At 40.6% G+C, this 72,089-nt stretch overlaps 2 protein-coding genes across 3 annotated transcripts; both read right to left on the bottom strand.

Annotated features, from left to right (window-relative positions):
* Positions 1-19,171: 19,171 nt before the first annotated feature.
* On the bottom strand, positions 19,172-46,390 carry efnb2a (ephrin-B2a). The gene is made up of 5 exons (XM_047370976.1): positions 45,540-46,390; positions 34,856-35,139; positions 26,460-26,552; positions 24,482-24,586; positions 19,172-22,617 (listed from the first exon to the last, which is right to left on the bottom strand). The coding sequence occupies exons 1-5, from the start codon at positions 45,650-45,652 to the stop codon at positions 22,208-22,210; spliced, it is 1,005 nt and encodes a 334-aa protein (XP_047226932.1). The 5' UTR covers positions 45,653-46,390; the 3' UTR covers positions 19,172-22,207.
* Positions 46,391-50,392: 4,002 nt separating this feature from the next.
* LOC124871247 (arginine and glutamate-rich protein 1) lies at positions 50,393-59,750 on the bottom strand. Of its 2 annotated transcripts, XM_047370403.1 has the most exons (4): positions 59,192-59,737; positions 56,935-57,160; positions 53,701-53,784; positions 50,393-51,514 (listed from the first exon to the last, which is right to left on the bottom strand). In XM_047370403.1, exons 1-4 carry the CDS (start codon positions 59,521-59,523, stop codon positions 51,350-51,352), a joined length of 807 nt encoding a protein of 268 aa, XP_047226359.1. In that variant the 5' UTR covers positions 59,524-59,737; the 3' UTR covers positions 50,393-51,349. The 2 variants fall into 2 exon arrangements, with proteins under 2 accessions (XP_047226359.1, XP_047226358.1); XM_047370402.1 differs by lacking the exon at positions 50,393-51,514 and having other exon boundaries at positions 53,755-57,160; positions 59,192-59,750.
* Positions 59,751-72,089: the final 12,339 nt, after the last annotated feature.

Here is a 72,089-nt window from a genome sequence, read left to right as displayed (position 1 = left end):
AAAAAACATTAAAACACTGGACTTAAAAAGGTAAAATAAGTGCATTGAACCTAAAGGACTGTCCGTTTTTACAGTGTAATATTCACCAAATATCCAAAGAATTATGAAACCAAATGACGAGTAATAATAGGGCATGTTGTCTACAGCAGACACATTGTTTAAAAGTCTTCTCCTTTAGTTCACTAAATCCCTGCAGCATCTGCACCAGAACCCTGTGCCATTTAACTCTTCCCTCCCACGCAGCATCTGAGAGGGACTCACAGAGAAACTCAGGGAAGAGGCTTAAACACGGAGTGGGCGGGGAAGTTAACCTTGCATAAAACATTCAACCTGCTACACATGCTCAAAATGAAACTGAAAAAACATCTGCAGTAACATATAATTCTCATAGTTTAAATAGTATAATAATTAAATGAATATGTCACAACCTGAAGGCTAGGGTTGTTTAACCTTAATCGATTTGGCTGATGCTTTGTCTACGGCTTCGCAAAGTATTCATACCCCTTTAAAAATTTTTCAGTTTGTTTTTCTATATTACAACCGACACAAAGTGATGCATAACTGAAAGTGAAAGGAGACATGGTTTGTGCAGTTTTACAGATAAAAGCTTAAAGGTGAGGCATACAGTTGTACTCAGCCCCCCTGAGTCAAAGCTTTGACTCAATAGCTTTAGGGAATTTTGAAACTGTACTTCTTATGAAATTAGTCTTACCAGTCGTCTATAAAAGCCACATCTGTGGAGTGATCAACTTGATTTAATGCATCTAAATATGCACACCACACTTTTCAGATTTTTCTTTGTAAAATTGTTGAAAATCATGTCTCCTTTTCGTTCCACTGACTTCCACAGTCATGCTACTTTGTGTTTGTCTATCACACAAATTCCTGATAAAATTCACTGTGTAGATGTGACCTAAATAAATGTGAAAAACGTTTTAGTGGCACAAATACTTTGGCAAGTCACTGTAGAACAGCTTTAATGTAATAATGACCTGTGGTGTTTTTCCCCCATATCCAGGAGTAAAGATACAGTGAAGATAAAATATTTACACACTATTATAAAGCAAGTGTTAGTGATGTAAAAAGAAATAAGACCAATGATAAATCTTTGTAACACTTTTTTCACTTTATTGTGACATAAATCCTGCACACCTGTGCACACCCTAAACTAATGCTATGCTTAAAGCACTTTCATTTTAATCGTCTTTCCACTGGAAAACATCAAAACAGGTCAGACAGATAGAAAGAGTTAACCTCTGCTCACAGTCATCTGATAAAGTGGCAGAGCACAGAGAGACATGGAGAGCTGGAGTTTCTCTCAGCTTAGAGTTAATTACAAGGATTACTCTTCTCCTTATTGTCCCTCTGAGCTCCGTGGAGCCACACAGGAACATAGACAGTATATCAAGTGGCTAACACTGTGGCCAAAAGGGATCAGGAAGTGTCTGACTGGGAAAAAATGTGTTCAGGTAGTGTCAGATGGATTCTTCTAGCAGGAGGTCCCTGCATGCGCAAACAATATCTTCCAGGTCTGGTTACAAGAAAGTCAAATACCCATGATTCTATCTCTTCTATCTCATGGAGTTTTCTAATCTAGCAAATTTAATCTGACTTTGAGACAGGTTCCAGCTTGGTTTGGCTGAATTGGCCACAAATAATTAAATCCATCCCGTCAGGGTGGATGTAAGCTGACGGAATGGAAATCCCCATCATGTGCTGAAATGAATAAAAGCTTTTTTTAAGGCAACTCAAGATGGGAAATGGTCATCATCTGACACAAAGGACTGACACAAACCGTTCAGATTCTGAGTGTGGTATGAGTAGTTTCACATTGTTGGAGCAAATGAGAGATTCGACATTAAATTGGTTTAGGAGAGAGCAAAGATTCTCATGGTGATAAACAGATTTCTTTGTCTGCACAACAATAAAGATGAGTTTGTTAAATGGATGTCTATTAGTTTGTAATAAAGTGACACATACAAAACAACGTAGTTAACTAAAACTGAAGCAGCTAGAGTTCATTTTCACTAAAATTATTCATTTTCTGCAGAAAGCACAAAAGCTTTATGGCAAAATGTAAATGATGAGATAAATAAAAATATGGCACAACCTTGGATTTTTATAATGAAGGCAAAATATGCAATTACACGCAGGGTTCAAAATGGCAAATATTTTTTAATTATTCTGAAATAATTCACATCTAACCTCAATTGTGCAAAACTTCCACATTTGTATTATTTTTAAAGGAAAGAGATAACTAAATCGTACATGTGTGAACAAATATGCAAAACCTTAGATTAAAGTGGCTGTACTTTCCTTTCAGCAAAGATGACAGGGGTATATGATGAACATTACACACATTTAAATGCATTGGCTCACAAATGTGTACACAGCCCAGTTAAAATACCATTATTTTCAAAAAAAGATGCAAAAAAGGTTTTAAAATATAGGAATCAGTGGTGTTACCCAAACTCCACATTGGCTGAAAATATGAGACAGAAACTGGTCAATGAGGTGCTAATAGGCTGACAGCAACACTGAAGGAGATGCAGGAGTTTTAACCAAGTGCTGGTTGGTTTGTAAATGTCTCCATATGTCTGGATAAAGGGGAAGGGCTGTAAAACAGGGGCATTTTCTTACAAGGATAACATCCAGGCCTGGGGAAAATATCTGAAAACCTTGGAGCAGAATGTGTAATGGTCCAAGGAAAGTTGAACTTTGAACTTGAAACCCACGGTAAAACACAGTGGTGGCAACATCATGATCTGTTGACACTTTTTTTCAAATGAAACTTAAGATTTTGTCAAGGTGGTTAAAATTATGAACATTTCTAAATACCAGCTGGTGGTGGAGAAGGAGCTGGGCTGAAGGGTGAAGCTCTCAGTTTATCTATGGTCCAACGTACATTTATGCTCATGGATCACAAAGAGATCCTGGATAGGAAGCTGAAAGAGAACTTTGGAGGCAGCCCAGGCTCTGGCTTAGAGATAAGGCATGAAGTGTCATCTTCTGGGGTTAGCTCGGAGTTGAGCCACTTCTTCCACATGAAAATAGTCACCTGAGCTGGTTTGGGAATTTGATTTGGATCCATCCTGGACATCTTTCTATGGAGATTTGGTGATCACATCAAACAGGAAAAAGCACCAGGTCTGAAAATATCTTAGGATCACCTTCAACAGAGGGTCAAAGCTCACAGGCCCATCCTGGACACGGACGGAAGGACTGACGTATGAATGAGAATCTCACTAAGTTCAGTACTGTTTGAAATTTTATCTGAACCTACCTCACACATGAATAGTTTTAAAGATATAACGTTAGTTTGCCCACAAACAACATTTTGTCATATAAAAAAAAACATTTTAAAGCAACCTGATATATTTGCTTCAGTTGTTGCTTCACTTATATTGTCAGAACAAATTTACAACTCTTAGCTCATAAAACTAATCAAAGATAGTTTGTCATCACTGAGGCCAAAGGTTGATTATTTTCAAATAAAATTGTAATTAATGAGGTCATCACTGTGGACGCCCTAAGTGTCATCTCACTTTCTCAGTTTTGTCTTTCATTGTGAACGTTCTTCACTGTGTGTGTGCATCTTTGCTGGCTGAGCTTCTGAGAGTTGATGGAGACAGACGGGCTCTTTGACTTTAGCAGCGATGCTATCACTGCTCGCTGCACAGACTTAGCTTTGTCTTCTTCCCGTCTCTCCTCCGCCTTGGCTGCGCTCGCTCTCCAGGTTTCCCGTTGCTCGTGGAATTTCTGAAGCATGGAATGATGAGAGGTGAAAATCAAGACAGAGAAAATCAACAGTTTTCAGAAACTTTCCAGGGAAGTTGGAGAATATAGACGATAAGATAAAGGGTCTCTTTTTACCTTGTTTGTATTGAGTTAGATGTGGGAACTTCTGGAAAAGTCATATAAACTTCTAACAGGTCACAGCGGGAAACCTTACAAGACCTTTTGCTCTTCAGTTATGCTGTCACTTTGAACAAACTCGTTCGTCCTCTCAGGAGAAGGTTACAGTTATTTGAAGACGCTCTGCTTTAAATATCAGTCTCTAAATATGGCTTATGCGAGCACAGATTTGGTGAACTGGAAAAAAACAACTTGGAGATAAACATGAAAAGCAGGAGAAAGAGCTGATAAAATCCCCCAGTGATCATGTCTCTGGACAAAATCAGAGAGAGACATCCTGCTACAGCAGGAAACAGAATTTATTTTACTAATATAAGCATCATTTTCATGAACTCCTGTTTCCTGTACTTTAAATTTTAACAATATTTTTATAAAGAATAAATAGAATTTCATGTTGTACAATCTGAGTTTAACACCTCAAAAATTATGCACATATGGTAGAAGGTTTAACATATAATACCTGCTCTAAACACATGCAGTATTTTGGCTTTATACAGAACTAATACTATGCTATAAAACGTTTAGTTTGTATCTCCACATTCTGCTAGCTGCTCTTATCTTTGACACAAAGATTTATTTATTTATTTCCAATGATTTGCTTCTAATAACTGAAGTTTTGTGTTAGCATCAATGAGTTTACCTGTAAGCCTGTTGCCCTGCCAAGGGAAGGTGCTGCAAGGCTCTGTTCTTGGATCTCTGCTTTTCACATTTAAATCGCAGCCACTTGGCTGCCACTCTTTTCACAAACATGCCAGTGAACATTAAGTAGATGAAAATACGCCTAAAAACCATTTAAACAGTTTATACTGTAGATCTAGTCGTAAATGTTGTAGATATTTGGTTAAAGAGTGAAACAAAAAGTAAAGATTGAAATGCATTTAAAAAGGGGGGCAACGAGTCAGTAAGGACCCCTAAATTTCTGTAAGAGCACTTTTACCACATTGGGCAAATAACATGCAACAATAATATATTAGTTCAGGAGACATATTGTGTACCGATTACAGTTTATTGTTATTATGAGCAAACTGAGGACTTTTTTGTACAATTTGAAATTACCTGTATGCCTTGGAGATGTTTGGTGGGCGCTGCATCAACTCTGTTACTAATAAACTCTGTCACAGAGGAGCTGCTGTCGTATGAGAGTCAAGTTGAAATCATTATTTATACTGAACAACTGGCAATTTTCCCTACATGAAAACAAACTGAATCTGACCTCTAGTGACACTGAGAAAATAGAGTATTCCTGCAGCATACCTACAGCTCTGAAGGTTAATGACACATTAGACTGAAATATGTATTGTTTCCATCCACAATTCAAGTACAAATATTACATCGACGTATTTACCCTTATTCATTAAAGTTTTGGCTCTTAAATAAACAGAAGCACAGAATTGTTTTCTGCACATTGATATTATTACCGCAATTTGACAACTAAAAAAAGAGGAAAATAAATTTATATTGAATCAAATAAGGCGTTCTTCAATATTTGATTTATGATTTCTAGCATTTTTTAAAGATTTATAGACTTTATTTCATTGATCTTATGAAGTCTTTAAACACTTTTAGAACAGATATTTTTTGTTGGCTCATGTTCGAAGGACGTCTACATATAACATTAAAATCAGGTCTATTGCTGTATGCAGATGACTGCCAGGTTTGATTTCCACTGCAGCACTTTGGTGAGAGCGTCCATCTTCTATCTGACCTGCACTGTTGCCATCAGGAGATGGATGGCACTAAAATTGCAGAATTGCAGAGGAAAAACACTGAAGTCATTTTGTTTAGACCCAACATCCCTAGCAGCACTTCCTGCATTGATCTTTCCACCCCGAGAAAACCATTATCACAGATTTAGATGTGAAAATGGATCCCTAAAACCTGACAGTCATGTAAACACTGTGGTCAAATCCTGCTTTTTCCATCTGAGGCGATTGTCAAATAAAGCCTATTTCACCTAAAAGCACGTTTGAGAAAATAATAAACGCTTTTATCCTCTTATCTCCATTACTTTACTCTATAAGGTTAGTCCTGCTTATTTGTCAGGTGTGCTCTCTCACATATCTTTCGTATTGCGAAATGTTTAACAGAGTTTTGATGCTGAGCCGAGTTCAGAGACTTTAACCCATCCATCATCTATCTCCTTTGACTCTCTGGTCCGGCGCCCTTTGCTTTTATTGGCCAATTTAAAAGCTGTCACAGGTTTCCTGGAAGCTGACTGAACCCCAAGTCTTTGGCTTTCAGGGTGTGGTACTTCGGAGGAGTCTTGACAAAATCAAAACAAACTTCATCATCTCTGGTATAAGATCAGTTCTGTTTTGCTCCAAATGATTCCCGGGGGAGCTGTTTAACATTTTATCTCTTAGTTCCTACACGAATGAACTCTGGATCCTGTTTACTGGCCAGAATTAATGTTTTAAAGCATGTTTCAGACTGAATTATTGGGACGTTAATGCTGCACAGAGAGAGGAGGATTTTTCTCTTGAGTTCTTTAGATTCTAAATTATTAGACAGACTCCTTTGAATAAAACACAAAAATCTGGATCACATTAAATAAGTTTTGACGTCGTTATATTCCTGTCACTTCCTTCAGACTTTACCCACTCTCCTCAGTGTTTGTCTAACAGTCCCCCTTTATTCACCCTGATCTTTCAAATGTCTGCCACCCTGCCCATGGATATCGCCGCATCCCACCACCTCATCATCACCTAATCACACGGATCAGTGGAGATTATCTGGGGAAGAGGGTGGGAGAAAACAACAACCTTTGTTTTCTGGACTTCCTGTTTGTTTCTCCACCACAATGGACCGAACCTGCCACTGATGATTTCCCCTTTCAGCCAGCAGCTAATTCAGCCATTTATATTTATGTATGCTAAACCCCTGTCACTCTGCTGCTGAAACAATACAGATCACACTGAGTTGCTTTGTTAAGATTTATGTTAATTTTCCAACAAAATAAATTAACGTAGAAAAATGTTGGATGGGAAAATAAACACTGTAGACATTTGTACGGCAAAGTTTTAATGCTAAACATCTGGAATCAAGAAAACAGTGAGCGGATGTTTCCTTCATTGTTTTTTGGGGAAAATATTCCCGGTTCTGTGGATCCAACACAGAACCGGGTGCCTGTCATGGTCATGGTCAAGCTGGGCTACAAATGTGTTTGGATAGTTTAAAGAAATGATGTTTCCATGAAAATGCAGTAAGCGGGTCACAACGGAGGGTGGAAATGAGTGATTACAACACTGATGCAGGTTTGATTGGTTATCAATGAGTTTGATTGACAAATAATGTTGACATGACTGCAGAGCAGCTCAGGATAAACTTGCAGGCTCTGTAAAACCCCTTTCACGCTCGATTAAGACCCCCGCTAAGATTTGAAAAAATCCACCAGAGTGTGCATGGTCTTTGCAGGACTTTAACAAGGTCTTTAGGGTCAAAAGACGACGGCAGTGGGTTCCTCATTGTACTGCTGGCAGAATGGGAGCTCTGTGGGTGTTCCAAAGTGAAGGTGTGATGGTTTAGATTCTCATGGCACAAAAACGTAATTTCGCTTCAAACATTAGTCCATCTCATGAAATACTACCATCTGCTATCATAATGCATGTGTGATCTATTTAAGGCCTCAGATATGAAGCTGAGGGCTTTAATTTTGACACCCTGCATCTATTTTAAAGGTTTTTATTTTCACATATAAAATAAATTAGTTTGTGAGTTTTTGCCTAATTTTGTTAACAAAGTTAGCTTACAAAGACTGCTCAGTGGGCAGGCCTTGGTTGTATAAGCTCTGCAGAAGCCCCACCACTTTTAAACAGTTTACGCTACAACAACTTCGGTAGAAAACAGAAACTTTGACAGAATGTTGGACAAGATGTGGAGGATTTTTATACGCTGACTAACCATTAGATGCTATTGATGCAAATGTTAGTTTCTGATTTGATCCTACTATTCAAAACACCTGGACTGTATTTAATTATGTTTGGTTCAAAGTCTGAAACACTTTTTTTTAATCTGGACTGCAGGATCATAAACTGAATGGAGATTCTTTAACAAACAGCTTGAGTGTTATAAAAGGACTTGTTTTCTGGAAAGCACATTGGTCTTTTTATTCTGGCTGTTGATATCCAGGTTAAACATCTCAGATCTGAATTGAGCTTCCTCCATGGCACACATTTGTATAGCATATTTTCCAGCTTCATGCAAAACTACAAATTCATTTAAACTAATTTAAAGCAAACCTACTAAATAAAATAAATGTTTCTTTAATATGGTCTGTCACTATATTCTTTGAAACCAGATATAAAGATAAACCAGTTGATTTGGCTACACCAGTCTCATTTCCATACCTTCTGCTCTTTCAGTTTGACTTCTGGTGGTTTTCTTTAATCCACAGGTATAACAAACTGTTGGGACCCACAGCCATGAGTTACAACAGGAAATGTGGTACGGATTTTCCTGGAACTTTCAAAATAGATTGCATTAACCTACTTCCGGCATAACTTAGGAATTGGGGGTAACAGCGAACCTCCCATGATGTCACTGTCCACATAAAACCCCCACTTCCCCCACAAGTCTTTTCTCTACCACCCGGACTCCGCGGCCGCCAGCCACTGCTCCGAAGGTTAGCTGGAAGCTAATCCATTGTTCACAGAGCTCTCTTCAAACTTCGTCGTCGCCCAGACCACTCCTCAGCATGGTTCATGAGGTTCGGTTTTGGGCAGAGAGTAATAGTGAAGGATTTCAATTGCAATGATCTAAACGTTTTTCATTTTTATGAAGTTTGGTTTTGTTTGTGTTGAACTCAGCTATCTTGGTGCTAGCAGAATATCTGCAGCACACGTGCTCAGGTTGTGTTCTTTGTATGTATGTTTTTAAAGTTAAGTCAAACTTTACTTGAAGGGTGATTTTAAACAGAAGATTGATCATAACGCGCCGTCTGCGCTTATGCATTTTAACCCTCTTATTGACAGTATTTTTAAAGGTGTGTGTTTGATTCTGTTGCTAAGCTATCAGCCTCCTTTGTTAGCTTCAACTGCTAACAAGTGCTTACCTGTTAAATAATATTTACCCAGAAAAGGTTGTCAGTTTTCAATCCAGTAAATAATGTGTCCCTAAACATTATTTTACTAAATCTGATAACTAAGTAAACACCATTAAGCCCCATTTCTCCAGAAAGATTTGTCCCTTTTCCAAAGTATTTCCTTAATAATATTTCTTTGAATATTATTTTAATAAATAAAGGCAGCTAATGAGACATCGTTGAGAATTAGTCATCCAGAAGGTTGGTTTTATTCAGCAGATCATTATTTAAAACATTATTTTATTAAAATAATATTTTATCTCATCTTGCATTGTGAATGGTTGTCTAAACGTTGCTGATTATTGTCTAAGTTGGTTCCAAAACTAACTTAACTTCTAGATTCTTCAAGATAATCCTTGGTTCTCAAACATAAACATTGCATGGTAATGTTGCATCACTCTTTTGGTCATGGTTTTCAATCATCTTTAATCAACTTGTTTATATTGTACATAGTCCATTAGTCTTCATTATCCTTTAATTCTGCTTGGTAGTTTAGTTGAATTGTTTTACCATAGTAAAGAGTTTGTTGATTGAAATATGTTTGACTTTGAGTTGACGTATTTTTGTTAATAAATTCTTGTATTTTAAGAAATTGTGTGAATTCATTCCATATATGTGCAGAGTTTATGCTGTTCAATAATGTCAGAGCTCGTCTCACACCTTTCTATTTTGTCCTAATACCATCACCTTACTGGGCTGGTATTCACAGGACAACCCTTAACAGACCCAAATATTATTTGATAAAATATTAATATTAAATAATAAATAATATTCTCAGATTTATAATCCTAACAAAACATTCTGAGCTGCATCATTTCACCTTTGCGGTTCAAATCAAACATGTGTCTCAGGGTGCCGCTGAACAGCTAATTCATGTTTTTACTCCAAGGCTGGAATGTACCTTGGAGGTATACTCCAGAAATGTCCAGCTGCAGTCAGAGACCAAATTTCACTTCTGTGGAATTTCCAACTGCTTTCTGCTGAACTCACAATTAAATTTAATAACTTTAATAACCCTTCCTCCAAAGAAGCAAACCATTCCCTATGCTCCCAACAGGGCACTTTGCTGTCCAACTGGAGGTTCACTGATGGTTCCTGGAGTTTCATAGAGCAGATAGGGAGACAGCTATCTCGCTTGGGAAACCAGCACCCAGTTAAGGGCTTGGTGTTAGGGTTAGGCTGATGAAGCTTATAGCTACAAATCCAACCTGCCCTCAAATTTTTTTGTTATACACCTGGGATCTGATTTGGTTGCAATTAGGGCTGAAACACTTAGGTGGGTGTGTGGAATCACTTGAATCTCTTGATTATTTTGCAGACTTTTAGCTACTGTGAGTGACACACAGAAAAATACTTGGCTTTGTTTATGAATGATCAACCTTAAGCAGAATCACAGTCAAGCAGGTTGGATTAGATGCTTTTGAAGCTGATACGTTTGTTCCTTTTTTCTGCTCTGACATTCTCCTCGTCATCAAAGGAAAGGCGTGGAGCTGGAAGCCAGGATGACTCCAGAGCCACGAGGTGAAGCGTTTGTCTGTAAATGACACATATCTAACGAGTGTGTGTGTGTGTGTGTGTGTGTGTGTGTGTGTGTGTGTGTGTGTGTGTGTGTGTGTGTGTGTGTGTGTGTGTGTGTGTGTGTGTGTTCTGACTGTGGTCGGGGCGCTCTCTAATGAGCTGAAGGTGTTGGCTGTGTTCACATTCTTCTGTAGGATGTTGACACGCAAACGTTCACGTGTTAGAACTGTTTTTACCATCTGGAGACTTGGAAACTGGAAACTGTTTCATAACTATGGATTAATATGATCCACCTGCTTGGCATTCAGACAATCTAGACCTTTTGGTTTTTGGTTCATGTTTGTTATCGTAAAATGATCAAACATAGAAGGTGGGTTTGTGTGCTTAGTTTGGTTGGAGTTTATGGGGAATAGGTTACATTAACACACTAAATATTCTTGAAAACCTCAGTTAGTTGTAAATAATCTGGAGTTATGTCAGGAATAGAACTTAATCGCTTTAGAAATTATACAGTTCTCCTAAAGTTACTGTTTGTTAGTTAATGTAGTTCTCTCTTCACCATAAACTTGGGAAGGGAGTTAATTCAATCTTCCTATCAGACAGAAGAAGAATGCCCACATTAAGAAGCTACTGTCCCCCTCATGTTTGACTGTAAAGATGAATTTAATGAAAGTGTTAGTGTCTTGTTTCCTCCATTCTGGGTTTTAAGTTTAGATATTTTCCTTCTCTTTTTTCTACTTTTAGTTGCCCTTTGGCAAATTCATGTGCTTCTCAAAGAGAAAATGGTTACTGTTTGGTCTTCAATGATATTCTCATTGAAGTGCTACAGTGGTGTTGTTGTGAACATATGGATCATTAATTGGGTCAAATTAATTAAAGAACTCTTGGGATGTGAACATGATTCTTTCTTCATAATTCCCATTTTGTCTGAAAGATTGTTGGGTTAAAGGGGCCTTCACTGTTCAGGTAGTTATGTTGTTACCTACAAAACAAAAGGCTGGGACATGCAAACCATCCTGTCTCCCTCTGGGCTTATTAACGTCAGACTCTTAACAGTGTTTGGGGTTTTTATCTTGTTAGAACCCCCAACGGCGTCCAAATCTCAATCATTTGATCACAACTGATACCCTCAAATGAAAGGAAATTGGTAACTGAGAACCACCAATGCTCAAGCCTGGCATCAACTGAAAAGTGCTGGAACACCGGTGCTATTGTCCACAGTGAAGACAGTCTAACATCACTATGGAATGAGAGCTTGCCAAGCAAGAATGAAGCCACTGCTTAAAAATTGATATTCAACTTGAACTGAAATTTAAAGCAACTCACATGGATGAGCCAAATTCACTGAGACAAAGAAAGACATGGCATGACCTCAGAACAGCTAAATAGTTGAAACTTGGGTGCAGTTGGGTTTTCCAGCAGGACAATAATCTCAAACATGCATCACAACTGGTTTAGGGATGAATAAGGCAGGCTAACATTAACATTAATATCTAATGGCCCCTACCTCAAACCAAATGAAAATGTGTGGATTTCAATTAAAAGTTGGCTTGTATGTGAGGAAGCCAACTAGTTAAATGAAGCTTACTCAGTCTGATAAGAGTAGCCATGTTTCCAGCCAGGAATATGAAAGAAGTTTATTGATGACAAGAAAAAGTCTGTTCAGGATTCAATTTGTAATTTAAAATGAATGCACCAATTCTTGCTTTAATAAATCATTGCAGTTGTTTGTTGTATAATCCAAAACTCCAGAACCGTTTGCATAGATCATTAAAAGCCAAGATTTTAATCATATTCACGCCCATGATGAGTTGACAGAAATGTATGACTGGAGCTCTACAATTCATACAAGCCTCAAAGGGCTTCAGGCGTAACCTCTGACACAAGCACTTTTATCAAAATGTCGACACAAAAGATCTTTTGACAAAGACGAGGCATCAGCCTGAATCACACAAACGTTTGAGCACTAATGTAGTTTCTGTCTTTTATTTGCAAATGACCAAGCAAAACATCTGCCTAAATGGTTTAAAATCTTTACCTGGATTCCTTTTTAAGATGAATTTGAAAGAAAAAAATGTGGAACGCTTTCATTCAGATCAGCATCACTACTGTGTGTTGACAAAGAGATTAAACTTGGCTGATTTCTACCTAAACTAAAGAAAATATAAATTGTTAAATGAAATGGTTGATAAATTTAGGCTGAATGTGTTCAAAGGGTGTTTCTAGTCATCTAAATTACTGGGCAAATGATTGGGCTGGTCTGATATTTGAGACTGAGGAATGCCTGAAGTTCATCCACCTGTGGGTTGAGTCACACGGCTGGAATCTCAGTGGGATTATCTTCATAAAATAAAAAACATCCTGACGGCTCATCTTGTTTACGCTCTCTACGTTTCGGTGATGTGAGTGGAATTCAAAACTCCCGTGTTGAAAGCAGGAGTGAGAAGTTTCTGTGCTGTTTGGTCCAGTCTCTGCTCATAAACAGCACAAATGAAAAGCTCCATCTCAGATCAGATCACACAGCAGTGGTCTTCTTGGATAAGAACGAAGGATTTTTTAAAGTTGTTAGGATGCAAAATGTTTTTTCTTTTTTTTACATGTCATAAAAACAGGTGAACAGAGTTCTTCATCCAGAACAGCTTCCAGAGCAACACCATGCTCATCAAACGTATCTAGACAGGAATCAGTGAATGTCTTCTCACCGAAAACACACTTAGCTCTAACAAAGAGGGCTCCCGCGGGTTCAAACTGAGCCCTCTGGTTCTGAACAACAGTCAACTACAGATATGTGGAGAGGATAGGAGTCTGAAAACCTGAGTACCCCCTGATGATAAACTCTTCAGCCTCCTCAAACTGAAAAACCCATTAAACCCCCGCAACGCTTCGTCGCCCCTCACCAGCACGCCGTGCTCTGTTGCATGAAAACCAGGGAGATAAAACAGAAACGTAAAATAAGGAAAACATCCTCCGCCCGCCCTGCTCTCCATCATCAAAGTGTGTGTTTGTGTGAGATCCGTGGAGATGACGGAGCACCGTGAGAAAGCCGAACGATTCGAGGTTTGGTTTGTTTTCTGTTTTTGTTTCCAACCCAGCTTCACAGGCATCTTTGTTTTTCCTGATAAACAGTCTGCAGTCGAACTCCAGCATCATGAAGACATTTCTATTTTTCAATTACCGTCTCATAAAAAGAGGGCTTTGAAGACAACGTGGTTAGAAATGATGAATATTTTGCCTGTGGCTTCGATATCTTAAATATTTTTGTGCAAGTGCGGCTGGTGTGTCGGTTAATGATTAAAAAGAAGAAAAGGATGGTGAGCACTGCTCAGCTTTCAGCTTTTCTGTTTTTTTTTTTTTTTTTGTTGGGATTTCTTTGTTCCACTGCAGGGTTTTGTCTGCCTAGTTGACTAAACAGAAATGGGGACTCGAATCACATTGATTCTCAAGTCACAAACTTCAAACTTGACTTAAACTTGTGCTCTAAAGACATTACTTGGGCTGTTTGTCTGAGACCTGCCCTCATGACCAATATTTATCTCATGCATTCAGGGATGACATTTAAGAAGGTGATTAATGTTGACGTCTCTGAGTTTTATAGGTTACCAGTATCTGAAGTTAACAACAGCTTCCAGGTTTGTTAGCATTTATTGAGTGCTACCATTGAAGTAAGTTGTCCACATCAGCAGTAACGATTTCAGGTCATTTTAAATCATAATAAACTTACTTCCAACATCTTAATCTCTCACTTCTTCAAGTTAAAAGCATTCCTGTTTGAAAACCTCAGAGATTTTACATTAACTGGTGTTTACATATTTCTACAAATTATCCTTAAAAATAAATTAATATTTACACTATTAGTGAGGAAAACATTATCCTTCATTAATGATTAACAGCAATTGTTTTTAATATGTTAAATTGAATGTATGATAACAATGTTGAATGCTATTGTCTTAAAATTTGGATGATATTTGAATTTTTAACCCACAGTGTTGTAAGCATCTGATGTTAGAACATTAATTTTAGTGATTAAATTAATTAAGGTTAAATCTGCCTTGGGGAAATGACTTGTGAACATCTCTGTTACTGAAACGGTCTGGAGGAAGACTTCCACACTGAATTTTCCTTTCAAACTGGTAGAGATGCTGAAGCTTTGAAACAAATTGTAATATTTGATTTTCTGTTTCAACTGTTTCTGTAGAAATTCCAACATTAAACAGCAGCGAGCACCTTCCTGGAGTCATTTCTGATGCTATCCCTCGCTAATATTGAACAGGACTGTGTTTTTCTTTCAGGAAAGTCTTGATCCATTTCAACACTGACTTGTTTAGACTTCTGAAGGTCTGTTGCTGGCCCCAAGCAGCCAACAACAACAGAGCTTTTAAGTCCTGCTTGGGAGGTGGAGCCTCCATGGATCGAATGTGTTTGTCCAGAACATCCCACAGATGCTCGATTGGACTGTGAAGAAATACAGACTGAGTAACCTAGTGTTGATTTTAACACAAAGCCAAAAATCTGAACATCCTAATCTAGCAGGCTTGGCCCAGAACCCTGGCTGGCTGGTCATTTGGCCGTCACAGCTATAATCTTGCTGACTCTGGCTGAGCAGAGAGCTTTAGTGATGAACTGATTTGGTGGCTGGCTGGATGATGCGGGTCTGCAGAGGTGGAAAGGATGGCTGCCTGCTGGGTGCATGTCTCTGCCTGGCTGTGTTGGCAGGACGTTGTCCTGACTCACTGGCAGCAGAGTTGGTTGCGCAGGCTAGCTGCCTGGATGTAGCCGCCAAAAAAACAAGAGTGACTCACTGGCTTAAGGCTAATTTGGCCCTAAGTACTGATAGGAAACATGATCCTGTAATCAGTCTGTCCATAATGCATCAGGGAGTGAGCTAACATAGAGACAGCAGATCAAACTTCACTGTAAACACGGTAGCTCTGTATTAGCCATTAATTTCATTGGTGCAATGAACAGACCAACGATTATGACTCTGGCTTTAGCTCATATTTTACTTTAATACCAAAAACACCCACAACTGGTTTGTTGCATCAAATAAACTATATGCTGTTTAAGTATTTAACATGTTCTCTGAATATATTAGATAAGGTCAAATCTTCCATAACTCTCATTTAATTTAGTTTATCTACATATGTTTAATTGAAAATGGTATGATGAATAGATCCCAGCTAAAGATCTTTGTTAGTCAGAATACAACAGATAGTGTGAACTGAAAAAGGTGCATAAAACCTTTTCAGTGCATAAAACATGGCTGTCACTGTGATCAATAAACACCAGCAGCAAGTTTTTTAGAGGAGCTCTGGGTCAATCAAGAAACAATGACCTACATAAATAATGACATTTAAAAACCTCCATTAAATGTTTGTTTCAATTTGTTCACAGAGCTGGAATTTTCTTTTTTATTACTCTTTTTTTTCATTTGGCTTTTCCTTTTCAGGGGTCGCCACGATCCACCCTCATGTCTAAACCATCTCAGTCTGGCCTCTCTGGCATTATCTCCAACACATCTGACATGAGCTGTCCCTTCCTGATCCTATTCATCCTAGTCACTCTCAAAGAGAACCTCAACATCACACCTTTTATCACACAACACACCTGACACTTTTCTCCACCCGTTCCAACTTGCTTGGACAAGTTTCTTCACCTCTTTTCCATACTCAGCATTGCTCTAGACTGTTGACCCTAAGTACTTAAAATGATCTTTGCTATTTCCTGGTCCACTGTGGTCACTTCGTCTGCTTTTAGTTCTCCCTAATTTTCTTAATTCATCAACTCTTCAAAGTCCTCCTTTTATCTTCCTATCACACTTGTTGCACCTGTCAGTACATCTCCATCTCGATCTTTAGTCACCCTAACCTGCTAAACATCCTACCCATCTCTGTCTCTGTGCCTAGCTAACCTGTATAAATCCTTCTCTTCCTCCTCACTGTCCAACCTATCATATAAGTCACTACATTCCTCTTGTCCTTAGCTACCTCTACTGTCACCTTACTCTGATTCTGATTCTTCTTAGCTTATCTTTCCCCGTACCCACTCCTGTACTTCCTCATTTCACCACCTAGTCTCCTTATCAACTTTCCTTCCAGAAGACATACCAAGTACTCTCCAACCTGTCTCCCTGAAAGTATTAGCTGTAGTTGTCCAGTCATTTAGAAGCACTTCCTGGCCACCCAGACCCTGTCTCAACTTTTCCCTGAAAGCCACAGAACTTTCTTTCTTTTTTAGCATTGTCCTTTCCTCTGCTCTGCCTTTGTGCTCTTCATCTTCCTCACCATCAGAGTCATTCTACACACCACCATCCTGTGCTGTCTGGCAACACTCTCACCTCGTCATATTTTCGGAGTTGTTGGTTGGACCAAAGTGCAGAGGAAGAGTCACCAGGAGGCTGATGATTACAGGTAAGTTGTTTAGTGGCTCGCACTGACAATATTCTTGACCAGGCCATGGACTTCTCGACATCAGTGACTTAATAACAACAGGGACATCGCAGGGAACAACATCAGGGCATAAATACAAACAAAGAGAACAGGGGAAACCAATGAACAGAGGGACAGAATAATCATGGGGAACAAGGAACAGGTGTGGGTCAGGCTACTGGGAGACAGAGGGAATGAGACCAATTAACATTATAACACAGACAGAAGGTTAACAAAGACTAAACCAGGTTTAAAATAAACAAAACACAAACTAATACACAGACAGATCCTGACACACCTACCACTACCTTGCAGTCACAGAGTTCCTTCAGATCACATCGTCACAAGATGTAATCCACCTGTGGGCTCCTACCTCCGCTCCTGTAAGTCATCCTGTGTTCCTGCCTCTTCTAGAAGAAATTATTCACTACAGCCATTTCCATCCCCTTTGCAAAGTCATCCACTGTGTGTCCTTCTGCATTCCTCTTCTGGATAACCTGCCCATCACTTTCTCATCACTTCTGCTCCCTGCTCCAGCATGTCCATTGAGATCTGCACCAATCTCCACTCTCTCACCTCTGGGGATATTCTGCGTCACTTCATCTAACTCGCTCCATAATTTATCCTTCTCTTGTAACTCGCATCCTATCTGTTGGGCATAACCACTAACACCACTGAACATCACATCTTCAATTTCTACTTCAGACTCATTACCATATCTGACACTATTTTTACTCCTTACTATTCCTGACAAACTCCTCCTTCAAGATAACTACTACACATGGTAGAGCAGCATGAAACCTGCTGTTAAGCTTCTATCCTTGCTACCTTTCCACCTGGTCTCCTGAACACAAAGTATGTCCACCTTCCTCCTCTGCATCGTGTCAGCCACCTCTCTAGCTTTTTTCTAACATTCAATGTCCCTGAGTCCTAGACACATGCCTTTTCTCTTCTCCCTCTGCTTCAAGATACATCTTCCGCCTCCCCTTCTTTGCTGACCAACAGTATCTCAATTTCCTGTCAGTCACCAGTACCAGCAGCGGTCATTGTTAACCCGGGCCTTGACCAAACCAGTATGGAGAAAATGTTCTTGACTTGCATGATAGATGTGGCAAAAGTTTTACGACAGGTGCCCTTCCTGATGCAACCCTCTGCATTTATCTGGGCTTGGGACCAGCACAAATAGGACATAGGACACTGTCCCGTCTTTAAGGCTGACTCCATATTGGGATTAATCAACTGGAAGAACTCCTGAGGTCAGAGTTCGGACTTGAAGACTCAGATGTTTCTCATCCAAACGAACATAAAATCTAATATGACTATATTGCATATTGCAAATGATGAGACCTTCAGTAATTTGCTTTTTATTTGCACTTCAAATGCACTGTTACTTCTCTAACCTGCTGTAGCAGCTAGCTGTGCAGCTGTGCTAATGCCAGCTTGTATGTAAACAAGTTCACTTTCAGTGGTTTTGTTTTCCTTCGGCCTTCTCTACAAAAATGCTACCACTAACATTTTTGTTTGCATCTTCGTTTTAAAAAATGACTTTTTTACAGAAACTCTGCAGCAGGGGCACCAAAAACCAACAGTTACTATTTTTTTAAATTCTACTCCAAGTACTAGAAAATGGTTAATACCTTACTAATGTGGCTCAATAAAATGTTGAATAAACTCACACAGGGGTGTTTTTCCCAACCGATATGTCCATAACCACAACAATTGTACTGAAGTTTCTCATTTAGATTAATTTTATATTTTTAAAACCATAATAAGTTGTTGTAGGCAGTGATGGGCTATATCAAAGGCAATAATAAAGAAAAATGTGGGAAACATACCTGGCATCGCCAGCTGAATAAGGGAGAAATAGGCTGTAATAAGGCAGTAATAGCTCTAATCAGGCTCTAATAGGGAATAATAAAGAAGTAATAGGTCTTAATGGAGAAGTTACAACTCTTATCATCTAGATTCTTTGTAAAATACCTCAAACCAAAGCAAATAGCAACAGCCTTCGAGGAATTGTATTTGGTCCAGTAAAACTGTATTAAAAGCATAAAACATGGTATTGGCAGCTTACCTGCAATATGATAGTAATGAAGTGTAGGAAGGCAGTATTAGGATAAAAATGTAAACTTTAAGAAGCAGTAAAACTGTACAAAGTTGTAACAAATAGTAATAAGATGTCATAGGATAAATGTTTGCCTTGTCCAGGCACAAAGCACTCCCAGACAGCTTGTCCATAGGAAAAACATTTTATTGAAAAACCTTTTCAGTTTGTAACAGACTGGTGGAATGTGTGTCATTTATCCTATTTGAAATTAATTAAAAATTTTGAATTTAAAATGTTTTTCTTTTCTTCACAATCTGGGCCTTCTGACACTGCCAGGAACGAAGCAGCTGTAATCATGACATGACAAAATAAAACTGGGGCAGACGATAAATGATGCAAATATAATACTGTTACTTACAAACTGGACTGAAATAAAATCATCAACGGAACATGAGAGAGAGAAAAAACAAACTAATTTAATAAATATTTATGGTACACACTTATGGCACAAATATGCAGCAGTCGGTTTGGCAACTTTTCTCTTTTTTTTTAAACCAAATTACCATGGAAACAGTGCAAAACGGGAGGAAGTGGGGAGGACACGGGCTTTCCTTAGGGCGCTAGCTAAAATACATTGCAAAAAATTCAAATTTTATACAAAACATCTTACTTTAAGAGTTTATAAAAAATGTTTTTATTGGGTTCTGGTCAATATTTACATAAGCTATTTACCAAAAAAGTAGTATGCTCTGTTTTACTGAAGTGTAATTCACTTTTTCTTTTTTTCACTTACTTTCCTACAAAGGTGAATAAGGCTATTGTAACAACCCAGGATCCATATACAATACAAACATTAATGTATTTACAGGTTCTTACCTACAGAAGTACGGTGCAAATTTACTGAGTCAAGTGACCAAGGGCTGACCATACAAGCAAGGCATTTTACAGTCGCCTGAGGTGCTTCTCTCAGCCCGCCGGCTGAAGACCCCCACAGCATCGCGACAACATTTCAGACGCTGGAGAGCTTTAGACGAGTGGCAGCTAAGAAAAGGACGCCAGATTCAAAGAAACTAAGGAGATTGTCAGATTCTGCCGCAGACAGAAAGCAACTAAAAAGCCATTTTTCTGTTTGTGTCTTTTTTTATCCACCTTAAACACTTGTCCGGTTCTGTTACTGATGCTTTTTCATGGTTTCATTTTTCACAGTTTGTACTACAGCACGTAGTCGAAACAGAAAAAAGGAAAAATAAAAAACAGACAGACACACTCTGCTAGTTTTGTTATGTTGGTTTGTTGTTACATCTTTCAGTGGTTAAGAACACTTTTTTCTTTTAGAATTGATTAAAAAAATAAATAAGAATTGCATATTTGCAGATTTTGTAGCCTCTCAGAGGCACAAACCTCAGATAATACAAGGCTTGGCTTTTCGGTGAAATTTGATGCTCATGAATCGATGAGGATGTGAATAATGGGCTGAAAAATGCTCGGGGAGAGGCCTAAGTCACTGCTAAGATCTAAGCCTGGTGTTAATGAAGTCACTGACGCACACATTAGACCACATACATGCATGGGGAACATGGAGAGTGTGTATGAGGAGAATCGGGCACACTAGGTGATTGTGGGAACAGCTACTCTTCACGTCATTTTGGGTTGGGATAACTCGCAGCTGGAGCCAGGACCAACTGTCCACCCATGGTTCTCCTTCCCAGGACTGGGCGGCTCTAAAGATATCAAATAATCAAAACCTAGATTGCATAATGTGCACTTATACCACTTATATATTAAAACTAGTTTCTTCTTCTCCATACCGTCTGACAACACCTGTGCTCTGTGTCTATCATAAATAAATTTAATCATCTTATTTTTGTATTTTTTCATCTTTTAATGTCCTTTTGTAATGTACATCTATTTGAAGTAAAAATAAAAAAAAACAAGACTCACAGGAAGGAAATGCTAATGGAGACTGATAACAGTAAAAGTTTAAGCTGATGTCTCTGTGCTTTGCAGAAAAAAACAGAAAAGCACCGGTCAGGCTGAATTTTGGGCCCTTAGGGTACCCTTAGTCATCACTGGACCCCTGGGGGTTCCCATTACAGTACCTAGTACCATTTCAGCCAGCTACTCTAACCTCCACAAGGTCTTACAGCAGTAAGGCGAACTGGATTTATATTGCCCCAAAGGCCTTCCAGGTCTGAGAGGCGAGCCGCTGACGGGATACAGAGGCTCTCTCATCTCCAGATACCACTGCGTCTCTCGCTGTGGACCACTGAGGAGAGTGGAGGGACTAAAGTAAAAAGGAGGGGTTAAAAGTGCTGCACTATGTAAGATAAAAGTCCTCCACTCTGCAGAGTCCACCTCCTCCTGTTTTTAAGTGAGCTGCTGCCACGCGTGAGGTTCAGTGACACATATGACAATCGGGAAAAGAAAAAACTCTATCTGCACTCAAACTATACCAGAGTATAAAAACCAGATATGAACAAAACCAGTAAATGTGGAACAAAAAGAGAATGAATCGTTTTCTCTAAACCTTCAAGTAAAACATGAAAGAAAACTGAGCTGAGGATGAGGAGAAATGCTGTGATCAACAACACGTCACATTGACCAGTGAGTCTGTTTCTGTGCACACGTGAGTGTTTATGTGTGATGGTAATCATGTGGGTGGACAGGTGAGTGGGTGATCTCCGTGAGTCAATCAGGAAAGGTCCCAGAGAAGTCCGGTGTGGGAATCTCTCTGCATCCAGCTGGTAAATCCGGTCAGTCTCTGTGGCCCGTGGGCGTCAGAGGAGGGCAGCCATCGTCTGAGTTCAAGCTCCGCCCACTTCCTACTTTAACTCCATCATCAAATCCATTTAAGGTCTCATTTTCAAACAGTAGTCCCTCTTCCACTGACCTGTCATCCTCTTACACCATCAGAAACCTTACATAACATCCATAAATCCGTCTGTCCCACTCAGAACGCCGGCCGCAGTGGACGAAATTTAAAACCCTGCTAGGGAAGAAGAGACTGTCTGCTCTGCTTCCCAGCGAGCAGCAGCTTCTCTACGCGTCTCATCTGCACTGACTGTGACTACACCGAAGCGAAGAGCAAAACTCAGAGAGCAAACGACTAGTGACAAAACATCAGAGGAAAGGAGGAGGAGTTGACAGAGAGAGAGAGCGGGAAGGAAAACTCCGCTCTGTCCGTGGATTCATCTGGGTCCTGCGTTTTCCCAGTTCTCCACTTCAGACCTTGTAATAAATGTTGGCTGGGCTCTGAGGCGGCATCTCCTGAACTATATAGACCGGGTGTCCGTAGTCCCCGCTGACCTTCTCGTAGTGTGGGCAGAAGACGCTGTCAGCAGTCCTGAGTGGGATGATGATGTCGCTGGGCTCCGAGCCATTGTTGTTGCCGCCACCTCCACTCCGTTTGGGCGTGGCCAGCGTGCTCAGCGACAGCGTGGCTGTGTGCTGAGGTGAGTGTTTGCGGTGCCGCCGTCGATACTTCAACAGCAGCAGAACCAGCATGACGATGATGACGATGAAGATGACGCCACCCGAGGCGATGCCCACAAAGATGGCCACCTCGGAGCCGATGGCGCTGGACGACTTTCCGTCATTGCTGTTGGATCCTCCACCTTCTCTTTTGGGTTTGCCTGGAAGAATAATGAGATGGAGTCAGAAACCAGCAGGAGCTTCAATTATCAAATCCATAAGAACTCTGTGTTTGATTAGGAAAAACAAGCCAGTTTTATTACTGTTGTTCCTTTGCGCCTCTTCCTGGATTTCTCTCAACATATTTGCGTTGAAGCACAGAGGACAGCAGTACAGTAGCTCTGAGTGAAACTCATCTGCAGGAAGCTTTTGTAAAAAGGTCACATCTGATCCATGCCTATTCAAATTCAGCCTGCAAAGACTTCAACCTTGAAACTAGGGCAATCAGAGGCTGATAGGAGATCCCGGCAAACTGCACTCAGATAAATTGCGTTTTGAAAGACATAAAAAGTAACTTGATTTTCTAGCTAACAGCCCCAGAGGGGAGGAAAAATGAAATGTTTGATACGGTCATGAAACATCAATTATGGAGGCAAGCTGTGCTCAGACTACCAGCAATGGACACTCTGGTTCAGATCCAACACTAAAGGGTGGGAGTGTGGTGTTCTGCCCGGGACAGGCAGGATTACTGCACCCCCCTGTCTGCCACGGCTTCCATGTGGGCCTTAAAGTGCTTTCCCTATGCTGGCTGGGTGGGTGGGAAGGACAGAGGGAGTGAATGAACAGTGGTGGGCGGCCCAAAGAGTGGACTCTTCCTTTGTTGAACAAGGGATTATGCTGCCTGGAGCTCTCTGAGGCCCATATGCTAAGCTAGCAGCCGGGACAGAGGGATGGGACGGGAGGAAGATGCTGACGTCTGCAGGATTTAATGTGTGCGATCTAAAGGATCCATGTTAAACAAACTGAAAGTTGAAACAGGAATTTCTGATTGATTTTTTTGTAGAAATATTCAGCAAAATTTGTTTATTATTACTACAAGTTATCAATCTTCAAGATTCAGGTTCGAGTTCTGTCATCTCGCAGCTGAACGATTAGCTGCGCAGGATGGATCCCAGAGCAGAAACATTTGTTTTATCTTCTTTCCAGCATAAAAGGTCCAGGAGGATTAGGATCCGGACACCTCGGGTTGTTGTTGTTGTTCTCTAACATATGATGATGAATAATATTATGCAGCTTTGTAAAAGCTGTCATATATCCCACATTTCCTCCAGATGCACTTAATTTATCTGAAGTCGTGAACTCCACATGCTTTCCAGCTTTAAGGAGGAGCACCACCTTCATTTTAATTTCCTTTTGCAAATTTGAAGGTGATTAAACCTCGTTCTTCAGTTTCATCTGAAATAAATTCTGACTATTCACCAGTCTCATTTTCCAGGCATGTAAACGCTCTAATGCTTGAATAGTTTTGTTATTTTAGTTGTTTCTTTTCAGCGATCCAGGGGACCGTTTATGTGGGTCAGCCTGCTGAATGTATCCCCAGGTCCTTCCTGCTTCTTACTGAGGAAATTATGATTTTTTTTACAGAGACATTTTTGAGTTGCAATCTAATAGCAGAGATAGAAGGCATGCAAACGAAGCTGCACAGCCCCAAACAAGCGCGTTTCTGTGTGCTAAGAATGGCAGACGGCGATCAGATCGTTTTCCTGAAAATGTCACCTAAGCGACGGGTTAAGGCTGAAATGCGAGCAGCCTGGAGACACCTTAGAAGTCCTTGAGGGGCCAGAGATGCCTATCAGTTTTATAGGCAACATTCAATTACCGGCTGATGATTCGCTGACCTTTTTTCTCTGCACATACACACACACACACACACCCACACACCCACTCTTTGGCCTCTCACACACCACTGAACCTTATCTGACTTGTCTAAAACAGTGTGCTCTACAAACTTCCTCAGTGTTTCAATAAATCCTCCACATAATTCCCTCTTTTCCCGGGATGTGAGTTTTAAAGAGATGACCTCACCTTGTTTCTCCTGAACTTCATTTCGCTCCCTGTCGTCATCTGGTGACCCGGGTTTGTAAGTTGTTCTCGTAGGGATGTCTTTGGGTGAAACGGGGTCAGAGGGATCTGAAAGAAAACCACATAACATGGATACAGATTAGCAGGGAATGCTCAAGTTTCTTCAGTTTATATTGATAAATTCATAAAGACACCTTGGTGGCTGCCATGACTGATTTCATTCCCTGCACAGTAACAGAACATTAACTGCAGAAAAACACTTAAAGCCTTAAATTGGTAAATATTTATATTATCCTAATCAAAGAAGAAATAAAAACATATTAAGGAACAAAAGACATGGATTTGTACAAATTTATAATAGAAAGCATAATTGCATTAATTTTGATGTAATACATTTCTAAGGAATAAAAAATATATAAAATAAAATAAATAATACTAGATAATTAGGTACTGGTGTGAAGGTCTTGTTTTAAACATGATTAGGCCAACAGAGGTGAAGATGAACTCCTCACTGAGGGGATCTGGTTTCTCAGGGGAATTAAGTTGCAACTCTTTTGGGTCTTCTAAACCCAAACGCTTTTTCAGAGACCATCCTGAGAAACAGTCAATTTACTACCAGCACTGATCATCTAAATGTTCTGCAGAAACTTTACCCAGATGTCTAAGGAGTCAGGCCTGGGACAGTTTTGTTTCCCAAACTTAATGTTTCCAGCTTCTTTCCTGATTCTTGTCACACATGGAACAAGACTTACAAATTTCAATGTATTTTACTAGGATTTAATGTGGTATAACAACACAAAGTAGTACAAAGTAGAAGAAGCATGATATGTGGTTTATCTGAAAGATGTGGCCTGCACTGGTATTCAGCCATCCTGAGTCGATATAGAACCAGCTATTTCTGCAAATGCAGCTGCAGGCCATATGTAGTATGTCTCTACCAGCTTTGTACATCTAGACGTTGAAACTTTTGCAAATTGGCTCAGACTGGATGGAGAGCATCTGTGAGGATCAATTTTAAAGCCGTGCCTTGGATTTTTAACGGGTGAATATACTTCGATCTAAACCAGGAGTCTCCAACTCCTAACTTTTAGATACATCCCTGAACCAACACTGCTGAACGAAATGACTGAATATGCATGCCATCAAGTTTGCCTATAGGCCTGGTAATGAGGTATTTTTTTGATTCAGGTTCGTTGGAGCAGAAATGCATCTAAAAGCTGCAGGACAGTAGCTCTGGAGGACTGGAGTTAGAGACCCCTGATAGAAACCGTTCTATTGTAGCTCTGAACAATGTTTAGAGTCATCGCTCTGCTGGAAGGTGAACCTCCACCCAATCTCAAGTCTTTTGCAGCTTCTAACAGGCTTTCCTTCAGGATTACCTCTTATCAACCTTCATTCATGTTTCCATCAAGCTTCCCTGTCCTTGCTGAAGAAAAGCCTCCCCACAGCATGATGATGCCACCACCATGTGTCTCTGTGGGGATGGTGTGTTCATTGTGATGTGTTGTGCTGGTTTATCACAGCACATGGTGTTTTACATGTGAGCAAGTGCTGAGTTTTGGTTCTCTTTTTTTTTAAATCCCAATAAAATACACTATAATAAGAACCATAATAAGATTCGGGTTCAGGAGAATGTTGGAGCTGTGCACACTTCTGAGGCGAGTGCATATAACGCTCTAAGGGAGCATCTGCTGGGTTATGAATCATGGGAATTATGCATCTAAACTAGATTAGCATATGTAGAGGGAATGTAGTTGAAAGAGTGTGAGAGTAGATGTACCCTGTGTTTGGCTGTGTATTAGGGTTTGCTGGATTACATTTCCTGCCCCTCCCCCGCCTGCAGCCCCAGGTGTCATGGAGACGATGGAGCTGCACGCTGCACCGCCTCCTCTGACCTTATTCGGAGTTTTGCACATCGTTCGTGCTGCACTGCGACCGCCTGCAGATGCTCACGACCGTAACTCAATGCTACGATACTCACTCTGGCCCACTTTCATGATTATCTTCATGGACTTGGTCTTGCACACTCCTCCTTCCTGGTTGTCGATGCCCTCCATGGTGCCATTGGATGTAGCTGGAGGAGGAAATGGAGAGAAGCACAGGGTTAGAACGGGCTGTCAGAGTGAGGATGTGTTGGAGACACAATATATGCAGATACAGGACCATCTGAGGAAAAACAGAACCTTCCTCTGAGGAAGGATATGACTCACTCCCCTTTAATAAAATCACAATTTGCCTGTTCATCACCTCGGCCGCTTTGCTCCGGTGGAATATTTCACATCCCTGAAGTCAATTAGCCTGAGTAATTGTGACTGTAATATGTCTAACTGCACTGATGGGCCTTATGAAGGAGCCTGTTAGGGGAGCTGAGGAGGGGGCTGAGACAAGGCGGCGATGACAGCAGACATGTTGGCAGGCTGCGGGTGGATTCAGTGGTTTAAGTGCATTAGCACAAATGACACCTAGGAGAGTGGTGGCCGCTTATTAAAGAAGACGTTTTTTATTTGAAAAACCTTAAAACGCTCAAAGAAAACCGAGATGAAAAGACAGAAAACAGATGCAGGTAAACAGAAGGACACGAAAGGCAGAGACAAAGGCTGCCAAGACCAGGCGATGTAATTGTTGATGTCGAGTACAAAAACGAAATTCTTAAACTTCTCAACAACATTTTTATACAGTTTTTCTTTGTCTTCATGTTGAAGTTTATCTGTCTCTGGTGTTTCCTGGCATACAACTGCAACTGCGTTTAGAACAACTTCGGAAGGTTCAGGTTTATCTGTTGAACCCACAATGCTTGATTTTTGGATGAAAAATAGACATTCAGATAATTGATTTATGTAAAAAAAAATGGTTAAAGGCAGCCTTCAAGTTAATTTAAAGGAAGTAAAAGGTGTGGAGACAGCTTAAAGGGTGAGAAAAAGAGCAAAAATGTTGAGGAAAAGGAGGAAGAGAAATCAGGATGTTCTGTGAGTGACAGGAAAGAGGCTGGAAGAAGTCACTTTGGAAAAATTTTACTCCTGTGCAAAAATAAAAAGCTGCCATTTTAACTCAACCAACAAGCTCCACCTTTCAACTCATGTGCTGCCTCTAGAGGCCAGTTCATGGAACTGCATCCACATTAGATTATGAGTGAGTGGGGGGGGGGGGGGGGGGGGCTTATGGTCTATCAGGTCAGTAACACAGAGGCCAACGAGCTGCCAGAGCTTAGAGGCTTGGCTTCCGGCCAGCGCTCAGTGGCCCGCATTCACATCAGCCACCACAGCATCCACCCACCCTCACCCGTTACTCCCCTCTGCTTCCTCTCCTACGTCCTTTCCCCTCCTCTCCTGCCTCCTAACTGCCTGTCATACCCACCTTGCATATCTCACCTTGTTCCTGCAGTCTCCCCATCAGCTGCAGGAGAATCAGCATTCTAACTGAACCCATTTTGTAAAATTTGATCCCAGGTTTTCTCCTCCCTCTTCCTCATTTTCTCCTTCTCCTTTTTCACTCCCTCCCTGCCAGCTACCAATCATTTTGATCTGAATCCTCTTGCTTCAATAAGACGGTGATGTTAGTGGACACGGAGTGCATGTTAACGAGGGCTCGCCCCGACTCGGCTCCTTCTCTCACTGACCTGCAGCTTTCGAGCAGAGACCCAGAAGCACATTATAGACAAAGCTGCTTAAAGGCTCCTGTTTCCCTCCTCAGCGGGTTGGTGTGTGCACACGCTTGTGTTTTCTTTCATAAACCTGTTAGCATAACACATGAACGCCACAATCCTGCAGGGATTCCCCTAACATCTTAATGTTGTTTACGTTGCACAGAGAGGAGCGTTCACGTTCCAAGTTCCGAATTGGGAAGGGGTCAGAGTTCATGTCATGGGAAAGAAAACATTTCACATGAACTCCTTCTCTTTGAAACACCAAGATACCAAACAGAGGCTTTTGTTTCTACAGAAAAAACAACTTCTCCAACTTTAAATTTCTGTTTTCCCTTTAAATGCGGGATAACAGACATTTTCCGTGCCAAGGCTGCAGTTCGGGCAGACCTGACTTGGATTTAAACAGAATGTGATTGTTAAATCGGCTGAATGACTTGGCCCTTCTCGGTTCGGTCAGACGGGGCCAAGCTGGAGCGGCTGACAGACGAGCTGGAAAGAGTTAACCAACTAATCCGAACCACTCGGGGTGGGAGCGGGGGGCTCGGACAAGACCCTCACAAATGGATTTAGGTAAAACTTTGGCAGGATGGAGGGGGATGAATGGAGGAGAAGGATGGAAATAAAGAGGAAAGGCAGGAAAAATGAAAAATAATTTAAGCACATAAATTTTTCAGCCTTCAGTGGTATTTGACAGAAAGCAGCCGGTTGCACGTTGACTCAGACACAGCAAGAAAATCCAACAAACAGCCATGAGTTCGTCTACATCATGGTTTAATCATGAAACTGGGAAAAACAGAAAAACCATGATCCAATATTCGTTGATTTTTTTTTTTTTTATACAGCCTTGCTGTATTTTCATATGACTGCAATTATGTCTTACAACGTCTAGGAAACTTATAGTGAATAAATCAGAAAAAAAAGCTATTTGGCGCAAGTACTTTCAGAAAAATATTTAGCATTTAAAACCTAATCAGATCCAAACACTGAGGTGGACACTTTCACTGCCAAAATAATCAGACGAATAAATATTTCTTAATTCCCACAAATAATAAAACACTGGAAATATATCCTGTGATGTCATATCTACCCCAACATAAAACTGTCAGAGATTCATTTAGTCCATTATGTCTGTATGATAAAGGAAATCATCTTTTCACTCCACTGTTTGAACTGTATTAACAACAAAATCTCAGAGACTTTTATCCATAACTTCCTTAATATTTGTTATATTCATACATGCACAATCTGAGCAGAAACTTCAACAGTAACAGTTATAGAAGGAGAAGATGTTTTATAATTTATAAGAAGTTTCTTTTCAACATTAAAGCAGCTGAACAGTTTGTATTTGTGTTGCTGTGGGGTCTGCTTGTGGAATTGCACAGTTGTACCAGGCTGCATGGGGTCTTGATTTTTCCTAATACAGATAAAACCTCGTTCTCATCCTCGTAAACAATTCATCGTGTACCACTTTGTCTCATGAGGTGGATGTTCCATTACACCCTTATAAATCTGTTTTATTTACCAAAAATACCATAACCAGGGGAGTTTAAATCCACCTAAAACAACCACAGCCATGTTGGCAAAGACTTCATTGCTTTGCAGATGCACAGATGATACTGGTGACTGCCAATGGTAGATGAACTCTTAAACTAGGGGTTCTACAGAGTTCTGCAGGTTCCTGCTGAGGGCCTTGGTATCTGATTCAGGTGTGGTAAAGCTGATCTAAATGTTGCAGGAAAACAGTTCCCTGAAAGACAGACGTTTGAGGCCTTGTTGGAGCACAGTTTCTACCTGGTCTATGTGAGCAGACTGTATATAACAGTATTTGTCTCCAAGCAACAACCCTGGAGAAGTCACATAAGATTTGCAGTAAAACATTTTTGTGCATTTGTTCAAACAGTTGGAAAATAACTCGTTATTCCTAGGTGTTGTGGTCCAGTTTATCTCAACTGGAACCAATAAATTCCCAGTATTGCTGCAGAAGCATTTGAAAGCAAACAAGGAAAAAAAGATGTCTGCTGGTTTGCTAGCCGTTAAAAAATGTAGAAAGGTAATGAAATCGATCAGACAAAGGTGGCATCAGGAAGCGTGTTTAAAAATCAGCGCACACCAAACTCCTGAGCTTTCTCTGTGTTCAATTTAAATATCTCCTGTTTGTCAAATGAAGAGGGTGGAAAATCAGCCAGAGCTTAACGAGATAGTGAGTTGTGTTCGGATAAAGACTTCCTAAATGCTTTCCCGTCTCTATCCTGATCCTACCACAAAAAAGACAAAACAAAACAATCAAAACAGAAATCCTTAATTGGCTTACTTAGTAATTTTTCATGAAAATTTAACCCCTTTCTTTACATTATAGATAATAGAATTGTACTTTTTATTTAAAGGCAATTTTGTTAAATTTGTATCCAGTTTGAAAAGGCTTAATAAACTGAATTGCCATGTTTCCTGTGTATAATTAATACACAATGCAGTGACCCAGCCAATGCTGGGTCAATAAATATTAGAACAGAGCAGAAACATGACAGAGACAAAGCGGTCTTTCGGATCGGATCAGAACAGAAGGGACATCCTGACGAACAGAATGAGGATGGATTTAGGAAAGATGGAGGCAGCCATGATCTAAACGCTGAGCTCCGTCCGTTATTTTGCCGTGGAACGTGAGGACATCATCACAGAGCAGAGGTTACAGGCTGGTTAATGCCTGTCACGGCAGTGCACAGTAATCTGCCGTGACAGCAGGCGCCTTCGGTCCCTTTCAGGACCCCTGTGACCCCCTGAGAGAGGCCGGAGCAGAGCCGGGTCACCACGAATACCAAAGTTGCCTAACAACCATCTCTAATTACTAGAAAAAAAAAAAACACTCACAATCTATTGTTTGAATCCATTTGGGATGAATTTAACATCCAATTAGTGCAGCACTGAAAGGAGTTTATTTAATTTAAGGTGCAAAAAATCCAGCAGAAATCTATGAGAATATTTCCCACACAGAGACATTTTCACACTGACTGCAGCTGATTAATCCAGACAAGCATTTTCATAATGTGCAGATAATGTCACTGAGCTCATTCTGGGAATTAGACACAAACTAAAAAGCACATCTTAATTCTTGCAGCTCACAGAGATTGTGTTGTGACTCAAGGAAAAACTGATCAAATTTCCCTCTGACTGTGACTGCAGCTTTGTCCTTCTCCTGCCCTCCTCCTCTTCCTCTCTTTAGCTCTTTTTCCTCGCCCCTCCTCACCCAAGACCTCCCTCGTTAGCTCTCTTTCGTCACTCTCTCTGGCCCCTTTCCCTCCTTATTCATCCCTCTCTCTGCCTTCTCTTTGGCTCACGTAATCATCCGACTCGCTCGTCTCTCGGCTTCAGGCCACGCTGCCGCAAAGCATCACATCAGGTCCGTCTGTGGCACCATTGTGCACTTTAAAAACAGAGACATACACGGACACGCACGGAAAGCCGGTGACAAATCTGCCTGAGAACGGAAACAGGTCTGGAGGACACGAGCGCAAAATGGCAGTTCTTTCTGTATGTCTTCACCGCTGTTGGTTTGAAATAAAAACCCAGAAGTGTTGGCAGCGAACTCAATGGAGGCAATGTTAATCCAATCGGTCGAGCCTCAGATCCGCACAAGTGATGTGAGGCCGATTGTGAGGAGAAATGGAGGATTAAACGCTGCTTAATTAATTACGTATTGAGTGCTCACTCCAAGAGACTAATGAAACCCTGGCGGTGAACTTTTCTGAGGGGCTGTCACAGTCTGATGGTTCCTGGATGGGAATGGATGTTGGGAAGGAAATCGCACACACACACACAGATTCATTTCGCAGTGAAATTGGAGCTAAATTATAGAAAAATCTGCCATATTCTTCACTGTTAAACGTTGCTTTTCTTCTACACAAAAGTAGACTAAAGATGTACAAATAGCACCCCCTCAGGGCAACAGTGACGCTACTTAATGACAACGTTTCTTTTGATTCATGGATCAAACTATTTCCTTTTAGGTTTTGGTCCAATCACATGGTTCTGGCTTCTCTAACTTCTCATTTCTGGAACAAACAATAACCGACAGATATAATCATCATCCTTTTATGTTTAATATGATGGACGGTAAGCTTTAAGGAATCAGCTCATTTTCTAATCAATGGAGAGTCTCTGCTACAGTGGTTCAAAGAGCGTTCTCATGAAGAACTTCAAACTTAACTGCTTTGTTTTACATGATGAACGTAAACTAAGTGCAGCTCTCCCTGAACTCATCAAAAAATCGCTGTAGTGAGAAGTGAATGTTTTGTAAAAAAGTCCAAATTCAACCCCAAAGGTAAGAACTTAGTGAGCGTTGTGTGTGTGAGCCCGGGGGCAGTTCAGGCTTTAACACACGTATTTATCACTTTGGGTTTCTGTTATTATATAATAATTATACTTATTTAATAATAAATCCATTTCTATTTAGAAACTAAAGGCTCATGCCCTAACCATTAAAGCTATTAGATTATACTGTGTTTTTGTAGAGTGGTGTTATTGTCACTGTGCACAAGATATACAGGCAGGGAGAAAATACAGGTTTTGTCACTTTTAACTTTGCTTCCATAATCTAAGGTTAGCACAGCAAAAATAACAGTGCAGGTGTTCTCTTTAATATATATTAGAGGAAGGTTTGTCAGTTGATGTCTTTAAACAGTAAATCTTTTTTAAAGTAATAACATCTTGGTTATACCGCTTTAAAAGTGGCTTTAATTGAAGACATAGTTCTAATGTGCAAATCAAAATGTTGGTTTACTTTGCTTTCATGGGAATTCAGCCAAATTAAAATCCAAACCAAATAAGAGTTTTATTAAAGAGATGTAAATAAGGTGATAAATGCCGAGTTGAACATGCTATGATATGGCTTATAGGCTAACTGGTTTATGTTATGACCTTCTCTTTTTTTAAACTGTATTTTATGAAAAATGATGAAAAAATCAGACCAAGCACATGTTGGGAGTGTAAATTTATAGTGAACTAAAATTCACTAAAATTAGAACTAGTTCTCATTAAGGGTGAACTAACACAATACTGCTCTGGTAACCCCAGTCAGCTCAATTTTATCAACTGACAGAGTTGAAAGACCAGTTCAGACGCTTTGTTGGAACTTCACAAAAAAAAACAGCAAAGTAGAAATGGTTCTTTAGAGGTTTTGCAGAGAAAATTGAAACCGGTAGGGCCTGTTCAGAAGTCAAAATGTTTTTTCCACCTTTCTCCTGTCACAGGTGTAAAGGTCAGGAAATCCAGGTGTGAGCAGGACTGTTATTGTCAATGTGACTTAGAAGTGCATATGGGTGGTGCATTCACTACTTAAAATGTTAGCAGGAAAGCAGGTTAGCAGTAAAAACATGCAGCTTAATCTGAATCCCACCCCAGGAGTGAACAATTGTGCTTAAAGCTGTCCACTTCTAACTGAATCAGCCAGGATCAATGTTAATGTATAGATAGATCCTCCCATCATTTCACAGGTAACCAATGAAACTTTAGGGAAATAGATTCTTACTGTTTATTTTTATGAAACATATTTAATTTATACTTTTTTATCATTTTCTCAGATCTAGGAATCAATCGGTAATCTCTGATTGAGGAGCGCTCAACATAAAATATGCTGGGCTGTTCGGAAGCTGAAATGTTAAAGGTGAATGCACCAGCTATGTGCACTTCTAAGTCACACTGACACTAACAATCCTGCTCACACCTGCAGTTTTCCTGACCTCTACACCTGTTTTTACCTGGCTGCTAGGTGTTTAACACAGAAACTGCTCAGTCTGTTCCATCTTAAGGATTCAGGAGGCGAGATAACAGCATTAAGGAATTCAGAGGGGAGGCAGTGCGAACATCAACGGAGGAAAATCTGCAGGAAAATTGGATTTTCCAGCCTTTCTTATTCAAGATCCGAATCGACGTTTCCCACAGCTTTTTTTGTTCTGACTTGTCAAATCAGCGGCTGTGTGAAGAGGAAATTAAAGAAAGATTTAGAATGAGAAGGACGGTTGTCATTGGGCCTCTGCGCAGGTGGAGCTGGGTGTCCACTCATTAATTTCCCTTTCCAGAACCTGAGTAGAGCTCTAGATTCTGGTCCAACGCCAAGTGGTCAGCAGAGCAGAATAAACTTTGCTCATCCTATGGGGTTGAATGAAGTCTACTCCTGCTCTCTGTGTAAATCTAAAAAGAACTTGCTCTGCTCTGTTTGCTCACACTTCTCAACCTTCAGACGTGCCCTGCCATGCAAATAACCTGCAGCTCCGGCGGTCAGAAACAGAGCAGCCACTGTAACGCTCTAAGGGAGCAGATCAAACTGTGCACGAGTCTGATGCTGCTGCAGAGTTTGGTTTGAAGCAATCGTCCCTGCTCTTCTTTCATCCTTGCCTTACTCTCCTTTCTTCCCTGTAAGAAATATGGCCTTCCCCACTGTGACAGCTCACAGATGGCTGTGGCAGAGCCTCGCAGATGGTCCGATCTGCAGCACAACCCCCCTATACCCCCCCCATCGGCGCCACACAGATGGTTCAGTCCGCCTTCCATGTTTCAAACCAGGGGGCCGTCGCAAAAAACCCGTCAGAGCTTCCTCTCAGGATGGTATTAGTAAATCACAGGAAATCAGCGAGGCGGAGTGGACACACCTGCTGATCAACAGCTCTGCTTAAGACAAACAAACTCACCGGAGGTCTAACTAACTCGGGGAGGGGATAAAGACATATGTGATTCATACTCACAAATGATATAGTAGTCCCTTCCCTTGAAGAACTCCAGCCCCCACAGGTTCGGGCTGAACTCCTGAAACTTCAGGGTAAACTTCACATCCTGGTCGGGCTTCACGCAGTTCAGCAGCGGTGTGTCGGCCTTGGTGATGGTGCAGCTCTCCAGCTGCTCCCTGGGCACCATGTACACCTTGTAATATTCCACGCCGTCGCCCACCCCGCCATCCACTCGGGGGCACACAATGTCCAGCTTGTCCCCGATCTGCGGGTACAAAACCACGCCTTGGCCTGGAACAAATCTGGAACAAAAGACGGGAATGTGAGGCAAAGACACTTAACCAAAGAAAATCTGATGGCAACTCATTTATTATGCACTATTATGCTAGGTCCATACTAGCAAAAAAAACAGAGGAATTGGTTTAATTATTAATGTGGTAACTACTAATGGTGTCTATTCATTTTAGATGATGGCGCACCACAATGTGTAAATCTAAAATCGGTTAAAATTGGTATTGATGAAGAGAGCAAATAATGAGAGCGGCAAGATGCTAATCCAAACAAATAAAAAAAATGTTAAGCTCTGAAGTTGGAAAAGCAGCTGATGCCCAAAGATCCAACGTCTAAGTGCTTCTGTCTGCAGTGTTAGGAAACTGGCGCTTGTTTGAGATCGGTAAAAATAAGAAAGAAGAAGCTACTGGATCATATAAAAACCACAGAAAATGCTGACCACTGGTTGCTATGGGGATTCCCTCCCTTTCTGAGAAGCAACACACATGGTAATTTAAGGCTCAAACAAAAAGTCTTATTTTAAAAACAATAAAGTGTATCAAATTCTTGAAGGGGTGGTGGCAAAATGTTCTGGAACCGATTCATATACATTTTTATGGGCCTGCCAGGTTAATTCTAGCTGTGAAAGAAAAATTCAGAGTTTAGATATAATGGGAGTAAATGAGAGTTTGGATGTGTGCTCTCTGGCCTCTGGAGCGTTTTAACAGAAAACAATTAGTCCTACGGCAGTGGAAAACAAATTGAGCAAAAGCAGATAAAAATGCTCATGTTCTGGGGTATAAACTGTATATATGGAGATGACACTATGAGTATGAAACTGGTTAAAATCAAAAGTTTCTGACCAAAAGGACAAAATCTAGAGAATATGACATCCCACTTTAAGATGAACATTCTGTGATAAAATGTAAAAATTTCAAAACATTATAAAACCTAAACTTCACTTTGACCTCTGGTGATAAGTACCGGCCCCTGGATGGACAGACAGACGGATGGATTTCCAAAACATGATCGTTGGTTTGAGTAGCAATAAAAAGTGGAAGAAAAATAAGAAGCGCGCTGATTATTAAAATATCACCAGCACTCTTTTTGAGAAACTCAGCAGCATCAACTCACAAAGTTGTTTTTTAAATTTCCACAGATTTCACACAGAAGCATAGAACACAGTTCCTGAGTAGAAGGTAAAACCTTGGATGTTTCTGCTGAATGAATTTACCCTGCACACAATTACATTTGAATTGTTAACCAGTGATCCCCACAGGGCCTTTTATGCATAATACTGGGAATACTGGTGCATGTAAATAGACACAAATGCATTTCAAATGGGCATGAGTGAATACAAGACTAATAGATGGAACTGTAAAGCCCAAAGATATTTCCTTTAAAAGGACAGTTACTGATAAAGGTGTTTTTAATATTTTTTTTTACTTTAGTTTTTATTTAATTAAATGCTTAATATTAATAATAAATTGATTGTTTATATTCCTAGTCTTTCCCTCACATATTTTCATCCATGAGACAGAAGTTCTTGCATTTCCAAGAATATTCTATGAAACTGCAGCTAACTGAAATCAGGGGGAATAAAAAAGAAGAAACATTAAAGATTAACTTTGCTGATGGGGAAAAAAGATAACTTTTATTATCAACAAGAGGATTTATAGGTGAGCTGCCTCAGTTCACTGATTTTTAGGTAATTGGACGTGCTGTGATCCCTGGATCAGAACATGCTTGGCATCAGTCAACGGTCTGATAACAGTCGTTCAACCAGTGAAGATGCGTGAGGATTTTAAAGAGTTAATCTGTAGCCATTTGCTGATTCTTCGCATCAGCAGAATAAAAATAATCCCAATGCAGGTCCTGAAACTGAAGCATTTCTTCCCATTCCTGCATCTCCAGCACCAAACGTCACCTTGTTTGCTTCAGGCAGTAGTGGGTCATACGCTGACATACCAACATGCACACATGGCAGCAGCTAACTAGGCCGTGGCAATATTTTTTTTTCCTCTCTCCCTTCACCACCCGCAGGGATGTGCTCAGCAGTGGCATGGTGCATCCAGCAACAGGCTCAGGAAGAAAGAGAGGCGAATGGTGTGTGTACTGTACGTCTTCGCCTTGCAGCGCCATCTGCCATCGTCCTCTGTGAGTCTGGAGGAGAGGGAACAAGCAGAGTACGGAGCGGGAGACGGAGGGAGGCACGGTCACTGGAAACAGGCCTCAAGGCTACACCTCTTCCGCTGGAGTCTTTATGTGTGTGCAGAGCATTCATTCATGTGTCTGTATATAACATCTACATGAAGCGAAGCATGAGGTTCCTGCACAGTGAGCTTCGGTGCCTGGGTCTGCTTTGATATCTGTGCTTTTAATGAAGAGCACAGTTTGAGAGTATATTTAATAAAAGAAACTGCATCAGTCACATAACTTTCTACTTAACATCCTAGTAACTATCAGGATGAGATGGTTTCCTTAACGAAACAAATATGACGGATGAAACATCTATTTTTACTAGTCAACATTTTTAACTCATCAGAGTCAAATAATAATCATCCGGAACCATCCAAAACTTGACCAAATTATCACAGTGGGTTCTAATTTAATGACCATAAACTACGCAAAATGTAAAGAGAAAAATATGGACTTAGTTGCTCTGAGGACACAAACTCAGCAAGAAGAGGAAATTTACCACAGACATGAACAGATAACGGATCAAGGGTGACGCCCCCTGCCAGCCAGGAGACAGAATGCAGGTATGAGGAACTTTCTCATCAATTTCATCTTGAAAAACAAAACTAGGTCCGATGTTTTCACAATACCAGAGCGCAGATGTTTTCAAACTGTTTCAGAAGGGGTTCTGAATTAGCTCAAAAAGCGATATCATTGAAACGTTCGTCTAAAGCACCTAGATGCTTTCATTTTTTGGAATCTGATCATTAAGAGTCAGTACAAATCATGATGTGAGGTTTTCTTGGCTGCCATTCTGAGTGTGTTTGGGAATAAAGAATAAAATCCTTAGGTATGCAGAAATGAGGAGGTGGTGATGGAATGTGAAACGTCCCTGAGTGGATAAACCTCCAGGCTGTGTTTGGATGTTTGTGGGGTAAATATGAAGTAATTGCTGTTTAAAACAAACAGGTCTGAGAACTGAAAGTGTAAAAAAATGGAAAAGCAGTTGTTAAAAACACCAGAAAATCTAGTTCTGAACATTTTAAACAAGTTAGGACATAGAGCTGGGAATTACGATAATACAGTTAAGTGGTTACGACTGATTTAATGAAACTCAAACTGACTGAATAATATTTTTAAAATAACTTAAAACATATGACAAAGCTACAAATCCAGCCTCATTATTTATTCAACAAAAACGGGTGAGAAGTTTGCTTCAGCAGCTTGTAGAATCAGTTTTGGCAACTGGAGTTTGATATCTGCTACGTTTTTAGTCCTGAATTCAGAAACCCAAAGAAACTCCAACTATATAATTAGCCTTGATGACACTCTGGTGCTTAAACGCAGCTCTGAGGTTCTTAAAATGATTTGTCTTTCTCTAACATTTTTAAACATTAGGAGGATCTGAGCGAAGCAGAAAACGTCTTCCTGCTTCAGTCAGATAAACTTGAACACTGACGCCATTTTAGCTGGGTGTCCAAAGGACTCTGAAAATGTTACAGCTGATCCAAACAGGTGCTTCAGAGGGGGATCATATTGCCTCTCTTGTCCCATCTCTGCACGGGCTTCCAGTGCAGCTTTACAACGTAGAAAGCCTTTAATGGACTACAGCTTCATCGTATCTTAAAACAGCTCATTGTTCTTGATCAGCCCTCGTAAATTTGTATATCTCTCCCGGACTTCTGGTTGTTCCCAGAATTTCAGAGATTCCAGCCTCTCTCTTGTGGATTTTGCAGGACACCAGAACCGTGGGTTGCTTGCCAGCCCTTAAAATCGTAAATCACACCTTATTTGACATTTAAAAGCAGCATCACTATTAAACGAATTAGAAATGCACTTTGTTCCATATTTTCTAAAGGTCAGGGCAAATCTTTTATACTTTATACTCAACTACTTCAGTAGGAGCACTTTGAGCTTCTTTAATCTTTTAAATCAGTCTGCAGCTTCTCTCATTTAAATGAGATGAGGACAAAATCAATTTATGCATCTCTTGTTATTGGTACAAAAAGCTATTAACTTTAATCAATACCAATCATAATCTGATCATATTTTAATGTTTGTAAAAAGGTTGAGAGTAAATAAATGTAATGATTCTTGTATTAACTGGTCTTACATTTAAAACGTTTTGAAATTTAATTCAAGATACCATAAAATTCATCTATTTTGATGCATTAATCGTGTATAAATACATGAATAACTTCCACGTCTCCAGGATCTATCCTTATTGGGCCATCAGAATGAGAAATGTATGTTGATTTAGGGTGACGTTTTATCAGCAGAATTTGAAACAATAAGAAACGAAAATCACATGTAAAAGATTTATGAAGCCAAGGGTAATATTTTGAAGATTATCCTTATTTCAGCTGCCAGCAGCCGCTCTTCTATGAAACCCAAGTTTTTCCTCCTTTTGTTTTAATTCTTGTACTTTTGACATTTTTGGTTTCTCATAGATGTTCACTACATTTTGTATATTGTCTTTGTATTATTATTATAACCCTATTTATTGTCTGTCTGCTTTGCTTCTTAAAGGCTCTGCGATACATTTGTGTTTGAAAAGTGTAAAAAAAATTAGGCAGAGTGTCACATTTCCTAAACCTCTGTGGCGTTAAGGTACAGTGCAAAGTGTCCCAGTCACACAAAATCTGGGTGTGTGGTTCTTCCTCGGGAAAGTTTGGAGGCTTCCACCCTTTTTTATTTATTTTTTGTTTCTGTTTGGTTCTGATCCTTTATGAAATCCTAACTGGGGCGGTATTTTAGCCCTGAGCAAAAGCCACACGGCTTACACACCACATCCTCTCCGTTCGACTGCTGTGTCTCAGCCAGCTGATCTGCAGCAAAGTGCCGAATAATGAGAACATTCAATAAATGCTGACAAAGGGAGAAAAAAGCAGTCAAGAATGTGGCTTCAACTATAAGCTGCCAAGAGCCCGATTAAGGGCAAATATGACCCGTTCTGGATTGTCTTGTCCCAAAGAGCCCGAAAGTTCGGAGACGTGAAGTTAAGAGGAGAGATTAGGACAACTCAAAGCTGCAGACATGAGCAATAAAACTGAAGCAAGCCAAAGAAAGGTTACGGATAACCGTCCGGAGTGAAGAGGGAGGGGCGGAAAACAAATTACAGCATTCCATCTCATGATTGTAAATGTGTTCGACCCCCCCATCATACACACACACATACACACACCAAATCCGCCCACCAACAGGCTTTAAGGCACACTTGGCCCTTCACCTCCTCCTAAAGTCTTCCTAAAATGGCTTTTTTACCGAGACCCCTCCTCAATTCCGCCATAAATATTCCTGAACCAAAGAGCCTGTAGCAGTTTAACACGGATCAGGCTTTAAAGGAGTCTAAAGGTTGCCGTGAAAACATTCAACAACATGTTAATGGACTTTCTGATGCTTTCGGTTTGTCTTCCTGTTCCTCTTCACCCGCTTTTCCTCCAGACTTGTGTTCGTCGGCACCTTCGTATACATTTTCAGCTCCAGTTATCTGACATCTCCCAGTCTATCTGTGGATATCTGAATTTGAGTATTTTCCTGAAACTTCGCGATGTGAGAGTAAAATAAGACTAAAAAACAATATGTAACATCAGTAAATGATAAGCCAGAGCAGGAGTGGAGACAAACAGAAAAAAATGAAACATTTCAGTTTGAGGATCTTAAAAAAAAAAACAGCTGCAGGACGAAATCAGACTGGGATGCAATTTTACTCCGGAAAATCTGTCCGAAACCATTCAGGGTTGTTTTTGTTAACCAGACTTTTTAAATATTTTAACACCTAACTACAGCCAGTCCATTATTATGCTCAACTGCCTTTAAAAAGACATCAGAAAATTTTTACCTGAGAGACAAACTGAAACATTTACACAAAATTACTACAATTAAATTACTGCTGATTTAACCCTAAACTTTAAGAGTAATTTATGGACCAAACACAGTCAGATAAGGCAAACGAATAAATTCCTTTAGTTTCACTTTCTTTTTACATAATTTCAATCTAGGATTAGGTGTGTGTGCTAAGTAAAAATGTGATCATATTTGTAGAAAGTATTTTTAATTCTATCTTTAACGCTAATGATATAATGATATATTTATATATATATATATATATAGATATAGATAGATAGATAGATAGATAGATAGATAGATAGATAGATAGATGATAGATAGATAGATAGATAGATAGATAGATAGATAGATAGATAGATAGATAGATAGATAGATAGATAGATAGATAGATAGATAGATAGATAGATAGATAGATAGATAGATAGATAGATAGATAGATAGATAGATAGATAGATAGATAGATAGATAGATAGATAGATAGATAGATAGATAGATATTATGGGGAACTTTAAATGTAAACACATATCGAACCTCTCTACGTGCCGTTCCTAAGTTTTCTTGTCCAGGTCCTGGTGGAAAGAGGATCCAGGGTCAACGTCAAACTGGGACACATTTTTGGAAGTGAAAAATTTATGTTGAGGTAATTTTTTTCACTTTTTTACGAAGTTAAAGGCAGTAAAATCTGCAGTCTGGCAGGTCACTGACACTGAGACACTCTTGGGGAATTAAATATCTGGTTTTCCTACATTAGGACTGGAGAGAAACTGCAGAGCTTGTCATCTTCTCTCTGAGCTGAGGTTTTCCTCAGCTTGCCATTCTCCTCCTAAAGGTCAGGAGTGCGAAGCGAAGCAGGATGAGGGCAGAGTGGACCTCCAAGGCGACTGCTGGAGCGTCAGAGCCGGGATTCATTAAGGATTCAGACTAAAGAAGCTGAGCGGAGGCTGCGGCGAGGGTTAATCCATGCAGCCGCAGGTCTCTGAGAGGAACAGGGTCTTTACTCCCCTCTACCTTTCATCCTGTAATCCAGGCCCAGACATAATTATCCTCCTTCCCCTGAGAGACAGCAAGACAGAGAGAGAGAGACCTTCCTTCCATGTTTTACCTCCTTTCTTTAGTGTTTGGGACTCAGAAGAAAGTTCGACTCCAAACCCCAAAACTGAAAAGCTACATGTTGAATGTCTTTAATTTTACCTTCAACATTTTTGGCTCTAAAAACATTCCTGACAACATTAAGCCTCATCATGCACCCCCCTTATCCTTCCACATTTACAAAAGGACCCAGAGAGGTGCCCCCGTAACTGCCCGGTCACAAAGGGCCTTTGGGGCTTCTCTGTAATCTCTTAATGAACTGCAGCGGAGGAGAGGCAGCGCTCCTTTTCCATATCCCATGTAAAGTAGGGCTCCCTTTTGTTTCTCCCTCGCAACTACAAAATGGATTAGCAGTTGGAGGAGGCGCGATGATGTGAGGTGGGGGAGATGGGGTGCTGCAGGGGTCACTCACTTGTTTTCCTGAGGAGACTCGTTTAAAAAAGGGCAGTAAAGCAGCAACAACAATGAGGTTTAATCGACGGAGAAGCAGTGAGACAGGAGAGCCTATACAACACACACACACATATTAAACCGGCCCCAAGCTTTCACGGTTCCAACATTCATCTTTTCCTGAATAACTCGTCAAAGAGAACGACTAACACAAACTAAAAGAAAGAGCACTAACAGCCCAGGGCTGATGCACCGATCAGGCTTCTCCTGGCCGATACCAGTTTATGTTTTGCTTTCTGCTTTTGACAGATTCCTGTTGTTTCCTGACGACTATTAACACACGAACGAGGAAAAAATGTCCTGCAGGTTATTTGATAGAGGTGGTAGTTATAAATCTGAAAATGTCATCATTACGCGATTATTCCCTTTGTCCCTGATTGGATTTTTATAAAATCAAAAACTTAAATCAAAGTACATGCTGTAGGTTGATGTGTCTAGAGGCTTAAAATGGGAGTCATTTTATTTAATGCGCTCAATGATTAGGGAAAAATAAATCATAATTTTAAGTATTTGACAGATGAAAGGAAAAATCTGACGTTTCCAATTAAACTGATCAGTGCATTTTCTGTGCTGTGGAGGCTGTTCAACATTTTAAAAAACCGCCTGCTCCACTTCATCAACACTGAATCCGAACGACAGGATTCAGCTGAAGATTTAAAACAGATGCATATATCCAAAAAATCCAGTTTCCTGCTCTGGTACAAACACTGTTGCCAATAACCAGGCTTAACTGCTGAGCTCTTCGCCCAGAAAGCTCACACCCTGAGGCCTCCACACAATCTCAGGGTGGACTTATTATTACTTCTTCACTTGCTTTTTTAATTAAAGTTGATCTGCAGTTTTTCTTTTTTCTGTGATTTTATTGTTGAATGTTGTGGAATATAACCCACACTTTCCTCACTCTCCCCTTTCTCTTCAATCATCACCATGACCCCAGCCTCTCATACTGGTACCTAAAATCGGTTTCAACTGCCTTTGCAACTGACCCAAATTATCTTGCTGTGACGTTCTATTACAGCCTGCCAAATCTGCCACTCAATGAGTCCTTGAGATTCCAGTATGATATATATATATATATATATATATATATATATATATAGATAGATAGATAGATAGATATATATTGATATTGTGCTGATCTAATTTAAAGCAAAAGGCACAGTTGGTGTTTGAAAAAAATGTAGGTAACGTGACAGTAAAGTAAGACTCTCCAGTCCTAATGTGTTTTAATTAATCTGAAAAAAATAAAACGTTACGTTTTAATGACAAAAGACACAATTGGCTGAGTAATCTGAGAGAGAACCAAAGTGTGTGAGTTGTTTTTAACTCAGTTTGCACCAGAGCAACGCTAATTTATTTATTTTTCTTCAGTCACCAGAACCTGACAACCAAATGGCCTCCATGTAGCACCATAAAGCTTAAACAGCTGTCAGCATCAGCTCCAACTCTGATTCTAGCTTTGGTTGGGACGCAGACTCTTCCTGAACTCATACTAGCTGCTAAAGGTGCAACCTGAAGGTTTTTTGAAATGCATCTTTTGGTGCGTCCATCACCTTGCGCACAGAATGTCCGCAGAGTGGAGGCCGACAACAGAGGCTGCAGCTGAACGCAAGTGAAGCTCTGTGCTGCAGGGAGCGGGAGGAACCCGGGGAGGCATCGGGACAGGCTGCAGCGGGCCCCCAGGAGGCGCAAGGAAGGTTACCTCCACATTTCTACCCGCAGCAGGAGGCTGAGCAGCAGCACTGCTCCACTGAGTCCATCTCAATGTCAGAGCGGGAGATTGTGCGGCTGCGCTGGAGCCTGAAGCCGAGTTGTTGAGGGGTAGTTTGGAGTTTGGGCCGTGACTAAATGGACACAAAGACGGGACCCCTCCACCCCCCCCGGGCAGTGAGCAGTGGCACACAGCAGTAAAAAGACACTTCTTTTGGCTTCACTAAAGGAGTTAAAGCGTTTACTTCTGGGCCAACCGCAGCAGCAGCCATGGCTGAGAAGAAAAACACCTTATTTGTCCCTGATTTAACGCGTAACAGTTGAAGTTACCAAGTTCCGACCTGAAAAAGACTCCAAACAGAACGTCTAAGCGCAGAAACGGGACTGATGGTGCTTGCAACGGCCTGTCTGTTTGAAGTTTTAATCCAGCGGCCACATTTCTAGTAGAAATAACACTAAAATAAGCCTCATTGTTCAGAGGAACATTTCAACACACAGATACACACACACACACATACACAGCCAAAGAAAGAGGCCCGCTGGAGCTCAACAAAGTCTCCAACACATGGCTCATTTCTATTCATGCTCCAACTGAGAGGGAATTATATACATTCAAATGATTAAAGTAGAAATTCATATTAATATTCAATATTTTTGGCCTGAATTGGATCCCAATTTTCCCAATAATAATGTATTTAGCCTCCGGTGAGCAGCGCAAAGTGCGCGACATTTGTCCGCAGAATTTAGCCGCATAAAGCCGCACACACGGCGCTGGTTCCGAGCGGCCCCTCTCCGTTCTCTGCGCGTAAACATTCCCACAGTGAAATTCGTCAGCTCAGCAACTAAATGCGGGCGCCCTTAATGTCGGGTCGTGGATTTATTTAACCATAATTCACGGTTTCAACGCCCTAACGTGTTTTAGAGGAGCGGAGAACGGGGATTTTTTTTTAAAATAAATACATGATTTAAAAACGCAGAGAAATTAATTGGTTTATGTTAAAAATATTAATGTTTCCAGTTGGACTGAGATCTTTGTTTTTTTTTTATTTAGATGTTTCTTCATGTTCACCAGTTATTTGATGTATTTTTATTATTTAAAAAGTGCTTCTCCGCGCAGTCATGGCGCATTGATGAGTGCGCATTTCGCTCCACTTACTTGGTGTTGGTCGTGTTCCAGTAGATGGACTCCAGTATGAGCGGCCGACACAAGTCCAGCTCAAAGGCGAGGAAGAAAACCCCAAAATAATATCTCCACATCGAGTCCCCCATGGTGAGCCTGCGCGCCTCCCGGATGGATGGGTGCACACTCCGTCTCAGAGGGGAACAAACGTGTGTGTCCACGCACAAAAAGGGAGAAAAATAATCAGGAGAGAAATCTTCAGATTATATCCCGATCCAGTGCATACGGACCCAACAAGCCCCGATCAGAGCATCTCCAGCAGAGAGAGACCTGCTCCAAAAAGCGAAGGCGCACGGAGGCTGTTCATTCAGGGCGCAGCGCGTTAATATTCTCCCCCGCTCAGAGCGCAACACTTCAAGCCACTGAGATACATCCTTCAGAGAGGAGCAGAGCTGGGGTCCGCACACAAATATAAATCCCTCTGCGTAAAAGAGCCAACATCGAACAGCAGCAGAGCCAGGACCAGAGGAGGCTGAGATATTCCGCTTTCAGCTGGAGCTGGAGCTGGAGCTGGAGCTGGAGCTGGAGGTGGAGGGCGAACTGTGGGTGACAGCAGCACAAAAATGGAACAATGAGGTCGGATGGTCAAAATGAAAAAAATGAGCAGATGTGTGGATGAAAGAAATCAAAGGAGCTGGGATGGATGCTCTCATACTAAACAGGTCCAAACAAATTAAAAACTAAAGTGGGAAAAGAGAGCCGAGCAGGCGAAGAGAGGGCGGCTCAGTCCCGCAGATCCGTCCTCCCGCACACCAACGCACGCAGGAAGGATGTCGCCTGAACGGCTGCTACTCTCAAACCAGGCTGGGAAGTAACTGACAGAGACACAGACTTGGAATATTTGGTGGAGCTGCTCTCGCCGGGGCTCCGCCCACTTCTGCCACTGATTGGTCGATCGGCGGGGAACTTAAGAGAAGCGTAACTGTCAATCAAAGGAGGCAACTGGTTCTGTGGGGTGAGAAACTACAGCCGAGCCCTTCTAATGTCAACAGGCGGCTGCTGAATACGATTGTAAATTAGTTTAATGACACAAATAATTCAGCCCATCACTGTATAATTGTTATAATAAATAATAATAATAATAAACACCAGGAGTGAGCGAGAGGAAACTCCAGTAAAACACCTGAACACATTCAGGTTATATTAGACATCCAAACTCTGGAATTCTTGTAGAATTCCCTGAGAACAGAATTCCTCACACAGAACTGAGTCCATGCAGCCGCGGTCCAGACGCTCATCTTGTAACTTCCAAGTTCATTTGAAAGCCAAGAGCGCCCACTAGCGGAGAAATAATTCGGAGGAACCCTTTTTTTGAAGTAAAACCATAAACTCATTAAATACTTGTTTACATGATATACATGAATACCTGCAGGGTACTTTCTACTTAACAGAAAGTTTAAACACTTTTTCTAAACTGTTTACAGCTTTTTATTTCTCCTTTAGTCCAAGTGTGCAGCCTACACCCATGAAACAAGTTGGTCATTTATAACCAGCAAAATGTGTGTAAATATTAGTAAAAATTTTTATTTCTAAGCAGAATTGATGTACTTTTAAATCCAGGCAGGAAGAAGTTTGTTTTTTGCAGAAGAAAAATGGTTATCAGATTGTCTGTTCGGTGATAAAAGGATGGCAACTTGGCCCCAAATTAAACGATCCAGTCACTTTGAGATGTAAAAGCTGCAAAAATCCACATTAAGAACTTCAAACTTCTCACAAGTTTTCGTTTTTTCTGTTAGGAAATCAGGTTTTCATCTCATAAAAAGTGTTTTTTCATCATTCAATACTTTTCTTTGTATTAAACAAATTGTCAGACATGCTAATAAAATCGGTTTAATATTTAGGATGCATTATGTTTGGTTCAAATTTTAATCAGTACTTTATAGCAGAAATTGTCAGTAAAATGCTAAAGTATTTTTGAATTGAATTTCATTTCATTTTCCAGCAGGGCTTGGTACCTGATCACAGCCCTAAACGTATGCTGGTGAAGACTCTCAGTCATCCAGAACATGACCAACTCAAAAAAAAGTCAAAAAACAAACAACTGGACTTCAGTTCTTGTAGCTCGTCATCTGAAGGGCTTTCTCAATACAACACTAAAGAAGATCGTAAAAAGCTTAAAATCCGGGAGGTTCTCCCTCCCTAGTTGTACTGAGAAATCCCTTTGGATGAAGAGCAAAACATCTTCAGCTACAAGAACTGAAGTCCAGTTTGTTTTTTTACTGTTTTCGGACGCCTAAAAGTACCAATAACTGCTTAACGACCAAGGGATCATTTCTGCATGTTGGGTTTCCATTAGCTGTTTAAGCCGTAATCATCAAAACTATCAGAAATTATTGCTTGAAATATTACCTGTATGTGGAATGAATCTGTTTAATATAAGTGTTATTTGACTTTAATCACTGGAATATGTTAACCTGTCACTGATTTCCTAATTTAATGAGATCCATCTGTAAGAACTGGTTTGGGGTTAAGGCAGGAAATATTTGAAAATAATAATAAGATATTATTATTATAATAAGTTGAGAACCACAGCTGAAGGACTCCTGTGGCTTGTTAGAAGATTTGACTTTAGATGTGTTGGTAAACTAAAAGCTGGACACAGACTCAACAAGTTTTACAACAGCTTTAACTAAGTTCATTTATTAATTCATAAAACAACAAATCAAACCCTATAATGTTCTCTGATGATGGAGAATAACAGCTGACTGAATCAACATTTTCAGTTAAATTCCAGCCAAACTATCGTGGTGCAGTTTTTAAAAGCAACAATCAGTAATGGTTATATTCTAATATGCTACATTACATTTGAACTATTATAGACCTATAGTTAATACAACCAAAATTCCGTTTTATAGTGTAGTTTTCTGTGAAAACATTATTTTAAGGTCGTCACACCTTCTCTCTTCACGATCAGCCTCTAATTAAATGGACTTTCCGTCTCACCACGCTTCTGTCAGCTGTGGATTGAAACGTGTCACTGCTGACACTTTTCTGCGACCTAATTTCATCAGCTTTGGCTTCCCGGAGCTCTGCTGTGGATTGCGGCTGTTGGTCGAGCCGATCATCACCTCCATGTAACAGCAGCTTGATAAGGAGACCCATGCATCCTGTTGCAACGAGGGGCCACGGCTCGGGGCCCCCCGCCGCTGATTGGATGTTGATTGCAGCATATGTTACATTCATTCAATTGGAAGGTGGTTTAGAGAAATTAGACACCCAAAGCTGTCACTGACAGGAAACGCTTGTCTGAGTTTTCTGAAACGTCTTATCTGCAAACTTTACTGTTACAAGTAAGCAACAACCTTTAACTTTGATCTGTTTAGCGGTGGTCCCGGATAGGAGCCGACCCGGTCCGGTTCTTTCCCAGATCATTTAGGAAAACTCGCTGCTTTTTGCTCAATCGATGATTCAGATCACATGAGGATGATACAGACTTGCAACTGACTGCACTTTAAAAGCAAATTTAGCGTGAATATCAGATTACTTTTATTTTAATAAAGTTGACTCACTTTGTAAAAGTGATTGTGGGTAAAATCTTGAAATGAGTTAAATCCTAAATTTCAGGTATATTCTAATAACAGCTCGGAAAGATCTGTTACAATCTGATCTAAATTAAAAGAAAGCTGTTGCACGGATTTTATTAATTTCAATTTATTTTTCTGTGTCCGTCAAGTCATTTCCTTTGTCACAGAAATATTTTCACATGACCAGAAGTAAATAGTTTGTAAGAGAAAAAATATCCGAATTTCTATTTTCTTTTTTAAAGTTCTGTTAATTTGGAAATTGTGTGAATTTTTCCCGTTTTCCATCTCAAACAGATATAAAGTGCAAACTTACTTGTTGAACTGTCCAATCAGAGCAGATTATCTTGTAAACATGCAAATATTGGACTTTTTTCAAATGTAATCAAAAGAGTAAAAATATTTGATCAGTGTTCAAGTCAAATGATTCCAGATCAGATAAAAAAAAAACAGTTCCAGGTAGAAAAAAATGATTCTTTAACAGTTGAACTTTTATTATGTATATTTATTAAATACAGAATGTTCCGTAAAGGTTAAGAAACAGTTTCCACCGGGTGTTGTCATCTTTCCTGCTGGACTCATTCATCCTGAAGTCACATCAGCATATGAAGAAATCCCAACCTGCAGCTGCCAAGTAATTTAAATAATTACCCGACATCATAAAAGTGAATTTAATGACGTCGACAAGGAGCGACTGACAAATCCAGATAAACTGTTTCTGAGGAGCGTTCATTCATTCATTTAATTCTGAGAAAAAAAGAAAACATTTAAAACTGACAAAACTATTTGAGGTTGGACATTTTTTCCTTCATAGATGGAGAGTTCTGGTGCCGTTAAATCAGGCTATAGGATCGTTATGGATCCATCCTTGGAGCTTCAGGAACTTCAAGAAACAATAACAGGGCCAGCTTGGATCTCAGTCGGTTTAAAACCCAGCTGAGAACTTTTAATGCTGGAAAGTTCTAGTTTCAGTTCAACTGGAATACATAAAGCTTTTTACAGATGTTTTATTTTCATTATGTCCAGTCTGGATGTCAGTCCTCTATCCTCTGATCTGTCAGCGTCTGAACAACGGAGATGGGATCTAACTGAGCTGAACCAAACCACAAGCTGGGATCATTTTATTCGGAAATTCCATTAATGGATTTATTTGCATCAGCTGTTGAACGAAGTAGTTGTTTCAGTTTGGTCGCTAGCAGCTAAAACAGCTGAAGGAGCATCCTCATGGAGCGCTGGTTCCAGATGTTCTCGCAGGAGTTTTAGTGAATTAAACCTGAGGAGGAATAATAAGACGACCTGCAGCCGCTGTTGGCATTCAATGGATTTATTGATCTGTTCAGTCCTTTGACAGTTAGGGGAAAAACTCACGACAGAATTAAGATTCCACAGAATAAAGTTATTATACCCACCTGAGGTCAATTTGTCAAGTCAGCCACACACACACTCACTCACACACTCACTCACACACTCACTCTGACCTCGTCTTACCTGAACTCGTGTATCCTCTACGACTCACTTACCAACAGGCGGCTTCGCCAAGTTAATTTACTACAACAATGCAGACGGGACTTTTTCAGGAAAACAAACCTCAAGTATTTTCCACACACCAAATTTTCTGATCTCTAATCATGGATCGCTTTTATAAGACGGTTTAAACTCTGAGGAGGATAAAAAGGTTACATCATACAGGAAATGGCTTCTGTCCTCCGTTTCCTGTTGGATCGATCACCGGCAGGTCGGGAGTTGAGGCCCGGTTCACCTGCAGCAGCACAAGCTGTGTGTGTCTGTCCCATCAGGACAACGTGATGGAAAGAAGAGAATTTCCTGGCAGGATGTGGAGGGGTGGAAGACACGGAGCTGTCAGCCGGATGTGAAGATATCTGTGCTTTTTACTGTTTAAAATCAGAGTGATAGCAGGAGAAGGACGGGCCCAATCCCGAGCTGCCGGTGAGAGTCCAAGATCTCTATCAGGACTACCGGTGATCAGCCTTACAGCACATTAAGACTTCCAGACAGGCTGTCTGAACTACATGAAAACTTCCATGTCCCTAAAAGTGAAATAAAAACAAAAACAAACTGGAGGAGTCATTCTGTCTGTTGGGGCGATGAAGGAGCATCCTCCTCTTTAGGATCGGGAGGTTCCACGAGTTGCGTTCTCAAGCTTTCCTTTAGCACTTCCAAAATGAAGCGAGCATTCCAGAGCGGACGACATGGAGCGGGGGGGATGCAGGGTGTGACGTATGGATGAAGAGGGACAGCTGAGTCTCATTCAGCAGCCTTCAGAGAGAAGGACAGCTTGGGTCTGGACTTGCCCTTCCCCAGGATGATTTTCTGCTCCTCTTTCTGCTGCCGCTGACGGTCCTGCTCCAGCTTCATGCGCTCCTCGTGGATCTTTCTCTGTTCCTCCACGATCCGTAACTGTTCTTCAGCCTGTGGGACGGCGGAGGAAACAGACAGGGTCAGGGGAGGACAAAGGCACAAACATCCTGCTGCCATGTGTTTCTGCTTCCAACTACCCAGAGTCTACAGCAGCCATGTTGCAGAAAGCAAATAAAAGCAAAGCTGCAGAGAAGAACCACAGCAGGGGTTTTATTTTCACCATGTTAGTGTGGCGGCAGGTTACCTGGTTACCGTCTAGTCAGAAATCAGAAACAAGAAGTGCCAAAGTGCACAAGAAATTCAGCCGTACAGTTAGACGATGAGGATGTAATCAGGGCAGTTAAAACACTGCAGATGTTCTAACAGCTGCAGGAACAAACTGGATTTCTGGTTGTTCATGTCAACAGAACCTACAGAACCAATCACTTAGTAGATGATTAAATGTCTAATAAAAACACATGTGAAGCTGCTGCTGATGGAGATCTGATTGGATCCAGAATTCATCAAACCACGGGCCAAACTGGGTCTTTATAGGTTCTGTTCCTACTGGGTCCAGCTACTTTAAGCTTTATTTGGCTTCTGATGACATCATGAGAGAAACATTAGCTTCATTAGTGATCACCTACACATTATATCTATAGTCACATGACAACCAGCTTAAATCTCTAATTATTCCATAATTCAGCTCAGAATAAATGCTGAAAACAATAAATAAAAATCGGATAATTTTTCATTAAACGCACCAAATTTGAAAAGTCTAACTATTTCACAGATCAGGAAATCTGTTCTTTGCTTTAGAGTCGAGTAAAAATCCAGCGTAAACTATGATGCATAAATGGAGATAATCTTCCTATTCTGCAGGATTTAAAGCAACCAACACATTCAATAAACATGCAGCAACGTTTTAGTTTTAATGTTTGGTACATCCGATAAAACAAAATGAACAAAAGTGAATTCGATGCATTTTAGTCCTTAGGGAGGAAATCAGGATCTGCAGCTCTGGTCACAATTAAAACGAGCAGCGTTCGCCAGTAAAAACGTAGGCATTTAATGACCCGGACGGTCCGGGTCATTAAAACCTCCTGATCCAACCCATATTCCTTTAGATTCAGCAGCAGAATATTTCCATATAAACGGTACCGTTTGGTTACAGGCGCAGATCTCTGACTGGATCAGAGATATGCAGAACCATGCAAACCCAACTCCTCCACATGTTGTCACGTTACAACCACACACTCATTATGGGGCTTTAGGACAGATCAACAAACAGTAATGCATACCTAGAAAGCAGAAGGAAAATTAACAGCTGAAGACTGTCATGCACTAGTGTCCCGCCGCTCTGAATCATTACTTTATACAACCATCTTTAACTACAGTTACAGCCGCAGCTTTTTTCAGGCATCTACCAGTTTTTTGACATTTTTACTCATTCTTCTTTGAAAAATATCCCAGCTAACGAGGGTTTGATGGACTTAGGTCTGGACTTTGACTTGACCACTCTAAGATGAACATGCTTTGATCAACACCATTCTAGTGTAGCTCTAGCTGTATGCTCAGGGTCCCGGTCCTAGTGAACGGTGATCCTCCACCCCAGTCTCAGGTCTTCTGCAGCCTCTAACAGGTTTACTGTCAGGACTGAACATCGCTCCATCCATCTTCTACACACACACCACTTCATCTGTTAACCAAAATGTTTAGTCTCATATGACTGGAGCATCATGATCCATGACCCTCATGCCCTTTGGCAAAGTGAACTTCTTCAGGGTTTCTTCCCACTCTTTAATGAAGGTCAGATTCTTGGAGTGCCCACCTAACTGCTTCTCCTTGCTCAGGCCTGCTAGTTTAGCTGGATGGCCATGTCCCGTAGGTCTGCAGTTGGTCCATCCTCTCTCCATGTTCAGATGATGGATTGAACAGAGTCCTATGAGACATTTAAAGCTTGGGATGCTGTTTTTGAACCCTGACCTGTCTGCTGAGCTCCTTCGTCTTCATGATGCTGTTTGTTCACTAACCTCCGAGGTCTTTACAGAGCTGATGTATTTACTAAAATGAAATTGTTTTTAGCTAGTTGCTTACAGTGGATTTTAATGAACTGAAATCATGCAGTTCCTTCTGTACGCCTATCATATAAACTCCCATTGAAGTGTGTGGTTCAAAGTGTCTCAACATGTTCTCTCCAGATCCTTCCGACCCAACAGAACCTGGGGCAGTAAAAGCAGAAACAGTTCGGGACGTACCAGTTTGGCCTGAGCCTCGGCAATCTTGCGGTTATTCTCCTCCAGGATTTTTTCCAGCTCCTCCCGCTTGGATTTCTCTTCCTCCTGGATGGGTGACATGGTGCCATGTTAGCGCAGGAAAAAGCCACAAAACACACACTCTCACACACACTCCCATCGTCACAAACGCACTCACTCAGAAAGTCTCTTTAGCCTCTCGTGCATTCTTTGCAGTCAGCCTGAATTTTTTTCTACGAACATAAAGAAACTGCAGAGACATGAACCCCTCCCTCTACTACTGCAAACCTCTTCCTGGAAAAATTAACGGCTAATTCACACCTACTCTGCGTTACAGTAAGGTTTAAACAAAGAAATCTGAAACACACTCGTCACATTCAGAGAACAGATACATAACAGTCTAGAGGAAAATACAGTTGCTGTTTTTAACATCATCAAATGCAAGAGAGAAGAAGAAGGAGGGAAGAGTTTTGGCTCACCAATGCACGTATACCTACGCATTTTCCTTGCCTGTGTACCTACACAACTGATGAACGCATTCGGCAATAAACGGCTGAATATTTACTGTCTCGTCCGGACTGCGGCCCCTGCAGAGACAGAGAGGCGCTCCTGGGGTCGCGTGGGGGGGAGGGGCAGGGATTCCTCTTTATAACTCAAATCTGCTTTGCTTAGTCTGTGCCTGCAGTGTGCACTCATTAAGGGTTTCTGCTGTCTCTGTAGAAGTTTGGTCGAGTTGCACAACATGTGTGTGTGTGTGTATGTGTGTGTGTCTGTGTGTGTTCGAGGCGGACCCGACCACGGCACACTTACAGTACAGGACACAAGTCACAGGTGAGCTGAAAGGCTGCAGGCCAGCTCAGGTCAAGAGCTAGTTAGGGAGGTGGTGAGGTGTGTTTCCAAAAACAACAAAAAATAAAACACATGAACAAAATGACACTGAGCAGCAGCCCTATGGGAGAAGCAAGTTATGGTACAAAAAACATCACACATTTGGCTGTCAAGTGAGGGGGGGAAAAAGCTCAAACTGTGGGAAACAACCAGTCAGAAAAAATAAATTCATATCATCAAATAAATCCACATCATCAGATATCCGTCCGTCTTCTAACAGAAGGTTCTGTTAAAGGGACAGAAGAACCTGCTGGAATAAACCGTCTGTGAATCAGTCAAATGTGATGAACATTTCCACACAGCATTTATGGGACAGGACAGATCCTGTCAGGTTTCACAAACTTCTGAACGTGTGAGGAACCAAGTGGCAGAGACAGAAGAGGAAGAGAGAAAGAAGGAGGTACGTTTCGACGATAAACACTGAGCCAATGACAGGCCTCTCTCATCTACACTGAATTATTACGGTAGTGGAAACGACCGCTCATTTTATTTTATTCCTGACGTCTACGGAGTGGGAAGTGGGACACACTGATGTCCCGTTTTATTCCCTAAAGGCTCTGGACCTCTTATACCAACAGCCTAAAGCTGTTTCATCTGACATGAAACTCCAGCTTTCAAACATCTGTTAGTGTTTAACAGGCATGGGCAGCTGGCAAGATCAAGGTGCTCCACACTGCTGGTCAGCTGGCTACACTCTTCCTGTACCGCTCACTGTTACTACAGCTGGCAAGTTATACAAGCAGCATGTCGGCCAAACAGCTGACTGGCTACCGGAGCAGATAGCCCGACTAGTGACCAGCTAATATCAGCTTGTTGTAGTTGTGATTCCAGTTAAAAACTTTGCAGGTGTTTATTCTTGATTTTTATCTTAAGCCTTTGTATCACAATCTGATTATCCACCTTATCACTATAAACTATGACGCTTTGTGTGAAATAATGGTAGAGTAAATACGGATTTAAACACGCGGACACAAACGTCTGGACCACAGCTACACTATATATCGAACCGCAGTCGGCATCGTAACAGCAATCAGCAACCACACAAGACTGGTTGGACACAATATATAGAACAGGATACCATCATTCATGGGTCAGGATTTCATGGTTTGCATGTCGATGATCTATTAGGCCGGTTGAATGGACTCTAAACTGGCTCTGAAGCCCACACAGGGTTAACATCTGTGGTTGTGAACTCCTGAAGATTACGCTAACTCTTGCACTGCACACGTGCAAAAAGTGGTTTTGTTCAGACATGTCGGAGCTTTGTAAGGACATCTGTAGGCGTGGTTGACCAAGAAAAAAAAAAAAAAAAGAAGAAGAAGAAATTTAGCAAAACTGGAAACCAGTTACTGCAAAAATCTCTGCTTAGTACATCTGATTAACTACCAAACCAAATCACTATCTTACCGGAGGTTCCAGACACAATCAATCCTTCCGCAGCACCACCAGGAACAAGATGGATCGCTATAGTAATAAATATATTGTATTATTTTAGCAGCGGTAGGAATATAAACAAATATATAAATATCAGTAAAGTCCCTTCAAAGAGTCAACGATACAAAAAAATTCTAAATCGAACAGCAAAAACTAATCCAGGAAGGTTTTAAAAAGCAAATAAATGTGGCAGAACTTCCCTGATGAAGGCAGAGAAGAAGATCTGAGGACATGATGCAGTTTCTGTAATACTAAACCTAAATGATGCATATTTCTCTGTTGGTTTTGTATCAACGGCTGAAGTGCTGCAGCATCCGAGTGAGAGCGGGGTTCAGGTTTGACTCATTCATGGTTTAATAAACAGGAAAATCAGCTTTATTAATAACAATGAGGGATTTGGGACAGTTGCTGCTGCACACAGAAGGATAATGATTTCGTCCTGTCCATTTTTCAACCCAGTCCTGGTGGGAAATCCGTCACCATTAAAAGAAACGTTCCACTTTAGTCCCTGCAGTTGGAAAACTGGAGTTATCTGGCAAAGGATCAGGCTTCTTCGGCTAATGAGGCTGAATGCAGCGGTTGTTTGGATTTAAACCTGCAGCTGTTTCCGTATGAATAACTCAGACACTGATTTCTATGCATGCAGTCATAGGATACAACTGCTAAGAAACAAATACGTCGATGAAGCGTTCCTCCCTTATCCTGTGTTGTCTGAAGACAGAAGTAGTAAAATTCAAATATAATTGTCATAAATGAAACGAATGAGCTGGAAATTAAGGCTACAGCTGCATGCCTTGGCTGCACGCTGAAACCAGAGGAAGGTCCCTCCGCAGAGCAGAAGACAGGGCAGGTGAGGGTTTCAAGGGAGTACAAGGGAAGAAAGGGGGGACTGCATTCCAAACGACCGAGCGTTACCTCTCTGGCTTTCTGCGCCGCCAACTCGGCCTGCCGCTGCCGCTCCAGCTCCTCCAGCAGCTGCCGCTCCATGATGCGCTTGGCCTCCTCGACACGCCGCAGCACCTCCCGCTCGATCTCGTCCTTTCGCTTCTCCAGCTCCTCCTCTACCCGCTTGGCCACTAGCTCCTCCACTCGTCGGGCTGTCTCCTCCTCGATCAGCTTCTCCTCAATCTCCTGCTGGCGGCTGGAGAGGTGGGAAGTAGATGTTAGGAAAAGCAAACTGGTTTATGGTTACACCAAACTGGCTTCTTTCAATGCTTCTAAATGAATGTTTGGAAGCTAGACTTTAGAAAATGCAGAAGGAAACTTCCTCAGTCTCACAGATAGCTCCCCCCGGCTCACATCAGAGACACCGTCCTGTTATTAAAGAATGTTAGCCATACTTGCACTGAATGAACGTTTATGGTAGTTGAAAGGATGAACGAGTCTGAATGAAAACTGAAGCTGGAACAAAAAGCAGTGATCCTGATTGTTGGTTGGAAATGTTTTAGGACAGTAACAGTTGGGAAGCTGCTGCTAAACCAGATCCAGGCTAGAATCCGCGTTTATCTGTAAAATCTCATGTCTTTGTAGTTCCCTGTATGTGTGGTTAAGGAGCCTTGTGAAAATAAGCCACTCAGGAAAACAGAACACCATGACTGGCTGAACATACCCAGCAGTAAATTCAGGATAATCATCACAACATGTGTTACTTGGGGGTAAATATGTAGATTCTGTGTAAAACCTTGACTTATCAATGCTTACTTTCTTATGAAATGGCTGTGCCTTAGCAAATCCAAATCAGAAGCCCAGACAAAACTAAGGAGAATAGATGAAGATCTCAGGAGCAACAAACCATCTCATGGAAATCGGTGCTGGAAGGTTCCAGGAAGCAGGCTTTGGTGTCTCAACATTTTACAGGATATTTATATCCACCAGTGAACACGATTTGACTCCGACATTCTCAGTCTTTTGTCTATCAATAACTGGCTGTACCATGTTTGAATTTACAGGAATCTCTGGTGATAAAGACTGTCATCATTAGCGATGTACTAAAGAAATCAGTTCTTCACAGACCCGTGGGAAACTCAAAAATCCAATTTATCTTCTGATCAGCGAAAGCACAACAAGCAAGCGCTACCAGGTCACACTGGCAAGACGTTTTGGTGTGAAGGTTGTTACCAAGTGACTCAACATGAGCGGGTTTTTAGAACCTGTGAAGTGCTTAAAACTGAAGTCAGAGATGTTGGAAGCAACCTCAAAGGAGACTGTATTTTCTAAGCCATCTCAATACATATGTGGAGTTTATCTAGGCTGTGAAAGAGTAAGACTTTCAGCAGAAAGTGAGCACGACAACGCTCCTCTCTTTAAAACTGTCTCATAAAACATACTGAATTTGAAAATGTTGGCAACCTTTTGAAAATCTCATTTACAAAGTCCGTGTCCCACAACATTTAGATGCATCCCTGGTCAAACACACCTGAATCAAATGAATCACTCATTACCAGGCCTCTGCAGAACTGGTGTCCTGCTGAGGTCATTTGTCTCAGGGATTCATGAAGATGTTGAAGGACCTCATGGAATGGAGCTGGAAACCCCTGATCTCGGTGTTGGGCCGCATCAAACCAGTTTTATTTCTTTCCAAATTCCACTTTCGCATTACTACCATTATTTATTAACCCTCCAAATGTATTATTATTGTTCATGAAAGATAATTCAACCAATCAATAACTAAAGAGTTCCCCCATTTTACATGTGATTTTTAAATATGTGATGTGGTTCTGCAAAATCAATAAGCGCTTTTTTAAGGCATTTTGAAGTATTTACGCAAAAAAAAAAAAAAAAAAACGTGCAAAACAAAGAATCCTCATATTAAAAAAAAAACAAAAAACGAAAATCTTCCTCTTGTGAAACAAAAATGAATTTGTTTGTGTTAAACTCTTGTGTTCTGGCCCAAAACATCACAGCATTCATCTAAGAATATTTGGTCAAAGTTCCATAGTAATATCTAAAGGAACTGTACAAATCATACTAATTTATTTAAAAAAGGCATCCCTAAAAACAGGATTTATGGGTTTTAATATTTACTGCTCACGAGCAGCCGTTAGCCTTGGAGGTTAGCCTGTTAGCTTCAGCCCGTTAAAATGAATGCAGTTTGCCTAGCTGTTAGCTTAGCACACATATAAAGCTGCCAGTTATGCAACATTTGCAGACAGATTTTGATAATTATACACACATTTTCCTCTGTCTCTCCATCTCTGCTTTTCTCTCCTCCTCTTCCTTCCTCTGCTTCTCATCCAGAGCGGTCCTCTTGCTCAGAGTCCTGCCGAAGATATCGATCCTCTCCGGGGGAGACGCAGCTCGCTCTCTGCGGGACGAGGCTGTGGTGGACCTGGACCGAGAGCGGGACTCTTTGCGCCGGTTCCTCTTAGACTCTCGGGACTTGGATCGCTTCTTGGACCTCTCCCTGTCTCTGGACCGGGACCGAGACCGGCTCCTTTTCTTGCTGTGCTTGCTGCTTTTTGAATGTTTAGACCGGGACGTGCTGCGACTCCGTGAGCGGCCCATGCTGACCAGTCTTACGGCGGATATGTGGACAATGCTGCAGACTCCAATCCAACAGCTGCTCTTCTAATTACTTGTTTAAAATAAGTGATCAATGCATCCAGCTGAAACAGCTCTATTTCGCTCAAAATCGCAATCAAACAGCTCCTTAATTCGCCCTCCTAAATCGTTACAAGGCAAGATGGCGGCTCGTCGAGTTTGTTGTTCCCAGCAGGCACCACGGTTCTCGGCCTTTTCCGTCAATCTTCGGAATTTCCCGTCAGTTTCACGAACAGAGTCGAACTCATTATCAGAAATGATGGCGACCACATTGACTTACATCGTAAACAAAAAGTGTGAACATTTTCACTGCTTTGCTCTCTTGTTATTCTCTCCATGAGATTCATGAGATGTTCACCTGAAATGGTTTTCCAAAGAGTCTTGAAAGAACTTCCCAGAGGTTCATTGAGAAACGGCCGAAGGTCAATATTTCAGTCATCACAGCAAAGGGCGGCTACTTTAAGGATTCCCAAATATAAAACATATTGAAAGTTCTTTCATAATGTTTTGTTTGCTACATAATTGCATATGTGTTCATTCACTGTTTTCATGCCTTTAGTCTGAATCTACGTACTAGTCATAAACATAAGAAAAATCACTAAATGAGAAAGGCATTCTAAATCTTTGGACCGGTTGTGTGTGTGTGTGTGTGTATATATATAACCATTCAGGGCCTTATTGCATATAAGAACATATTTGAAAATATCTGATCCATTTTCTTGGTGGTGGTCAGTACTCTAGCAGCAGCACATAGGATGGGCTGCAGCTGCCTGATTATTTTTTTTACTGACACCAGTAAAACAATCTAATCTGTTGTAAATAAAAACACAGACCACTTCTATGGGCACAATTTTGACAGGAAATGTGTTTGGACAATGATTTTAAAATTGTAAAAGTCAAATTTAGTTTATATGTGTGACTGATAAAATTTGAGAATTATAACTACATTTGGTTTGGTTGAAAAGAGGAAGAGGAGGGGAACAGAAAGTAGACTGTGGCAGCTTCACTCAGGATTTGGTAAAAGAGGACAAAAATGAGACGTTGCAGCAGCAGTCACACTGCACGATTTTTACAGATTTCTGAAACTACTGGATATTCGTCGAACATTGAATATTTGTTTGGGAGAGTGGTAAATCTGTTGGATAGTTTGGCCCCTCACACTACAGACCAGAGATTTAACCTAAGGACTACAGATTTTCAGAGTGTGAACCCATCAAGTGTTTGCACTTACTTTTGTTTTTTATGTGTTTTGTTGTCAGAAGATGAATTAAGTTTAAGTAACAGAGATGGGTGAATATTGCATGACCATCCCTTCACTTTTGTTTTTTATTAAGTCATGAAATAATTGTCACAGCTATTTCCTACAAAATATTAATTATCTATAGGAATAATTGTTTAACTGGTAGTTTCATCCAAACCAGTTTAAAAATACAATCAGTTGTAATTGTTTCAGTCTAACAGTTTGCTATTATAGATTTAAGAATACATTTTCTTAATTCCTTGAGTTTATATGCAAATTATCAGTTGTTGATACAACAACAAAGACGGAAGAATATATTACACCAACCAAACAACTGGGATGTGAACATGACATTCTTGTGCTTCAGGTTTAAAGTTGTAATTTCTGTCTTAATGTGTTGGTCTGTCGCTTCTTTTGACAGCAAGCAGCAGAGTCTGACACTAATTTCAGAATGTGTCTCCACTTGACCGATATCTAACTTTGCCTCTCTCCATTTTTAAATGTTGTTGTCATGCTCTAGCAGAGGCTAAAATGATGCTTTTATCTGAGCTTGTAAATATAGTGACAAGAACATCAGATAAAAGCCCGACAAACAGAACAGGGCAGAGAAAAGAAAAAAAAAAAAACTGACAATGGCGCAATCCTGCACGGATAGATTGCCATTCCACTCTGGAAAATGAGGCCATTGTGATAACGGTCCCCTGAGGGCTCAGCTCAAAATAAACCGCTTTTACTAAATTTAAAAACACATGATGAAAGGTCCAGCGAATGAGCTTCAAAAAGGTCACATCATTCAAAACTAAAGATGAAAAACTGCTCCTTCAGAAGGATTTAACTTTTTTTTTTCTAATTACCTGCGGCTGAGTCCAATTTTAGAAAATACTGATTCAGGATGGTGACTGTGTGCAGCTTTCACTGCAGAATAAAAATATCTTTGGTTGTAGACAACCTCAAAAGGTTGTCAGATAGGTCACTGCCATCCTAACAAATCTGAAGAGTAGAACCTGTTCTGTCAGACCTTGGAGCCAATAAAGAAATCCAAATTTCCTCAGAAATAAACAATAGAAAGGAATAATGAGACTTTAGAGCCAGAATATGAGGCCGTTTACTGGTTCTTCTTTCCAGGAGAAGCCTCTTCTTTTTTCCCTTCTCTCTTTGCTTGAAATCAAATCATCCATTTTTTTATAAGTTGGGGTTGAGTTTTTTATGTCTGGCAAATTTTGCTCCCGGAGATGAAAGGAGCTGGCATTACAGAAACGTCTGTGCCTTGTCTTTTCATTCGGGAAAGAGAGGTGGGAGAGGTGCTTTAAAGCCCCTTTTGATGAATAATAGAAACTCTTTCATGAAGGTGAAAAGGAAAAGAATTGCAGCACAATCCCAGTGGGAATGTTTGTTTTTTTGTTTGACCTTAGAGTGGTTTTGAGCTGGCTGGGTTTAAAAAGAGTTGGTTCAGCGTTTCTGCTCCTTTGACAGGGTTGCATAGGCTCAGGTAATCCCAGGAGAAACCATTTGGTAAGCCACCACTTATCAAATGTCAGGAAGATTTAAACATGTGTTGGTTCATAAAATAAAGTTAATTTAACAAAATTAGAAGAAATTAGTTAAGTCAGGTTTTATGTTTGTGTAAAATTCCAAGTCAGACAATAAAACAGGAATGCCTGATAGGAATGACTTGAAAGGTCAGCTGTTCCAAACCAACAATGACCTCAAAAGCCAATATGGCTGACACGCTTACTACCTGAATTATTATTAAGAGTTTGTTGTTAGAGCACTGTTGCCTTGCAGCAAGAAGGTCCTTGGTTCGATTCCCGTCTTTCTTTGTGCATGGAGTTTGCATGTTCTCCCCGTGCATGCGTGGGTTCTCACCGGGTACTCCGGCTTCTTCCCACAGTCCAAAGACATGCCTGTTAGGTTAATTGGTAACTCTAAATTGCCCTTAGGTGTATGAATGAGTGTGTGCATGGTTGTTTGTGTGTTGCCCTGTGATGAACTGGTGACCTGTCCAGGGTGTACCCCGCCTCCCGCCCATAGACTGCTGGAGATAGGCACCAGCTACCCCACGACCCACTATGGAATAAGCGGTAGAAAATGACTGACTGACTGAATTTGTTGTTAGTTGAACTTGTTATGATTTCTGTCTCTTTAATTTAGTCATCAATAATATGCTGCATACTAATTGTGCAGGACGTTGGAAGTCGAAAAAGAAAATGCTCTCGCATGTAAATTAATAGTGTTCTAGTTACATTTTAGAGAACAAGTGGATTTGGCTAACTATTACAAGGCTATCGACTCTAAGCTTTAACAATGCATGTCTTTGCATTTTATCCATTCAAACTGTTAAAAGAACTTGTTGACAAATAGATGTTCATCATTGTGTGTGTTGAAGGGTTAATGAGAAATAAATCATCAAAAGAACAAATACATCTTCTTTCGACAACTTTCATGATGTCTTAGAAATGTGGCAGTCATGTTGGATGTAAACTTAGGGTTGCTAGTTAAAATTCTGTGGGTGATCCAGTTGATTATTTTCCAACTTGTATCTCAGAAACAAACAGGCTACAAAGAACAACCTTTCCCAATGAACATATTGCTGCAGAAGTTGAAAGTAAACGCAGAGACAAGCATTGTTAAAGGCTCGATTTGCTAATATTAGAACGCCTGGTCACTGAGCATGACAAAAAACAAATCCCACTGGTTTTCCAAATGAAACAAGGTTGGCCCCAGCGTGACATCATTCCTAGATCCAAGTTCTGCTTTCCAAGAGAGTTGGAATACCATTACTGTCTATGTTGAATGAATGAAATGGTTGTCAAAATTTTAAAAACACACATTGCTATTCCCATTCAGGGGGATAACTCTGATGAATAATTAATTTTACTAAAAAAATTGATTTTCTATAACTGCACTTTAAAACCCAGAGCAAAAGAGGTAAACCCAACCAGCTCAAGTTAATCAAAAAGTCCATCTTTTTCACATTTTATGATCAAAGTTTGCCCTCTTCTTTCACAAGCATCTTTCAGGTCCCATGGCCATGCCTCACAGTTGCTCTTCAGGGGGAAAACACTTAACAAACACAGGATCTGTTTTAAAAAGCCCTGCCACATTGTCACATTGTCATGTTGATGGCCCAGGGGTCTGGTTATAAAGAGCCATTGAGGAGGGGAACCTGAAAGCAAGCTTCCCTCTCCTCCCTCACTGCCTGAATGAGAACCGTTCTTTTACCTCGGCCCGGTGGAGGAGCACAGGGAGACAAAGGGGGAGGATGGTGGGGGAGGAGATTGTAGGATACAAGAGGAATTGATGACATGAAGGAGAGAAGGGGAGAAAGCAGTTTTTAGGATGTTTTTGAGGTGTAGAGATGTAGGAAGGCTGACTGATCTGACCAATCAAACATTATTGAGGCTTTTGTTATGATTTGGGGTTTTTTGGTTTTTGGTTGCGGGTTTTTCCTCTTATGTTTCTCACAGTGAAAGTTTTGAATCATGCTTCTGTTTATAATTTTTCTCGTCATGCTTTAGTTTTTGTCTTCTAGTTCATGTTTTGTCAAGTTAGGTTTTTGGATCTGGTTATGCTTTAGTTTCATGTTTTTCTAGTTATGTTGCTATTAGTTTGTATCCTTGAATTTCTGTTTTGCTCCACTCACGTTGTTTTCTGTCCTGTCTGTCCATTAACTTTATTCGGTTCACCTGCACTAAACAAATCAGTCTCCTCTTTTCACCTTGTTCTTGCTCCATATATACACCTCTGTTCTGTTCATTCCTGGCAGAAACATTTCGGATCGTGTCACTTTGTTTTCTGCCAGTTCTTGTTGTTCATGCCAATCCTTTCCATGCCTGTATTTGCCACCACCTTTTGAAGTAAGTTTCATTTATTAAATCAGTTTATTTACCTACCATCATGCTGCGTGCTCGTCTGCATTGCGGGGTCCTCCGTTACACCGCACCTGACAGCTTTAGTCTGAGCTTTACTGTAATCCACCACTGAACAACTGCATGGACGCATAGAGGAGGTGCTAGTCTCATAAATTTCTCACCTAAAGTCTCATTTAATATTCAGCTGATCAGTATATCAAACATTTGAAATATAAAAACATGATTTTTTTTTTTTTACAAATTAAGGAGTGTTATGGGTTTTAATGGTTTTATATATTATGTCCAATAACGAAACCTGTGCAGAGGAGTAGGTTTTGGGGAAGTCCGAAGCATTTTGGATTAATTTGTGTAGACTTTTTAGGAACATTTCATACACAAGACCTCAACTGATAAGACAAAACCATCCAAAGGGGGAGGTACAGCCAGACTGTAAACATTTAAAGTGGTTTGGATCAGAAGTTCTCGAGGCCAATTTTTAGCTTCAGGCTTTGGCTACTTTTTCCTCACACAACACGGATCTTCTCACCTGGGTCTAATTTTAACAATTGTTTCTTATGAAGATTTGAGAAAAAGTTGGGTAAAAATGTATATATTATTATATCTTTAAAGGGAAAGTTCAGATTTATTTTAAGTGAGGTTCTGTCATTGGAGCTTGGATAGCATATTTATCATGACCCCATGGTATCGACAGTTTCACATATAGTCGTTTATGATTTCTGTAATTGTGTAATAATTCAAATCTTTAGCTGCTACACGAAGAAAAAACAGAAGAAGAAAACAGAAACTCTTCCTAAATCAGCAAGCTGACATATTTGGAGTTTGGCTCATGGTCAAAAGATGTAATATTTAGAGGAAATCTGATTCTAGTTTTAAATAATTTCATATTTTTCCAAAAGAAACACCAACTTTATTTTACTGTAGCCTCTAAGGTTTCCTGATTAATGCTGGTTTCACTGGTGTACTTTAACTTGGATGGAGTTGACCCATTGGCTGTTTCTAGAGTTTAAATTATATTTTCCCAATGTGTTTGATAACTCTTCAGATTAGTTGTAATTAAAGTTGCCAATGTTCTTCTGTTCAGCTTAGACACTGACGTGGAATCTGTCGGGCCTCAGACGATGTTCAGAAGTTCACCATGAACACCCCCTGTATAGATTAATTTAATTACAGCCCCTTCACTCTGACCTCTGCTGATCCACTGACCAGATGTCCATCTCTGACCATTACTCAGAAATGAGTCAATTCAAACCCAGTAACCCTGAAAACAGCCCTCCATTAACGACCGCTGCCATATGCCAAACGTCTTCCTCCCGGCCATCAGTTTGGGTTAGAGTTGGTAAAGAGCTCAGGTCCATTCTGCAAGTGACAGCCATGTCAGAGCTGCAATTAAGTGTCAGAGGAGCTTCAGAGGTGACCTGCGTCACAAAGACTCTGAAGGAACTTGGCTGTCAGCAACACGCATACGTGACAAACAGAAGGTCATCTTTCTCGAAGGGGGCAGAACCAGAGAAGAGATGGGAGGGCAGGTGATTCTGAAGGGCCAAATGCAGAGGTCAAAGGTCAGGTTCGAAGTGTCTGTCTCAGGGGAATCTGATCTAGGTCGCTCTCATCTCTGTCTTTATCTCAGACATTCAGGTTTGTTTAATTCCCTGAACCTAAATGAGTAACATGGAACCTGTTATCAGCTTGGAATAAAAACTGGCAGTGAACTCGGGGTGGGGGGGGTAAAGACATGTTTAGCCAAATGAAATGATGGAGGAAAGCATAAAGAGAGAAAACAAACAAGGTCTGCTGAAACAATATTTACTGTGGCTCAAATTAGGCATCAAAACAAGGAAGAATAAATTATTTAATCCTAATTGTTCTTTGGTTCTCTTGGATGGAATCCGATTTATTACTTCAACTCTTCCAAGTCCAGTCTTTACACTGGTCCCCATCTGGGTGTTTACAGTTTGCAGTAGCTTTGGTTTAGTTTCAAATGAAGGTTTCAAGTTTAATGAGGCCTGAATCCGAGACAACGTCAGAAGTATCTTACCTGGGCTAAAAAAAAAAACAATGACTGGACTCTCACTCAGTGGTTTCTTTTCAGATGAAAGTAAATGTTGCAATTCATTTGAAAATCAAGGTCCCACAGTCTGGCGAGGTACCAAACCCAAGTTGCTGGAGGTCCAGAGTGAAGTCTTCACAGTCATTGATGATTTGAGGGGCCATGTTATCTGCTGGACATGGTCCACTGGGGTTCATCATGTGCTAGGCCACCATGTCAATACAGTCATTCATGCAACAAAGGCCCCTACCATGTACTGAGTGAATATACTGTAAATATACTGCATATAAGAAAGGCAGAGAGAAGGGAAAACATTCAGCAAATGTCCCAGGGCTGGGAATCAAACCAGGGACCATAGGATCTGCAGGTGGAGCGCCTGTTCTACCACTGAGCCATGATTTCAGTCTTCTGTTTCTCTTTCATTGCTGCAGCCAATATTATAGATGTAGTGTATTTTAAAGAGGTGTACAGTGTTACAATTCAGTTACATAAATAAGCATTAAAAAGTGAGAAACATTTAGGTCAGAGATGCAGATAAAAGCAGAAAATTACTAGTTCCAGTGAATTTATTTAGGTTTTAGAAAAATCACTGATCCCTTTCCTGCTGTTAATGCTTTGTGCAACCCTTCATTGCCAAGACAACCTCGCCTAGACTCCTTCTGTGACATTTCTCATCGAGGGGATCTTTGACTGTTCCTCAGACTTGCTGATTTGATTTGATTTATCTATTTGGAAGGTGACAGTGCAATTTAACAAAACACAGGACAATTCATGAGTTAAAAAAAGCCAGAATTACCTGAAGGGCTATTTCTCATCTGTAGTCCCCCGGCCATAATGTTAAAAAAGTAATAAATTACAAGAATATAAGTACAACACAGACACACAATAAGTAAGGACATGAGATTGGGCAAACCAAATCCTGACACATTGAGAAGACGACGAAACATTACTATAAGAAAACAACGGTTCTGATGCAGACTTCGCTGCAGGTATTCTATAGGATTTAGGTCTGGGGACAGAGAGTGTCATGAACAAATGTAGATTCTTTTTTTCTTGTGAAACATTTCCGTTATGGTTTGGCCATCTGATTTGGATCATGATCCTGATGAAAGACCTGCAATAAGAATGAATTTAATTTAAGGTTATTTAAGGACATGTTGGCAGTCTTGTATGTGATGCATAGAAACATAAAGTTACTGACAAAGAACAACGACTGTGCATTAGGTTTCACTGATACACGGTCTCTGTGCTGTCCTACAGTCTCTTTCATATTTTCTTATAAACCTTTTTTTGTCCCTGCTGCAGTTTTGCTTTCAGTGAAACAGTTTTTTTCTCACCTGACTGGCTCCTGTAACGTGTGTCTGCATTAGGTTTGCATTTCAGTCACATTTTGTGAGCGTGGCTGCTTTTCTTCAGCACTGTGCACAGTGAAAGGAAAGCATAAATGCATGTGAGTGATTATGGGAGAGAGTATTCATGGGAAAAATAGAGCTCTCCTGAGAACCTACAAACAGGAAGAGAGATACATTCATCACAAGTCACCTCCCCCCGCCTCCCACCGCTGCCAAACAAACAGTTCACAATTCACACTCCGTGCTTTCCACCGCTCTAAACTCTAACAATGGCTGTTTCCTGAAGACACGGGGTCTCGGTGACGCTGTGTACAACGAGTTAGTGGTGTGTGAAAGCTCAAGATCTGGCAAATAGGAAGGAGCCAAGGTCTTACTGAACCTGCAGCTATCGCTCAAAGGCTTTTTTTCCCTCCTTTCACATTTATATACCAGCTTCCTCCTTCAGCAGAAGTCATCATCTAAGCAGAACGTCAACATTTGACAGGGGAAAGCAGCTGAATGGTTGTTTTCTGAATACACCATGACTCAGTTTATTAAAAAATCTAATTTGAGGCTTATTCCTTCTATGAAGCAGTTTCCCCATTTAGATGTGACTGTTACAGGTGCATCTTAGAATTCACTTCATCACCTCAAAAAATATATATATACCAGAAAATCTACACAGTTTTACAGTTTGTGACGCTGGAGCATACAGATAACGCCATGCCAGGGTGGGAAAACATCAACAATGATCTATGAGAAGCTATTTGACTTGATTAAATCCAGGAAGGGTTATAAGGCCATTTAAAGACTACTTCAGGTCTATAATTCTGACGAGAGAAATATAATTTACATTTAAGACCACCGTCAATCTTCCAAGGAGGGGGCATCACACAAATATTAATCGTTTACTTAATCGTTTAATTAAAAGATGATTTGGCTGAGCAAGCATTAGAAGATTGAGCAGATCATCACAAACACCTCATACTAACTGTCGAGCACGGTGGTGGTGGGTTGGTGATTTGGGCCTATTTTGCAGCCACAGAACCTTTAAACCTTGCAGTCACTGGGTCAACTCCTCTGTACCACCTCTATACCAAAAAAGTTCAACGTGAGGCATCTCTGTGACAGCTGAAGCTTGGCCAAAACTTGTTCATCAGCAGAATAATGACTAAACTATGGGACGCTAGATTTACAACAGAAAAGCTGAAAATCACAAAGTCCAACATTAGACTCTAAAACCTGAGGAAAGATGTTTCCAGAAATTATTCCATATTTCCATTTTCTTCTAATAGGAAGGTTTCTTTTAAACTAATACAGCTGTAATACTGTTCCATAATAATAAAATATGTCCCTTTAGCATTCAAAACAACCTAAGGGTTCAATTAAAGTTCCAGTTAATTTTGTAAAGCCATCCATACAGAAAATGCTTGACTCTTAGGCTCTCCGGTTAACTTTCTTTGGGTTTCCTTTCCCAGAGAACATTCATTCAGTTGACTTGTTGTGAATGTTGTCTCGATCATTGCTGTGCAGCTCTGGAAAGGAATGACTTTGGGTAAAAGTCTTTGAGTGAAAGGGAGCCAGAGAGGTTTCCTTGCCTGTTCATCTGATTGTGTTAGCTTTCATTAGGGCTCCTCCCTGTGTAGGTTGGTTTTGGTTAATTTCACAGTGAGTTTGTCAGGCTTGGTGGTTAAAAACGGTGCTGCGACGGACTGAGGCTCCTGCCAGGTTGCCTCACAATCTACCTCCTGTCTTATATTCTCAGCCTGTGCGCTTTTCTGTTCTGTAGCATGGCTGCACAATTTTTCAAATTCGTATTTCAATTTACATTTGTTCTACAGACTATTACAAAAAAACATGTTACCAACTTGGCTCAGAACAGTCAACAAAGAGAGGATACTCTACAGACAACAATTAGCTTGCTCAATTAGTTCATTTAACACAGACAGTTATGTGAAATGAGTAATGGGTGTATATCAGTGGTAAAAGAAAAATCCTGCATAGATGATGGTAAAGGTTTGTGCAAAATGATGTAAAAAGTTGCCTCTAACAAAAACATAACCCATACTGTCAAGCCGCCTGGTTTTCATTCATCCTTTCTCACCATCTACCTGCTTGGTTTCCTTTTGGGATTTTCTCTTCAGTCGTTTTACTTGGATGTCATGGGATCACTGATGAATGTGGAAACTGGAGTCTGGTCCATGTTGTTATCACCCAACAGAGACGCTGCTGGAAAGGTTTCTGCAGACAGAGGTGTCAGAACATCTCAGTTTGTTTGGACGCAAGTAGCTGCAGACTTCTCAGATTGTCCACGCTAATCTAAGGTGCTTTTCTTTTCTTCCAATAAAATTCAAAACATGCCAAACTTGCCTATAAAAGATATTTATTTCTGAACATTCTTTACATTCATCATATACAGCAGCTGATACAATTTTAAATGGTATCGGTTGATAAAACACTCTGTGGGCTGACTGGTTCTCGTTAGCCAGATATTGTTGCTCTGGTTCAGTCAAGTGATTCCTTCTGTTTCTGCAGCAGCTTTGGGTTTTATTTTCACCATCTACTCACATAATGAACCTTTGTGATCGGTCTGATGCAAGACAGGATGGTTTCTCAGATGTTGATGAGCATTTGCTTTTGTGGTATCTGTGTTTACTTGCCTAGCAGAGGTTTTGGTTTATGCTTTGCTAAATCAGCAATGATGCATCATACTTGAACATTTATTTTTGTCTTTATGACTATCTTTTCAAAAAAATAATAATCCTAAAATACTCCAGTGGTTAGCCTACTGCCTGTTTAAATAATCAATTTTTTTTCCATCAAGTAATAATTCCCATCTGGAATTAAATGTGTTTTTTAAAAAGTCCCTAGCTACCCACTGCCCTCCACATTACCATCACCCTTCGCCCCATCAAACATAGTGACTGATGTCCTGATTAAACAGGCAGGATGATGGATCCATCGTATCCATCATCCTGCCTGTCTCTGCCACAGTATGGTGTCATCCCTTTGCTCCTTTGTGCAGGATTTCAGCCTTTGTACTGCACACGTGTGTGTGTTCTTATGTATGTAGATGCATGTGTGCACAAAGCAGCCTGTATTCACACATGAAGGGGGGTGACCTGTCTAATTTGGTCATCGTCATCAGTGGCCATTTAATTTCTTTTGCACATGTGTGTTTGAGTGTTTGGGAATGCCAGATGTTGGCTGCAGGAGGACAAGTGAAGTCAGTGAGATGTTTGATATTGTCCTCATGTGTCAAACATGCTTTAAGATGTCACTGAGCCTAAACTGACTCCTCTCTTCCTGTGTTTCCCCCCTCATCCATCTCACTGACAGTGGCAGAAACAGTAGCCTCCCCGAGCGCTCCAACTGGACCCTTGGTTAACGGCAGGGGGCCCAGCCTGAGATCTATGCAGGCCTTGTGTGTTCAGAGGCAAGTTACCTCACTGAGGACAACCCACCATCACTACTCTGACCTCTGGTTGGACCGGCACAGAGCTGCTAAATCCCAAACCCATTTATCTGCTGGACAGGTTAACACCTTATCCCTAAACCGTCATATCTTCTTTGTGTAAAAACCCACTGTTGTTATAAGCTGAGTTTTGTCCATTACAACAAGAAGGATCAGGGAAAATTGTCCCAAACATTTGTTTCTTACAGTTTCTAAAACGAAAAACAGAAATATTTTAGAATGTTTTTATTTAGAATCCATTTAAAATCTTAAATCTAAGAACAGGGCAGCAAATTGCTTTGTTTTTCCTGAATACATTTCTGTTTAAGATAATTAGGGAACAAGAGATCTGAATTTCAGCTTTGGTTTCCAGGGATGCTCCTATGGATCTGATGCACTACTTAATATTCATGTTTGAATTAAAACAACATATTCAGGTCAGCTAAAGTATTGCGCTGCAGTTTCTGAGCTATATTTAACTATATTATAAGAATATAGATAGATAGATAGATAGATAGATAGATAGATAGATAGATAGATAGATAGATAGATAGATAGATAGATAGATAGATAGATAGATAGATAG

Source organism: Girardinichthys multiradiatus, chromosome 7 (assembly GCF_021462225.1).
Source record: "Girardinichthys multiradiatus isolate DD_20200921_A chromosome 7, DD_fGirMul_XY1, whole genome shotgun sequence".
NCBI lineage: Eukaryota > Metazoa > Chordata > Actinopteri > Cyprinodontiformes > Goodeidae > Girardinichthys > Girardinichthys multiradiatus.
The sequence above is the reverse complement of the archived record's forward strand: the minus strand, read 5'-3'. Positions and strand labels throughout refer to the sequence as shown.

Coding starts and splice junctions, on each gene's coding strand:
- efnb2a (XM_047370976.1), bottom strand. CDS start 45,652: ATGGGGGACTCGATGTGGAGATATTATTTTGGGGTTTTCTTCCTCGCC. Junction 24,587..26,459: donor AATCATGAAAGTGGGCCAGA/GTGAGTATCGTA, acceptor GTTTTCTTTCAG/ATCCCTCTGACCCCGTTTCA. Junction 22,618..24,481: donor TGAAGTTCAGGAGAAACAAG/GTGAGGTCATCT, acceptor TTATTCTTCCAG/GCAAACCCAAAAGAGAAGGT.
- LOC124871247 (XM_047370402.1), bottom strand. CDS start 59,523: ATGGGCCGCTCACGGAGTCGCAGCACGTCCCGGTCTAAACATTCAAAA. Junction 57,161..59,191: donor ATGGAGAGACAGAGGAAAAT/GTGTGTATAATT, acceptor CCACCTCTCCAG/CCGCCAGCAGGAGATTGAGG.